General features: G+C 36.8%; 7 protein-coding genes, 2 long non-coding RNA genes and 1 pseudogene across 14 annotated transcripts; 6 read left to right on the top strand and 4 right to left on the bottom strand.

The window, feature by feature from the left end:
• Window positions 1-13,909: 13,909 nt before the first annotated feature.
• LOC113310846 lies at window positions 13,910-24,329 on the top strand. Of its 3 annotated transcripts, none has more exons than XM_026559647.1 (5): window positions 13,910-14,102; window positions 14,682-14,745; window positions 23,243-23,397; window positions 23,652-23,817; window positions 23,958-24,329. In XM_026559647.1, exons 3-5 carry the CDS (start codon window positions 23,260-23,262, stop codon window positions 24,149-24,151), a joined length of 498 nt encoding a protein of 165 aa, XP_026415432.1. In that variant the 5' UTR covers window positions 13,910-14,102; window positions 14,682-14,745; window positions 23,243-23,259; the 3' UTR covers window positions 24,152-24,329. The 3 variants fall into 3 exon arrangements, with proteins under 3 accessions (XP_026415432.1, XP_026415431.1, XP_026415433.1); XM_026559646.1 differs by having other exon boundaries at window positions 23,166-23,397; XM_026559648.1 differs by lacking the exons at window positions 13,910-14,102; window positions 14,682-14,745 and adding an exon at window positions 20,392-20,690.
• Window positions 24,330-24,372: 43 nt separating this feature from the next.
• LOC113310847 lies at window positions 24,373-26,430 on the top strand (annotated as a pseudogene).
• A 1,688-nt stretch (window positions 26,431-28,118) lies between these two features.
• Window positions 28,119-30,278, bottom strand: LOC113307657 (B3 domain-containing protein At2g36080-like). The gene is made up of 3 exons (XM_026556106.1): window positions 29,399-30,278; window positions 28,987-29,165; window positions 28,119-28,502 (listed from the first exon to the last, which is right to left on the bottom strand). Exons 1-3 carry the CDS (start codon window positions 30,198-30,200, stop codon window positions 28,434-28,436), a joined length of 1,050 nt encoding a protein of 349 aa, XP_026411891.1. The 5' UTR covers window positions 30,201-30,278; the 3' UTR covers window positions 28,119-28,433.
• Window positions 30,279-48,855: 18,577 nt separating this feature from the next.
• On the top strand, window positions 48,856-50,021 carry LOC113309655 (photosystem I subunit O-like). The gene is made up of 4 exons (XM_026558125.1): window positions 48,856-49,053; window positions 49,158-49,230; window positions 49,348-49,530; window positions 49,806-50,021. Exons 1-4 carry the CDS (start codon window positions 48,966-48,968, stop codon window positions 49,900-49,902), a joined length of 441 nt encoding a protein of 146 aa, XP_026413910.1. The 5' UTR covers window positions 48,856-48,965; the 3' UTR covers window positions 49,903-50,021.
• Window positions 50,022-50,762: 741 nt separating this feature from the next.
• LOC113309654 (bifunctional nitrilase/nitrile hydratase NIT4B-like) lies at window positions 50,763-54,169 on the bottom strand. 2 transcript variants are annotated; one of them, XM_026558123.1, is made up of 5 exons: window positions 53,527-54,169; window positions 52,377-52,556; window positions 51,934-52,227; window positions 51,500-51,781; window positions 50,763-51,003 (listed from the first exon to the last, which is right to left on the bottom strand). In XM_026558123.1, the coding sequence occupies exons 1-5, from the start codon at window positions 53,999-54,001 to the stop codon at window positions 50,885-50,887; spliced, it is 1,350 nt and encodes a 449-aa protein (XP_026413908.1). In that variant the 5' UTR covers window positions 54,002-54,169; the 3' UTR covers window positions 50,763-50,884. The 2 variants fall into 2 exon arrangements, with proteins under 2 accessions (XP_026413908.1, XP_026413909.1); XM_026558124.1 differs by having other exon boundaries at window positions 51,500-51,751.
• Window positions 54,170-54,457: 288 nt separating this feature from the next.
• Window positions 54,458-56,658, bottom strand: LOC113313402 (bifunctional nitrilase/nitrile hydratase NIT4B). The gene is made up of 5 exons (XM_026562160.1): window positions 56,450-56,658; window positions 56,118-56,297; window positions 55,324-55,617; window positions 54,924-55,211; window positions 54,458-54,809 (listed from the first exon to the last, which is right to left on the bottom strand). The coding sequence occupies exons 1-5, from the start codon at window positions 56,592-56,594 to the stop codon at window positions 54,664-54,666; spliced, it is 1,053 nt and encodes a 350-aa protein (XP_026417945.1). The 5' UTR covers window positions 56,595-56,658; the 3' UTR covers window positions 54,458-54,663.
• A 218-nt stretch (window positions 56,659-56,876) lies between these two features.
• LOC113310073 lies at window positions 56,877-59,438 on the top strand. Of its 3 annotated transcripts, none has more exons than XR_003340903.1 (4): window positions 56,877-56,982; window positions 57,073-57,435; window positions 57,857-58,590; window positions 58,938-59,438. It is a non-coding gene; the product is annotated as an uncharacterized LOC113310073 (long non-coding RNA). The 3 variants fall into 3 exon arrangements; XR_003340901.1 differs by having other exon boundaries at window positions 57,614-58,590; XR_003340900.1 differs by having other exon boundaries at window positions 57,073-58,590.
• A 615-nt stretch (window positions 59,439-60,053) lies between these two features.
• LOC113310072 (NAC domain-containing protein 40-like) lies at window positions 60,054-62,459 on the top strand. The gene is made up of 4 exons (XM_026558625.1): window positions 60,054-60,419; window positions 61,230-61,498; window positions 61,719-61,883; window positions 61,977-62,459. The coding sequence occupies exons 1-4, from the start codon at window positions 60,251-60,253 to the stop codon at window positions 62,325-62,327; spliced, it is 954 nt and encodes a 317-aa protein (XP_026414410.1). The 5' UTR covers window positions 60,054-60,250; the 3' UTR covers window positions 62,328-62,459.
• A 140-nt stretch (window positions 62,460-62,599) lies between these two features.
• On the bottom strand, window positions 62,600-64,461 carry LOC113310071 (IAA-amino acid hydrolase ILR1-like 3). The gene is made up of 4 exons (XM_026558624.1): window positions 63,937-64,461; window positions 63,626-63,751; window positions 63,213-63,527; window positions 62,600-62,992 (listed from the first exon to the last, which is right to left on the bottom strand). Exons 1-4 carry the CDS (start codon window positions 64,303-64,305, stop codon window positions 62,624-62,626), a joined length of 1,179 nt encoding a protein of 392 aa, XP_026414409.1. The 5' UTR covers window positions 64,306-64,461; the 3' UTR covers window positions 62,600-62,623.
• LOC113310074 lies at window positions 63,332-63,887 on the top strand. Its single transcript, XR_003340904.1, has 2 exons — window positions 63,332-63,473; window positions 63,589-63,887. It is a non-coding gene; the product is annotated as an uncharacterized LOC113310074 (long non-coding RNA).
• Window positions 64,462-69,819: the final 5,358 nt, after the last annotated feature.

The raw sequence follows: 69,819 nt of genomic DNA, 5'->3' as shown, positions 1-69,819 counted from the left end.
ACATCCAGGAAGGCGCTCAAATCCCTCTCTTCCCCAAATACTCACTTGCACAAACTCGGAATCTCAAGGATGCACAAAGAGAGGAAATTAGGGGTTTGTCCAAGTAAACCCTAATTTGCAAATCCCAATGCGAAAGCCTAAAAGGATTCCAAGATTAGAGTTGCACAAAATTAAGAAGTTAGGGTGTTGATCAAAGAAACCCTAATTCACAAGTCTAGTTTCTCAAAACGGAAATTTACTTCATCAAGGCTCAATTGTCACGCTAGTCACGTCTACTAACATAAAATCCCAGAAATATCCCAAATCCAGAGTTGATTAGAAGTCCAGAATCAGAGCAAGCAAAGACTAAGCATCAATTCGGGAACTCCGCAATTTTTTTTTTTTTTTTGTAAATTCGTGCCTGAATGATTCGTAACCATCTATATACTCATCATAGAACAATCAAGGTTCTACTCTGAGTAGGGGACTTAACGTAGATGGTGAAATTTGGATAAGGGGCAAAAGTGTCATTTCAATACCATAGACAAAATTCAACTCTCACGAGAGAGATTAAGCCCTGGTCCTCAAGGCAGTCATAGCCATGATTTCTAGTATACCTCCCCGCGAGACTCGGCTGGTCGTGATGTCGTGGCTCCTAGCGCACATCCTCGACGAGATCCTACTGGTCACGTAGGTTCTGTAGAGCGTAAAACGTACCCAGTAGACTTATGAACCAGAACAGACACAATTTCAGCATGTCTTCACGACGGAGCTGATTGTGATGCCATGATTCCTAGTATACATCCTCGACGAGATACTGCTGGTCATGTAGGCTCTGTAGATGCGTAAAAACGTCCCCGACAGACTTATGACCCAGAGCGGAGATATGCATGTCTCCTGTAAGCACGACTCACCCTATTTGATATCAAGGACTGATTCCTAGTACATCACCGTGAGATACACTGGTCATGTCTGCTCTAGGCTCTTACTCGACTTACTGAGGTTTCCGAATAACTCCTAAGACATCCCCGCGAGATACGCTGGTTATTCTGCCTTCAGGCCTTTTTGACAGACACCTAGAACATCCTTTAGAGATACATTGATCTTGTTGGCCCATCATATGGACACACAGTTGATTCCTAGCACATCTCTGCAAGATACATTGGTCGAAGACAAGTGAGTCAAAGTCTCGCAAAGGCATTAATCGGGCGTACAAAGCCTTTTGTCTCTCTCAGGACAAGTCCTAACTGACCACAGAGACATTCAGATCCATTAAAAAAATATTCGTAGAGATTTTGATCCGTCTAGAAAATCTCGGAGAGATTCCAATCTCTCAGCAAAATCTCGGAGAGATTCAAATCTCTCTGCAAAATCTCGGAAGGTTTCAAATCTCTCTGCAAAATCTCGGAGAGATTCAAATCTCTCTGCAAAATCTCGGAGAGATTCAAATCTCTCTGGAAAATCTTAGATAATGCTGAATATTCCACATGGTAAGCACGAGCTTCATGTAGGAATCGAGCCTCCTCTCCACAAGAATTCTGAGGCATCCCATGTCTTTTCACGTGTCTCATCCTAGTTATTCTTACAAATCGGAGAATATCTCTCTATCTCGGCCAACTCGGCTAAAGAGAATATTTCTCTCTCTCAACACGTCATCACAAAGGCCGACTCAGCTTCACACAAATGGGGGGATAATAATTAGATTTTCGTCTAGCGGTCTACGACACGTGTGAGAAATATATGACTTATTTTTCACTGCAGAAGAGAGTAAAAGCGGTGGAATAATGAGATAAACTCAACCTAGTTTATCCATGTTCCTGAAGAGACGGGAGAATTGCTCCACATGGCACAGAAAATAATCCTTATCTTCACCAATCTGAGATTATAGAATTCGGTTATAAATAGGTCATCTATTTCTCCAAGCTACAAGAATTTTCTCATAACCTCTCAGAGCAATTATTCTTCAAACCCGAGAATTCTCTGATCTTTCTTTTCATTTGCTTTCCTCACTAAGACCATTCCTAAATCTCTTCTTTATGACCGAAAAAGCCTTTGAACGGCCACTATGCGTGGTTTAGGTGAAGACTGTTCGTGTTCAACCTCCCGTAACTCACTTTCAGAAACCCTAGAATCCCACTTCTAACCTCTCTCAGATTTTAGGTAACTACAAAGTCGTATAGCTATATAGACTTTTACATTAAACACATTTGATATTTCGAGTCGAGTCTATCCCGCTTATCTATTTCTCAAAATATATGTTGGAAGCTTTGTTAGAGCATTGCTCGGTCGAACTCGCAAAAGTTGCTATCTCAAGCTTGTTTTTCAAGTTTAGTTGATCAAAAGTATAGTCTTGATTTCTAGTCTACTTATAGCTATGTCTCGGATTAGAATAGAATGTGTAGTTGAGCTTTAGACTTCACGGCGTTCATCGATCGAAGATGAAGATCTACTGAGGAGAGCTTGGAGGAACTTCATCAACAAAAGGTATATGGAGACTAAAACTTACCTATCACTCAGAAGTCTATTTTATTCTATCTCCAAATGATACTAAGTCGTATAGATATATAGACTTTTATATTATACACATTTGATATTTGGAGCTGAGTTTAACTCAGTTATCTATTTCTCGAAATATGTTTTGAGATTTTTGCTTTAGCTACGTACATCATATTCTTGATGAGTTTAGTTGGAAACAATTGTTGGAAACTAAATAATAAGTCAAGATATGATCATGTGGAAATTGCCTTGAAACATCTTACATGAGTTATATGAGACAATCATTTGATGTCGACTTGGAGTGTTTTGTATTGATCATTCGATCACTTGAAAATTACTTGAAGCTAATAGTTTGTGTGAGACAGTTATTGTCGTCTTCTAAGGATGTTTCAACGACTGAAATGAGAGTTTAGAACAAATACCTTTATCTGGATACAACACAGTATGCGCACCCAGTATGCAAACTTTTTTGGTATGATTCAAGTCTGGGAAATTTGTTTGCATACCTAGTATGCGAACGGTTTTAACAGTAAAGTCCGGGAACCAAGTTTGCATACCAGTATGCGAACGGTTCTACCCGAGTTAGGTCCGGGACGACTGTTTGCATACTCGTTTGCAAACGGATGGACAAGACCAAAGTACGGAAGCTATAGTTTGCGTACCTGTTTGCAAACATAGTAGTTTAAGTTCTAAAATCAGTTAAGTATGTTTTTCATACTCATGAACTAAAACATTTATGAATTAAGGAATGCAATCTTTGCAAACCGCAGCTTAATGTTCATGAATTGATTCTTACGAATAAATCCGATTTTGTTTCAATTAGTTCATATATATTTCTATGAGATAGTGAACAATTGAACAACTCTATGTGAAATACAATTAGATTCATCTGATTATCTTTCATGATTGATTGATCATCATAGATGATCTAGATGTGTTAGATAAATGTGGATAAGACAAAAGTGTTTATATGGCTAACTTCGGTTAACTGTTATTGAGCCAACTTAATATACACGTTTAGGTACGGTTACCTATATCTAAATGAAGGTATATTTCATTTGTGTGTAACAAGATAAGACCATCTAACGGTGGATAGATGTTGCTTTGGTTTTAAGCAGACTTATCTTGAATCTTAAATCAAGTTTTCATCTAACGGTGAATATTAAATGCTTTGTTACTAAGCTATCTTAGCTTTGATTGAAAGCAAACCCCGATTTGAAAGACTATATAAGGGATACAGATTTATTTATAAGTCTTCGACTTTGGGTCGTAGAAACTCTTAGTTGTGGGTGAGATCAGCTAAGGGAATCAAGTGCGCAGAATTCGGCATGGTTCTAGAGGTGTAAGGAACGCGACTATACCTTAATCGGTGTGAGACTTGGTTAGGGCTCAACTACATTCCAGTCTGAAATTAACTTGTAGTAGGCTAGTGTCTGTAGCGGCTTAATACAGTATGGTGTTCAAATATGGACTAGGTCCTGGGGTTTTTCTGCATTTGTGGTTTCCTCGTTAACAAAACTTCTGGTGTCTGTGTTATTTGTTTTACGCATTATACTTGTTTATATAATTGTAGAGGGGAAAAACGGTTCGCTGTTTTTTAGGGAATTGAAGAGACGGACGTGTTGTCAAGACTCCTTAACCGAGCAAACTGTTCAACCTCACACAGATGCACTGCAAAGGGAGTGCTTAGATTCGAGAGATCAATCTGTAGGAATCCGGCCTAAACCAAGTTAATGGCCGTTCCAGAGTCAATTCGGCCGCAAAGAGGAAGATGGGTTGATCTGTAGGAGGGAAGCTGAGAATTGTGTGGGATCAATGATGATCAAGGATTGTAGACGTGTTTTGGGTTTCTGCAAGATTGATGAACTGCTGAGTGTTGAGTTCACTGAATAAGTTTCAATCGAGTTGTTGTGTAGACGAATGTTTTCGTGAAAAACGAATGTTGTCCTTTGTCCTCGATTTAGGACTTATTTATATTACCAGAATAATGAACACATTGATCCCTGTAAGTGTGACGGTTTCTTGAGTGAAAGAGTGAGAAAGTTGGGAATCGTGGTGGAACCAATTCCAGGTCGTGCAGAGACTTGGTTAACCGTCCACCCATTACTTTGCTAACTCCTTCAACCGTTTTCACGACTTACTCACTTTTCTCATCGTGGATGAATCCACGTGTCGTAGGCCACCAGACCAAAACCCTAATTGATATCCCCCCATGTGACGTGATTGATGTCTCACAAATCATGGAGTCTGCATGATAGACGTGTATTTTATTAGTCAGTTGTTGACTGATTAGACAATGAGTCTAGGTTTTGTTGAATTGAGCATGATTGATGAATGCTCAGTGATTCATGGATCGAACATGTCTATTGAGACGTATAGTTCTTTGAATGATGTTGACATTGCGCGTATTAGCAAAGATTGTAAATTTGACGACTGAGCATCGATTCAATGAATTACTGAATATTGATAGTTGGATCAATATTCAAGCAACTGAGCAAGTATTGTTCAATTCGATGAATTACTGATAAATTACTGAATATTGATAGTTGGATCAATATTCGAGCAACTGAGCAAGTATTGCTCAATTCGACGAATTATTTATTGGTGACATGACCCAATAAAATATTAATTAAAATATTGGTAGACCACCGAATATTATATAATTAATTCATATGTTGATTGCTGGATCAACATAAATTTATTAATATTTGAACTTGCTCAGAATGATGATTTGTGGAGCGTTTGTTCAAATCCCTAATTTTTGATCAATTGTTCGCCAATCGATGAATTTCTAAAAATAGGTCATGAGTGAGGGTGGGACCTACCACATGGGATAATGGACGACCATGTGATGCCCAATTGCTAGAGTGAGCGTGCACCAGGGTTCCGAGTTGACCAGTTGGTGAAAGAATGATGATTAACTGCCGGTTTCATCATTTATTAAAATAGTGCTCGTCTGAGCATTAGGTAATAAAACCTAATTATGGAAAAGTGAGGGACCGACCAAGAGGGCATGAAACCGGCCCTTGGTGGTCGTTTGAGCAAATTCCAAGTTGGTTGGAAAGAGTTTGGACCCAATATGAGCAATTGAGCAAATTAGGTCAAAATCATAATAATGTGTGGGACCGGCTTCTTGCAAGCCTTAGGGCCGGCCTTGGTCGGTCAAGGAAGCATGCCCGGGTCACCATAATGTTTGTGTCTCAGTTCTGAGAGTTTCAGTATTTTCTGGTGTGCGTTTGAGCAATATCTCGGATTTTCAGAAGAGTTCGATCTTTGACTAAAATTCTTGATTTCGCTCGAATGAGCAAGTAGAACTTTGCTCGTTTGATCAAAATTTAGAAAATATTAAAATAATGGTATTTTAATATTTTTCTTGAGTAGCCTAGTTGGTCATGTGACCATTTGAGTTTTTGGTTTTTTCATGGTTTGAGCAATATTTGAGAAAATATGAAGAAACCATGATTTTTGCTCAAACGGAGGAGTTTCATGAGATGAGGGAAATAATAATTATGAAAGACTAGGGATTGTAAAGTGTGGGACCGGCCACGACTAGGGCATGGCCGGCCGCCTAGGTTGCCTGGTCCCGCAACACCTTTCCCTATTTTTATTATTTTTCATGAAACCATGAAAATATGGAGAAACCATGAGTTTTGCTCAAACAAGGAAAATTGCTAGAATGAAGGAGTTTTCATGAATTCATGAAAATAATAAAATAATTTAAAATAAAGGAAAAAAGCATGGGGGGACGGCCACGACGGCATGACCGGTGGGCCTGGTCCCCTAGGCGCCACTTTTATTATTTTAATATTATTTTCTCTCTCCTATTTTGTGTAGGATTCCTCGTTTGTCCATATTTTCGAATGCTCGTTCGTGCACTCGGGTGCTCGGTCATGCATCATTGTTGAGTACACTTGCACCATTTTATGGGGCTTACTCAGTGATAACCCAAATGCCCGGTTGTTGAGTATTTATTACCAATTTATGAAATTCAGTGGAGAATGATTCATGAAACTGAGTAATAAAGGTGATAAATTATTTATTATCAATCCATAGGATCATCTGTGGATTCGACCATGGATTCAGAATAATAAAATGAGCATTACCGTCCCATGGGATCGTGGATTCGACCATAGAATCGGAGTAATAAAATTATCTATTACCATTCCATGAGATCAGCCGTGGATTCGATCACGAAATCGGATTAATGAGATAAAATAGATTATCTTCTAGGAATTCAGTGGTGAATGTCATGGTAGAATTAATCTATTGCAGAAGGGATATTAGCCAGTTAAAGCGTCATACCCGTTCTGAAAGGTGCATAGTCAGGGATCAGCGAGTGTTGTCGACGCCCTGAAGGCGTTTATCCCTCTCAACAATTATGTATGGAGAACCGCCTGAATATATACACGGTCTCTCTACATAGTCAGGGAACAGTGAGTGTCACCGATGCCCTGAAGGCGTTAAGCTCTCAATCATATGGAGAACCGCCCAATCGTTCTTCTATGTAGAGGGGGGTCTCTCTATGTAGTCAGGGAACAATGAGTATCACTGACGTCCTGAAGGCGTTAAGTTCTCAATCATACGGAGAACCGCCCAATTATGTTATTCTACATAGGGGTCATGATGAAATGAGCAACATCGAACGCTCCGGAAAGGCCTTTCGAGTGACATATGTATCATGCCTCGTAAAATATGAATCGTCACACGCGTTCCTGAAGCCGTGTCAGAAACATGCAGTATCATGATTTTACGATTTTGACCTTTGTTGAAAATCCACCGTCAACAATAATTGAAATATCACAGGTTGTGCATAGTTCAATCAATTGGTAAATCCGACCTTGATTGTTGGATAGGAATTGATTGGCATTTGGGCATTGGTCTTTGGTACCGTCCAAGTTATTTCTCGTATCAATCAGGCTCACAGATTTCTGTCCGTTCGATTGCAGATCGTATTGAGAAATTGAGATATAACTCTTTGATATATTTCTTGATTGAGCTCGCTTTATAAGCTGGTGCTCTCGAAATTATATTGGAGTTAGTCCATACAAATTTCCGAACGAATGTATTGGGTGTGGTTGTGATACCCCCACTTTTTCAATTGGTATCAGAGCAAGCAAACACGTTAAAGACCTCACAAGTATGTGTTTATAGCAATCTGACTCTATGGACAAAAAAGTTATCTCAATAAACGCACCACCAGATCCAGGAGATACAAAATATTCTTCCATGAGTAATTTGGTTAAATCTGTAGAAAATATTCTATCTCATCCTCCTCCCGGATCAAGATCTCTTGAAGCGTTTTCAGAAGTCGAAAGACTACTTGAGAATCTTTGTCTTGATGTTGAGAGTGTTCTCCAAAAGGAACAAGACTCTCTCAATAGACTAAATCATGTTATGATGAATAATGCTCTTGTTGAGGTTGATATTGATTCATTGATAAGTGAGTGCGATGTTCCTCCACTTTTTAGTACAACGATTCATGTACTAGATGTATTACAAATGGAGCATAAGCCTCATTCAACAAAGAATATATCACTAGAACAGGGTTTATTACATGAGTTTATTCCGGAAACAATTTATCATAATAGCAGGTTGGTGATCTGTAGCAAAAATGTTAAGATGTCTCTCTTTATCAAGAAAGTTACCTTACGATGTGCTAAATTTTTTTCAAGTCCTTGCTGATAAAAGAATACAAAATAAGACATAAAAGACATAAAAAATTTATTCCTTTTGGTTGTCTGAGGTCTTGTGAGGTTTCCAAAAATTCAGTCTTTTGGGTATTTCTTAACCCATCTGGTTGCAAAAGTTGCTGGAAAGAGGTTCTCTCTTGGAGTCAAGATACTAAATCTGATCGAAATTTTGTTCTCAGATTTTATCTAAACAAGTTTTAGGATAAACCCATCTAGCTCTTGACCTGTCTTGTGCGGTTCACATGTGTGAGCTTGGCCACGAACCAGAACATGTTGGTTCCGGGACCTAATATGGAAACGCATTGTGAGATATGCAAGAATGGTGATGAAACTCTCTTTCATCTTCATGTCAGATGTGATCATGCTAAAGCAGTGCGGAGATTGCTCAATATTAATATTGCTCAAATTCTTAATAATTGTCAGTCAATAAAGGAATGGATCATTTTATGGTTCCAAGATGTACAAAATGCTACTATGGTCGATAAGCACAACTGGAGATCTCTACTAATGGTTGGAAGCTGGATAATTTGGAAGGAAGGATGCGACTGCATCTTCCAGGATAAGTCTTTAAATCCAGTTAACACTATCTCCAACATTAAATATCACCTGTCTAGCTATAATTCTTCATTGCATGATACTGTAGATGAAAACTCTGGAGATGTAACTATATTAGAATCTCATGATATACCTGCTAATAATAGTTTAAGTGAAATCTACAGAGATGAAGTGAAAGTATTTAAATTGTATGTTGATGCTTCTTTTGATCAGGACACTAACGATTGCGGTTCTGGTACTGTTTTATACAATACTGCAGGTGATTGCTCTGGTTTCAAAGGACCCTATGCAGCTGGAGTGATTGATGCTGAAGCTGGAGAATCTAGATCTGTACTGGAGGGTGGGATAAAGTGATGGAAGTGGACAAGATTCACCTGGTTGCAGATGCAGAAGCTGTTGTCAACTCTATTAATAATAATACTCTTCTTGTGAGATGGGAGAATAGAAAAATCATCAGAGATATTAAACTCTTATTAGATTCTTTTCAGTTTTCTGAAGTTAGTCATGTCAGTAGAAATTTTAATCATCTAGCTGATTCCATTTCCAAATTGGTAAGGAAAGACAGTCTAGTGATTGAGGAATTCAGTCGCGATACAATGCATATTGCATCTTTGTTATTCAGGTATATTGAGCCTGATAATATAATTAATAAAAAGCTCAAGTTATCCAAAAAAAAGTACACGATCTTACTACGTGAGAGCATTAATGAACGAAGGTATTTTCGTTTATAAAGTCTTACCTCTTTATTTATGATGTAAATCTAGTTCACGGGGAAGTGCTGCAATAACATACTATGCGTAATGTATCCAATAGTGAGACAAATTAAAAGCTAATAAGTAAAGCATATGACAGGGATCCTAGTTGGTGAGATAATGATATTGTTGTTTGGGGGTTGCAATATTGCACGATAGCAGATATGCATCGACGGTGCAAACAATACAACAAGAAAGAAATCATTTCATCACCAAGCATGAGTTGAATAGAACTCATGGCCTAGAGAAAGGAACACTCTTTCCTGGAAATATAGCAATGCGGTTCAAAGAAATAGTTGGAGACATATTGGCTTTGGAAGTAATGCGTATGGACAACTAAAGGATTGGCTATGTTATGTCCAAATATAGTTAGTCATAACTGTGTAAATGGGCTGTGCAACTCAATAGTTTTGCTTTAACGAGTTAGGCAAAGAAAACTTGTATGTTTTTGTTCGATTATAAGGCATGACCTAAGTATAAAGAGTTTATACTTAGTGTCTACATTCAAAAAAGTTAGTTTATCTGTGGTTGTTGCATAAACAGACACATGAGGCATGAAGTGTAAGATTCATGTATATTATGTAAAGGAAACCCCTACGCACTTTTTGACGTGCTTAACGGAGGGCATGGAGGACAACAGTCCAAGGAATGTGCCAACAAAACTGATTAAAATTAAAGGTCACATCTTTCATAGTTCCTTGTCATGTTGAGTTAGTTGCAAAAGGAAAAGTCGGGAGGCAAAAGACTATGACATTTATCGTGGCGATCAGATTAGGAAGAATCATTCCGTGCGTACACTTAGGCACAAATAATTCAAATGAAATTCAGGCTCAATTTGGAGGAATTGGCTAAGAAGAATTCCAAGTTTGCAATTGGGTATGGATGCATGATTTAGTAACAGTTGAAGCGTAGTGCACGACGTTGAGACAAAGCTCAACTGTATGAGATCAATATCAAGGCAGTAAAGCTAAGTAATGCTGATACTAAGGCATGAGAGTTGGCTAAGGGCGTTTTGCAAAGGCCGACAAAGATTGCTGAACTTCAGAAGAGGTTTTGAGAATGCATGCAACAAAGGTTAAGACAATTACATAGTTTATACTTGGTTGAACGAATTATGTGGGGGAGGTCTATAACAGGTATGGCTAGTTAAGCGCCATACTGTCGCGTTACAACATATTCGGCCTAGTTAGTGTTCAGCCATGATGACGCTACACTGCATAAACCATGAAACGTTAAGATATCGGTACTCTGCAGGGCCAGTATAGCGCCAAAATGGCGCTACACTATAGATTGAGTGGCCAATTTTTGAATCTTGTTGACCAACACAATGAAGCTTCATTGAGGAAAGACAAGACAATGCCAAAGTGACAAATGCAACATGCGATGTCGGCAATAAGGCATATCCATGGAATTGAGTTGGCCCAAACTCAAGAATGATGGCAAGAGTTGCCCCATGCGTTAGTTCAAGGCTGGCCAAAGCTTGGACGGTGCAAACAAGCTAGTAATGCAAGATCAAACATTGCTATTTTCGAGCAAATTAGCTAGGTGAAGCATATGATGCATGAGTAACCAAAATGAGCTAAGAGATTGGTCGAGATAATTGTAGCGCAATGTTGGTTGCATATTGGCTTAGGCCAAGACGACTACAGTGTCGTGTTGGCTGAGTATTGACTCAAGTACAAATTCAGTAATGCGCAAGGATAACACAATATGGCTCAAGTGACGTCTATAAGTTGGTTATTGGCTTTGTGAGCATGCCAATGGTGTGGGACAAGGGGGAATAGTTATATAAGAAGTTTATAACCTGAAAGGATTGTACATAACTATTTTGGAACCATAACTATTTTAGAACATGTGTTGAAGGTTGGCTAGAGTTGGAAAAGGAACTGGACAACATGCACACTTATTGGCGGTTATGGAACTGCCTTATTGTTAGAATATGGACATCCAACTCAAAACCAATTGGCAATGAGTGGAAAGGCCCTAAGAATTATAAACTGCAGGATCTTAGATAACCCATACAATGTGGGACTAATAATCTCAACAAGCCCCTTTACGTGTAGCCTCGTTTCGTTGGGTCTAACACGTGGATAATAATTCGGGTGACACGGAGTAAAGGAGCGGTCAAATGACTCGCAAATAACCTGCTCTGATACCATGTTAGAATATGGGCATCCAACTCAAAACCAATTGGCAATGCGTGGAGCGGCCTTTTCATATTATATTTTAAGTTTTATTAAGGGGATATTGTAATATGAGACTATTATCCTTCACATGCCTCCTTACATGTAAAACACTCTCTATGGGCCTCTAACACGTGGACCAGTGTTGTATGGGTAGCCGTTGGGCCTACTTGTATACGGGTCTGGCTCTGATACCATATTAGAATATGAGCATCCAACTCAAAACCAATTGGCAATGAGTGGAGCGGCCCTTCCATATTATATTTTAAGTTTTATTAAGGGGATATTTTAGTGTGGGATTATTATCCTTCACACTTGTGGGACAGATGGCTGTCTCATGCGTTTGCAAGTGTTGTCCACGGTTTTTGGCCGTTGTAACCACCGTATAAATAGTGTACAAACATTAGAAAATCACTAGGTTTATATATGTGCTTGTGAGATTCAAATTGAGAGAATTTTGGTAAGGAAAAGGCTCGGTTCAAGAGTAACAAGTCTGTGTAAGTCCCTAAGTGGGCAAGTTTTAAATATCTTTCCTATGTTGCAATAAAATGGGTTAATTATGTCATATAATAAGTGTTCTTGGTTGACTGATTGTGTTAGTGAACGTATGACAATGTTTGAATGCTTTATTTAGTATTTGAGAAGGAAAGAGAAGAGAAAGAAAGGTTAGAGACTTCCGTTGTTGAAGCGTGTGTATGTTGTTTGCATTTGATACAAACTTATAAGGCTGGAACAATTGTGGTTGACGCGTGATTCACTGAACCATGTTGTTGCCGAGTTACGCTCGTACCAGAAATTTGTCAGGTGCATCCCGGGGGTGACACTAGGCAATTTGGTTCAGTCACTTTCCGCACCAACAGTACCTGGGTTGCACAGACACTCCATTTTACGAGCCGTGTCCGCGTCCATCTCGCTTCGGACACGGGACGCGCGTGGGACGCTGACACGACGCGTGTCCGACACATCAATTTGTGCGCCCTGCGCGCGTCTGGTTTGGACGCACCAATAACTCGGATTTGACGCGTTTTTTCCCTTCATTTTCAGTTAAACTTCTTCCTTTATTTTTACTATTATTAACTAAATGAAGAAAGACAATCATTTAGATCAATTATTTAGGCTTTTATTAGGGTTTTGTTATTGGAAATGACATCATGTATATCTTTAGTTGGGTATAGGGTTGCACATGGGCGGGTATGGGCGGGTATAAGCTAAAACCAACCTCGCACCCACAAACAACGGGCGGGTATGGTTTTTTTTTTTCATAACCAACCCCGCACCCACAAACAGCGGGCGGGTTTTGTTACCCGCCCGCTACGGGTTGGGCGGGTATGGGTTTAAACGGGTTTAAACCCGCTTTATATTCAAGTATTTAGAGTAACTTCTATTCTCCTTGATTAAGTGAGAAAAAAAACCAAAACCCCCAAAATATTCATATCTAGGAAGTTCACAGATAAAGATTAAGTGTTGAATCTGTTGATTTTTCGATTGTTGTCGATTTCTGGTGAAGATTCGAAGTTGTTGTTGTCGATTTCTGGTGAAGATTTCTGGTAATTGTCGTTCATAGGTGAAGAAGAAAAACTGAGGAGGAAGAAGAGGAGAGGCCGAACAGAGAGAAGAGTGTAGAAAGTGAATGAGGGTTATCAGTTATCCTATCTACTAGTATTAGGGTTTCATAATGGACGATTAGGATTAGTTTTATCTAATGATATATAATTTGCGGGTTTTTTGGGCGGGTATGGGCGGGTATTAGCTTAAACCAACCTCGCACCCACAGACAGCGGGTTTTTTTCATAACCAACCCCGCACCCACAACGGGCGGGTATGGATTAAAAACCCATGGATTTAGCGGGTACGGGTGGGTTTGGGTATCGTGGGCGGGTCTTGTGCAGCCCTAGTTGGGTATGTGTTGCTCTAAGAATGCATTTTGATTATGCCATGTGTTTAATAGTGATTAATTGCTTGACCTTCGACGTGTATTAACAAACGATATCTTCTTTTCCTTTGAAATTTATACTCATGTAGCATCATTTTCAAATTTTTAGAATCCAAAGACTTGACTTGCTGTATAAATACATGATTGTATATATAAATAATATATAAATAAAACATGTATATACGTGTCCGCGTTCTAATTTTCTGAAAATTTTGTAGTGTCAGCGTCCGCGTCGTGTGGTGTCCGCGTCTGTGCAACTGTTGATGTAAAAAGACCACTTCGACTTTTTTCATATGTAATTTCCTCTTCCGGACACGATTGAACTTTTTAGGGTTTTAACCTTTCAGGTTTTCACAGACTAAAAACAAGACAGCTGAGACAAACCTTTACAAAAATCTGTTGAGTTTCTCATTTTCATAATTTCGTTACAGATTTCGGATTCGAATGTTCATTTGTATATAGCAAATCTGGGATTTAAAATTTCGAGATATCATATACGATTCTCAGAGTTCAGGTAATCTTCTGATGCTATGCATCTAACTTTTTTTTCTTTTTTTTGAAATATCTCCGTCTATATCTCTTCCATGACTGTCTCTTTCATCTTTGCAATTTGATTTTCCTAAAAATTGATGTAACTTGATTTGTTCCTCAATAACGTACATTCGCATATACGTTTATCAAATCCCTCCTGCTAGTTGATCAACTAGGGAACTTTTCCTTGGATATAATTCTCAATTCAATATTGAAAGGAACAGTGCTGATTTCAGCTATTGTGGGCTTCTGATTCCCTTATGCGCCTACAAACTGGTCTGGCTATTTCGAGCTCCTCCTATCGTGAATAGATATCATTGATATTCTTTAAAGTCATGGATTAGTGTGGAATACAAATGAGTTTTGGGTGCACACATACTGTTTGATAAAATTACTTATCTGGATACAGTTTGTTGCAAGATTATGATATCTGGGTGTTTTAGTGAATCGTTGTGGTCCTTGAGGACGTGTTTTTAGTGTAATTATTCTCAAACACTATTACATAGAAGATGAATAATATCTCACGGGCGTACTTAAATATGATATATAATTCTATTCACAGAGCCGGTGTAGTCGTGACAGACACTGTGAAGTTTTAAAGCTTATGGCCAAAGTGGCATAAAAAGGTACCTTTCTCAAATTTTATATGGTATTTTTAATCTGACTGTTGTTCTTATACTAAATTTTAATCATCTTGCAGTGTTAGATATTTTAGAGTTTAATTTGTCATATTTTACATGTTTTTAAATCTATTTGTCCGTGTTAGGACCCGACACCGAAACTAGAGGATCCTAATTCTTAATATAGATAAATTGATCGTTTGATTGACAATCAACCACCTTAATCCTTTGAATTGGGGATTCACCACCAAATTAAGCATAAATATTGATTCTTTGATTGAGGTATATAACATAACTTAGAAAGCAAGTAAAGGAATATAAACTAATTCCTAAGATAACTAAACTCTCGTAATTGGTGTTGGTATCCCAACATCCCCAACCCCTTATTCATCACCTTAAGAGACAACTTGCTTTCAAGTTTTTTTTTTTTGATAAAAACACACATTTATTGTATATGTATCCTAGCAAAAAAGGAGGATTGCAAATCCTCGGATAGATTATCAGTTGAGAAAGAAACGATTCTGTTTTTCCTAGCCTCCTTAGCTATTTTATCTACTACAAACAAGAACTTCCTACTTAGAAATTTAAACACACTATTGTCCAGGAACTTAAACACACGATTACAATACATAACATTATTATAAGCTTCCGAAGGGATCTTCAACTTAGAATTTAAGTCTTGATTAAGATAAGTAACCAGATTTTGACAGTCTGATCTTAAGATGCAGTTGTTCAATCCCAAGTTGGATCGTAAGACTAAAATACATTGATAAAACATAGAAAAATAAAGTCATAAAATATATCTAGTCTAAAAATAGAATCAGTGTTCTAACGTTCCCAGCCCCTTGAAACGCAAGTTGTCCTCAAGTTGCATCGCAAGACGATATGATTTATCGTGTCTCCCAACTGCTAGCCAGGGTGGGTTCCATCATGTTGACGGGCATGAATAATCCGTTATGAGAACAACATCAAAATTCTTGCCCCAATCAAAAAATATTCGGTTAAAATCAAAACAAGTAGTAAAACAGTCCTTACGAACTAGTTTGTTGCGGATAAAGCTTAGCTCCTTCACACTTTTACTTACTTCAAAATTTACACCACTGAATTTGTCCTAACATATCTTGGTGAAGTCATTCGCATCAGTTTTCATAACTTTCTTGGAATGAAAATTGACGCCATGAATAGAATCATCTTTTTCTGCATCAGACAAAACTGAAGGAACCAATTCGGAATTGAGGTGGTCACCTTGCGCATCCTCTAATGGAATTGAATCAATTACCAAATCTTCGATAATATTTTCTTCCTCAATCTTCGGTACTTCTAAAACCTCAATTTCCTCGACTAATAGCTCTACCAGTGGAATTTTTAATGCGTCAAGTGTAGCATTGATTTCTCTATTCATCTGTAGAGCATCATCTATAGCAGCACCCATTGATTTCTCTATTCATCTGTAGAGCATCATATATAGCAGCACCCAAGACCGGCATCGTTCAATGGGACGGCTTCAAATAATTAAGATGTAAATAAGTAAACTGTGGTTTAGAAGGAATTGGGCAGCGGATATGTGGCGGGGACAAGAGATTGGTGGTGGGTGGGTAGGTTAATGGGTTAGGTTAATGGTTTCGAAACTGGAAGAGTGATCTCAGATCGAATGCTATGATCCAGGTGTTAGGATTCGAAACTGGAACAAAACAAAACCAGAAAATCCTAATATCAATAGATAAATTGATCGTTTAATTGGGGCGATCAGCCACCTAAACCTTTGAATTTGGGTTTAGCCACCAAATTAAGTAAAACTTAATAATATTGATTGAATTTATTCATTTGATAAAAAAATATGAATTAGTTTGTATACCAGGCCTAAGCACTAGTACAACCACAGAAGCGCGTACCAGGCCGCTTATTTGCGCCCCCGGCCCCAAAACGCTTTGTGAAGCATGCTCTGCGATTTGGTTGGTATATATTCTGTTTAAAAACGGCTTTAAGCACAATAAGTCAAGTCAGGCCCTAAAGTCTGTTGTCAAAGTAAATACAACTAAACAAAACCTAAAGTATTTTACAAAATGTTTCTTATTCTCCGGGTATTTGTCATTCCTTCTTCTTCCACTTGTTCTTCTCTTTTGCGTCATCATATTCTACTCTTCAACCCTCGTTTCTTCCTTTATGTGATCACAATTTATTCATTTTCGATTCTTCAAACTTTGCTTCTTCTTTTCTGTGATCACCATCAATTCATCTTCTATTCTTCAAAGTTCCAACATGGCAAACAAAACCACTAGAACGAGTACGAAAACAAATCCAGCATAGAAGTATGAAACTGAAGTGGAAGGTCCAGTTTGGAAAGGAAAACCAGCAGTGCATGTGCGCTGCAAGTTTTGTGAGAAAAATCTTACGGGAGGGATAAGTAGATTCAAGAGTCATTTGGCCCGCACCCATAAGGGTGCTGATGCCTGTCCTGGTGTACTTGCAGATGCTAAATAAGAGATATTAGCTCAAGTTAGTAAAGAAGAGAGTTCAAGATCAGTTGGAAGATAGAATTATAAATTTTTGGTTAATGAGGAGCCATATTCTCGTGTTCGAACGCAGTCTGTATTAAGGGTGCACACGGTACGGTTTGGCTCGGTTCTTGCCGAGGCCGAGTACCTGTACCTCTCACCTGACGGTTCCAAAATTTTGGACCGTTCCCGGTACCGAGTACTTCGGTTCCGGTTCCATTCGGCACAGGTCGGTACCGGTCGTTACCGGTTCCGGTTCCATTTCAGACAGAAATCAAAGCACCTGTTGTTTACCTGTTTTTCAATATCTCAAATTCTCATTCAAAGCAACAACTACTAAGTAGCAATATTACTAGCAAACCAAGCAAACAATGTCTTGAAAATCTTAAAAAAGATGTAGTAACGTGTGACTGAAAGAAAATAGAAACCAAAACATAAGATAAGTAGAACTGTAGAACCCTCCAAACTCCCTTATTCTTTCTTAATCTTGGATTATTTCAAAAACTTCAGTCTACTGGAAATATCAGTCTTGGATTCTGTCAACATAAAACCAAAATTGAGTTGGTTAACAACAAAATTGTCAAAATTCCATAACCGATTTTGTAATTAAGCTCGTAAATAAAACATAAAATCAACTAGTAAATAGGTAGAAATCGCAATTACCTTCGTGGTAGACTTGGTGGTGGTGATTAGAGATGAAATTGACTAGGGTTGAAATCCCTAAAACACAAATCAAACAAAAACACTATTATCCATCAATTGAAAATTTGTGTAATAGTGTCCCTGGGTTTACTTATGAAACCTATTATCCATCATAGCTAATAGTGTCCTATTTTTCAGTTTCATCTTCTCATACACAAATCAAACAACAACACTATTATCCATCAAGATTCATGTGAAACAACAGCAACATAAGGTTTGGAAAAAAAACAAGCAACAACCAAATCAAAGTTTATGCTGTTGATAACATTTTAAACAGAAGTTACAGAATAGAAAATCCCTTCTGAAACCCTAATTAGTGAATGCAATCAACCCTAATGATTTTATTTTCTTTAAAGTTAAATCCAAAATTTAAATTTCAGAATAGTTCTTATTTTATCAGTTAAGATCCGTCTCTTCTTTTGAATCTATAAAGAAGAAGATGGGACAGAGAGAAGAAGAGATGTGGAAGACGAATATGAGGGAGAAAGGAGATGTTATACCTGAAGATAAATCCACTTGAAGGTCTTCTACTGTTCTACAACCTTGAATCCTTGATGAAGAAAGCAACAACCTTGGTCCTTGATGAAGAAACAAAGGGTTAGGGTTAGTTAACAGAGAGTTCTCCTTCTCAGAGAGAGGAGGCGAGAAAAAAAAAGGAAGGGAAGTAGGAACTGAAACCCTAAGCCTAATCCTTAGTTTATATACCCCTTTAATCTAACGGCTAATACTGATCCTTATCCCCCAAATCTAACGGTATATATTTTTCGGGACTTTCAGTCCGGTACGGCACGATACCTGTATTGGACCGTGTACCTGTACCTCCAAGACCTCGGTTCCTATTTTTTGGACCGGTACCTGTACCTTGTACCTCGGTTCGGTCCAAAACCAGGTACGGTTCCATCGGTTCCGGTTCGGTCCGTCGGTCCGGCTCGGTTCTTGTGCACCCTTAGTCTGTATATACTGAAACGGAGCTAGGGTTTGAACTGATATCATCCCACAAGAACCTGGTCAACAGCCTCATATAACACCTCATAACGACATAGATCATCCCAAGAATATTTGTCCTGACATTGGAAGGTTTTCTTTTTGAAAACGGCATATCCTTCAATGTTACAAACAATCCTTCCTTTGCTAATATGCTAAGATCAGTAGGAGAGTATGGTCGAGGACTGAAACAACCTTCCATGTATGAGCAAAATACCTGGATTCTAAGGAAGAAGTTAACTCGATAAATAAGAGGATGCAAAGTGCTAAGAGAACATGGACAACCAAGGAGTCACCATCATGTGACAAACATTAGAAAAAGGCACATGATCAATTTTCTTGTAAACAACATAGACAGAACTGTTTTTTTAAAGACTATCAATGCATCGAAGTATGTCAAAGATGCTTGGTGTTATAGTTGAAGACGTGGGAGAGGAAGTAATTACGGATAATGTAGCTACCTATAAGGCCGCAAAAGATTTACTAATGCAGAAAAGGAAGAGATTGTATTAGACACCATGTGTTGCGCATGGTATCGGTCTAATACTTGAGAAGTTGTTTGAGGCTACCGCAGATGAAAAATGCTTATTTAAAAACAAAAAAAGTAGCTATCTGCATATACTCGCATGGTTATGTACTTGCTATGATGAGGAGTTTTACAAAGCGAAAATTGGTTCCTCCCGGAAACACGTTTAGCTACGGCAAATCTCACTTTGCAAAGTTTGCTCCAGAGTAAAAAAACTATGAAATAAATGTTCACTTCTAACAAGTGGGAGAAATGTATCTGGGTAGACAAACCAGATACAAAGAAGGTAAAGAAGTTTATAATGAGAGATCCAAACTTATAGCCTAGTTTAGTTTATTCTTTAAAAGCCACAAAGTTGTTAGTTTGTATCATAAAACTTGTTTATTTTGAAAATATTCCAGTGATAGGATTTCTATATGGTGCAACGGACAAGGCCAAAGAAGAGATAGCAGCCAACTTTGATGGAATTTTTTCGAAGTATAAGGAGATTTGGTAAATCATCATGAAAAGTGGGATTTCCAAATACATCGAGACCTCTATGCTGTGGCTACTTCTTGAATCCTCAAGATCAATATGTCGATAATGCGTCAAGGAACCTTGAAATAAGAAGTGGCCTCTACAACTGTGTTTAGAAGGTATTACCTAAGGAAGATGTAGCTCTAGCTCATTTAGATAATGATATGTACTTGAATAGGGAGGGGTTCCTTGGGTGTCTCGAGGCAGAGAACTAGGAAGTCGAAAACACCTGGTGAGTATTTTATATTCCTTTTTAGCTAGTTGTGAAGTAGAATCTGATTGCTGGGTAGGTTGTGTGTTTCTTTTTAAATTTCTTCCTCAAATTTTACATGTTAAGTTAAATTTTCGTAGCATGTTGGTGGCAATCTTTGGGGATGGGCACACCTATTTTGGAGAAGGTTGTTGTTACATGATCTGCAGCCAGATGTGAAAAAAGTAGTCAACGTTCAATCAAGTTCATACAAAAAAAAGGAATAGGTTGCGCACAACCGAGCTGAATGCTTTAGTGTGTATCATGTACAACAAGAAGCTGAGGCAGAAGTGATTGCACCATATGTAAATCGCATTGTTGGAATATTTCTTGAATCAACAAGTCTTAAGACACCAACTACAGGCTTTGTAGCTTTTAAAGAATAAACCAAACCAGGTTTATTCTTAAGAAGTTTATTCAATAAGTCTTAAGAAGTTTGGATCCGTCATTATAATCTTCTTCACCTCCTTTGCATCAGGTTTGTCTGCCCAGTTATATTTCTTCCAAAGCTTCTTTACTTTGGAGCAAACTTTGCAAAGTGAGATTTGTTGTAGCGAAACGTGTGTCTCCAGGACATATCAATTCTCGCTTTGTAAAGCTCCTCATCATAGCAAGTAAATAACCATGCGAGTAGTTAGCTACTTTCTTTGCTTTTAAATAATTATTCTTCATCTTCAGTAGCTCAAACAACTTCTCAAGTATTAGATTGGTACAATGTGCAGCACACAGTATCAAATATAATCTTTTCTTTTTAGTAAATCATCTGCAGCCTTATAGGCAACAGCATTATCTGTAACTACCTGCACTACATGCTTCTTTCCCACCTCTTCAACTATAGCATCAAGCACCTTGAACAATTTCTTGGCATCTTTGACATACTTAGATGCATCGATAACCTTTAAGAAAATGGTTTCATCTGGGCTGTTTATAAAATAATTGATCAGGTGTCTCTTTCTAATGCTTTGTCCAACCATTAGACATGATGGTGACTCCTATGGATGCCCTGGTTCTCTTAGCACTTTCCACCATTTTATTTGCCAGTTGACTTCTTCTTTAAAAATGAAGGTACTTAACTTGTACGTGGAAGGTTGTCTCAATTCTCGACCATAGTCTGTTACTGATCCTATGATATTAGCAAAAGAAAGACTATTTGCAACAACAAAGCATGTTTTTTTTTTTTTTTAAAAACAAAACCTTCTAATATTGAGACAAACGTTCCTGCGGGTGATCTTTGCCGTTATGAGGTGTGATACGAGGCTGTTGACCAGGTTCTTGTGGGATGATTATCATGGACCTATCTATAGGACCTTTTCTTCCATGATCTCAGCGTCATTAGGTGTTGATTCAAACTCTTGTTCCACTTCAGTATATGCAGACTCTGTTTGAGCATGAGAAAGACCCTTAAAAAATTCAAAAATCTGTCTTCTAACTAATCTTGAACTCTCTTCTTTACTAATTTGATATAATATCTCTTGTTTAACATCTGTAGGTACACCAGGACAGGCATAACACCCTTATGGGTGTGGGCCAAGTGATTCTTAAATCTATTTAACACTCCCTTAACAGTTTTCTCACAAAACATGTACTGCACATACACCGTAGGTTTTCCTTTCCGAACTGGACCTTTCACTTCAGTTCCATACTTCCATGCTGGATCTGTTATGGTACTCGTTCTAGTAGTTTTGCTTGCCATGTTGGGACTTCGAAGAATATAAGATGAATAGATGGTGATCACAGAAAAGAAGAAGCAGAGTTTGAAGAATTGAAACTGAAGCATGGAAGATGAAGAGATGGTGGTCACATAAAGAGAAGAGACGAAGATTGAAGAGGATGAGACAGAAGAGAAGAAAAAGAGGAAGAAGAAAGAACGACAAATATACTAGGAGAATAAGAAACGTTTATAAAATATTTTAGGTTTTTTTAGTTTATTTACTTAGAAAACGGACTCTAGGGCCTATAAATTTGACTTACTGGGGTTAAAGCCTTTTTTCAAGAAAATAGATAAATATACCAACCAAATCGCAGGGCGCGCTTCACAAAGCGTTTAGGGGCTGGGGCGCAAAAAAACGCGCCCTGATACACAAACTGTGGTCAGAAACTAGATCTGGGACACTTGCTGCAAATTGTATACAAGAAATCGGTACTCTGTAAAAAAATAATCTCAAGAAAGTTTTTAAAGAATTTTTTGATGTTGTTAGATAAGCAGACCAAGGAACTAGCATTAAGTTTAAGAACAACATATGCTAAGCATGTTTTAAAATAGAAAATGAAGACTAAAGAAAAAGGTTGTTTTTTCAAGATACTAGAAAACAGAGAAAACCAATTTTAAAATCTGAACCAAACATGCTCTCAAATTGAAGTACTTTACATATGTACCAGTTAGGTTTATGAAATTTGTGCTCGATGGTATTAGCTTACAATGAGGTCACTGCATGGGACTCACTCGCTCATCAGAAGTTCATGAAGTGACAGCTTACGCTGTTGTTAGTTGTTACTCTTAAACCGTCACTATCTTGTGATTTAGGGTTTAGAAGAGTAAACAAAGTACTAGAATCTTTCTAAGGCACATCAAGCCTTTCACAAAACTCGTCATAGAAGTGATTGCGGTTCCAGGCCACTCTCCTCTAAGTTTCTTCATAGATTATAGTGATTGTAGGACTTGGCGTAGCTTATACGACATAAAAGAGACAAGGGTTTAAAAGCTAGGATATGCCACTTATAGGAAATGACTGGAAACTGTAACATTGGAAAATCGCCAACTCAAGACCTTTTCTCCTCTTGTTGTTCCAAACTGCTTACCACTGATCATTAAAAGTTAATAGCTCCTTTACCTAGTTGTTTGAATAGTGGTGTATTATTATTGTTATAATTTTAGAAGTAGAACGAACTGAAACCCTAAATAATGTGTGGTTTTTTCTTGAAATTACATAGTGTTGGTATGTTTTGGTGCTAGGTATGTTTGTCATCTTGAGATGCAAAAAAAGCAAGGATACCTATTCGATTAATTTTTTTTCATGGGTTCTCGACCAGGGTTATCACACAGCAAAATGAAGTTAAAGGTCGTGTGCTGGAAAGCATATAATTATGTTCGATATGATTTGAAACAAATTGCCTTCCCTTCATCTTTGCCTGATCCCCTTCACATTACAAAGCGAAGAAAATTAACCTGGAAGGAACGATATTATGTATGTATCTTTAAAGACTTTGTAATAGTTGTAACCGTTGTTATGTTGTGTGAGGTTGCTTCTTTCTGTTAAGTCCCGCCCATGAAAGTTACTTTTAGAGATTTCTCAGTTACTGTTAGCTTGATTTTGGGTGTTCTTAGCTGTTATAGATATGGGCGATGACAAGTATAATCTAATTGGGATATGTCATTTTGTATTTTACTAGAAATGTGTAGGAATTTGGTGGTTATTTTAGATTATTTATTGTGCACTAGGTTTTGAAGCAAGCATCTGGGCTCTATGCAGCAAGCTGGGTAAGGGATATTGGTCCTGATCTTCGGCCAAATGACTACAAAAAGGAGGATCAGTTCACAGATAAACATGATGATGGAGTAAATGCCATAGCAAATGATAAAGAACCTTCCACATTAGAGGATCTTGGTGAGCTTCTCTAGTAAACTGCGGTCAGATGGTTTTTTAAATTTTCTGATAAACGTATCATTTATTGTTTAATGTTGTGTGCCCATTTTGGTTTATGAGCCTCTCTCTTATGTTAGTTTCTTATCATTTTAAACAAACAGCGGTTGCTGCCAGAGGGGGAATGGAAACTCTAAGGCCTGCTTTACAACGTGTCTACATGACAAGGGCATCTTCCTATAGAGATGCTCTCAAGAGCTTCATACAAGGGTATCAAGAAGGCATACAGCAAGTCATGTCGGGGAAGGATGATCCCAAAATTCATCAGCCGGAAGACCCCCCTAAGAAATCTGATTGATCCTTTATAATAGGACTATATTTAGTTGTTTTTCAAGAAACAAAATAAATGAAACGTATGATGTCAGTTGATTAGTTAGAGAAGCTTTGACTTCTAGAAGTGGTGTATAGAATGCCCTCTTCTTTTTTGGATCAAATTGTGAAAACTTCACTTAGGAAATTTCAGAGAACATTCTACTTGTTTTTGCTTTCCTCGTAGAGGCCTGTCATCCATTTCTATATTTGAACCAGCGGAACCGCTGTCACAAATAGCTCCAATGGATTTTGCAGGTGGTACAGAATCATTGGATTTGCATTATCGGTTGCAAAGATGTGCAAGGAACAAGATAGCTAGAGAGGGGAAGATTTACCGCGGGCAAGAGATTCAAGCAGGTTTGCAGCCAGACACTCGAATATGTAACATCATCATCAATATGTACTCTAAATGTGGGCTTATTACCTCTGCAACTAGTTTTTAATAGGATGCCTCAATGAAGCATAGTTTCATGGAACACCATGATTATTCTGCTTAATCAATGCCTCGAGGCTTTTCAAAAAGATGTTAACAAAAGGAACCTTACCATGCAAATTCACTCTGTGAAGTATCCTATGCACATGTGCTCGAAAAGCAGCAGCCTGTGAGAGCAAACAGTTACAAGCATTTGCTTTAAAGACTGCAATGGATTCCATTGTGTTTGTAGGTACCACACTTTTTGATGTTTATGCCAAGTGCAGTATGATCAAAGATGCTCTTAAGGTTTTTCGTAGCATGCCGGATAAGAGTGCAGTAACATGGAGTTCAATTATAGCAGGATGTGAACAGAACAATCTTTTTGAGGAAGGCCTATTGTTATTTATAGAATCCATACAATGGAATCGGGACACACTCAGTTTACGCTTTCAGCTGTTGCAAGTGCTTGTGCAAGTCTGCCGGCTGTGATCGAAGGGAACCAGGTTCATGTGGTGTTAGTAAAAACTGGTTTTGGTAGTAACAACTTTGTGATTGCGTCTCTCATATATATATGTATGCAAAATGCAGAAGCATTGAGCAAGCGTACTCCAAATTTTCAGGTGTTGAAGATAGGAATGTTGTCCTGTGGAATCCAATGATATCAGGGTTCTATAGACATGCTCACTCCATGGAGGCCATGATTTTGATTGGAAAAATGCAGCAGGTGACTATACATCCTGAAGAAATTACATATGTTTCTGTTTTATCTGCACGTGGTCGTATGGGTTTGGTTGATATAGGGCAAAAATATTTTGAGCTGATGATGATGCAAGATCAGAAAGTACACCCTGCACAAAAAAAAGAGAAGTACACCCTAATGTTCGGCACTATGCATGCATTGTTGATCTTCTAGGACGAGCTGGGATGGTCTGTGAAGCTAAGTTGCTGATTGACTGTATGCTATCTAGTGAAGCTAAGAGCTTAGGAGATTATATCACTACTATGTTCTTGCAGGAAATATGGGAACCCTCGATTTGGCTGAGGTTGCAGCCGAAAATATTTTTGAGATTGAACCTGATAATGCGGGAAATCATGTCCTGCTATCAAACATACATGCAGCTATAGAAAACGGGATAAAGTTGCAGAATCAAGGAAACTTCTCAAGGATCGTGGGGCGAAGAAGGAAATGGGAAAGAGTTGGATTGAAAGTTACACAGTTTACGCATTTGTTGCGCCAGATGGAAACCATCCGAGAATTATGGAGACTTATGAAAAGTTAGATGATTTAGCAGCAGAGATGAAGAAGCTGAATTACAATGTTGAGACTGAAAGTGATATCCATGACGTAGAAGAGGAGCGGAAGGAGGATCTCTTGAGGCGCCACAGTGAGAAGCTAGCTCCTGCTTTCGGGCTTATAACTCTACCTTTTGGTGTGCCTATCAGGATAAAAAAGAACCTTCAGATCTGTAGGGACTGCCATATATTCATTATGCTTGCGTCAAGAATCTCAGGGAGGCAAATTATTGTGAGGGATACCAATAGGTTTCACCATTTTAGGGATGGATCTTGTACCCGTGGTGGCTTTTGGTGATATGGAATATCAGATTCTAGTCTTCCTTCTTTCGGTATTCTCGCGTCGGTGGGGTTTGAACACTAGAGCTGTTATGGCGACCTGTCTTTGAATTCGATACTGTTGGCAAAGAAGATCTGTTTTCCTAAAAGGCAATCGATATCTTTGACCAGATAAGCGGTGGGTTCTGCTCATTGGTGCATTGGATACGTTTTCTGTAGCAAAAATAACTCGTATCTTTGGCAAATATTCGAGATAGGGACATGGTTTCCGAAGGTGAGACATGCATTTGTGGGTTTTTGAAGAAACTAATTCAGGTCCTTACATTTCCAGAAAGCCATCGGTAAGATCAGTTCTCTCATATATTGTTCTAATAGAGTTGTCTATCAAGTGCTTTGTATGGTCATTTTTATTATCCTTTTTTTTTCCCTTTTTTAATTATTGTAGATATAAGACCCACAAAATTGTGTCTTTTCCTTTTTGGGCAGGTGCAAGATGGTTGCCCATAAAGCCGACTAAAGAGGAAAGCATAAGTGGGAGGAGAAGTCTAACAATGTCTTTCCATTTTTCCTATATCATAGTTGTGATTGGCCACTAACTTTGGCCAATGATAACTGCAGAGATTTTGGGATCCACCGAAGTTGAACATACTAGAAAATTTGATCCAGCACCAAGGAGGTCAACGGGTACCATCTCTTTCACCTTTTCGTTCTCTAGGTTGATGAAATTGCTTGACAACAGTATAATGACCACTGTTTTATGAAGAATTGGATTTTTAAGCAACCTTTATTGACATGGCCCACCATATCAGTGCATTCCCAACTTGTAACTTGCATGTTGCATCACAGTATTTCTGCTCTTCATTTTTTTAGCTGTTTTGTACAAATGCAAATTCCAAGTTCCTTAGTGTATCATCTGTTTGTGTGACTATTGAACCTTTAAATGAAATTACAGGTAAAGTTGGTTAACTTGGTTTAGTTTTATGTACAAGCATACCATAAACCAAGGACCTAACCAGCTTTTGTCTAGCAGGAATAAATAGATGTCGGTCCGTATAACAAATACATAAAGTTTGCGTATTGTTGTGCTTAGATCAGACACGATGTACCACAAGTTAGGCTTTGAGAATGACCATCTCTCTATCTCCAACTGTAGGCCCAATAGTATTCATACAATAGCCATCTAGACAAATGAAGGAAAAACCAAAGTTAATGCTGACACTGTACAGATGAGACCTTGACACAAAATCTATCATTTTACTTGGTCATTAGGTGCCCATTTATATCATATTTACTGAAAAAGAAAAATGCTCATTTGACATACCTAATTTGTTTAAAGAGTGGACCATATCAATAATTCCGTGCGAGCTACCCAAATGTGTCTCATCTCGGATATTTTGTCCCCACAATTAAGTTGCAGAGATTATGATGAATTGCCATTGCATAATGAATCAATGATATCATGATATGGATCAGTGACCTGCATTATGGAAACAGCTGTTGATTCTTGGGCATGTATAGCCCAAACATTATGAGATAGGAGTGGGGCCAGCCATTGTAGATAGCTTAGGGGAGACTATGTTATTAGCAACTGTTTAAACTGAATGCATTAATCCTTGATGTTGTCCATTGGTCACTAGGAAGTGGTTAAACTAGGTTTCGTATCGCCTATCACTCTGCTTCCAACTAAATTGAGGGTTTTGATCTTTAGCTACTAGTCTGGAGTCTAGACATCTGAGTTTTCTGGCAAGTTATTATGATGGCCTTGTTTTACTCTCTAATTTTGTTGGAAGGTAAATGCCATTAACTATTTTTGGTTGGCAAGTTTTAGTTATGAAGTTGGATTGAAAGAACCCCATCATCATTCTATCATTGAGAGCTTATCTGATAAAGTCAAATTTAGTAGGAAAATTCAAGAAAAGAAAAATGAAGAAAAAGCTAAAGAGAAAACAATCTCATCATTCAGTGTCTGACATACACATTTTGAGGCTCCTAAAGGTAAAACCATTTGCTTCTCCTCCAGTCCACACTAGAGAGATAGAGAGACAGAGATGGTGGGGTTTGGCAAACTGGTATGGCGTTATCCCTTCCAATTGTCCATTCTCTAAGAGAGACATAGAGATCACCCTGGAGAATCTGAACAGTACACAATTCTCTGTGTGTCCTCATTTCTTTGCATTTACTCTTACTATTCTTACTTCAATTCCTTTCAGCTGAACAATTCCTCTGAATATCACTGTTCTTCTTCTCAAGTGTTTAAACAAAGACTCGGCTGTCTCTTTAACTACAGGTCACTTCCACTTCCTCTTCCAGCATTTCCTCTCTGATTCAGACTTGTTGAGTAGTTATAATCCTGTAAAAGATAAACAATATTATAGGGTGATGATGTCATAAATGTCAATATTTCTAAATTCTAAAACCAAATTACTTTTTTTTAAATAAATAAAAAAAACTCAAAGACCAGCAACATCATGCTACAGTAGGTGGTGCAACAGTTATCAGGCTATCTCTCTGTGTATCTATGTGGGGTTCATAAACTGATTTGGCATCTAGCCAGGGAAGGGTTCTTTTTTTTCTTTTCCATTTATCAAATAGTGGCTTAAAATCAGTGGGCTCCTAAAATCTGAAACTGTTAATCCCACTTCAGTCGAATTCACACTAGTCTCTCTAATACTATCTTTAAGATATATTTGAATTGTGACGCTCAGATAAAATCTCCATCATTCTTGTTTGGATCCAGAACTAACCATTCATTAATTACAACTAGCCTAATCACAGGTATAATGCAGACAAAATTAGGAGAAAAGAATAATTTTTCATGTCTGTTCTTCCCGTACCTTGTGGTTTGAACCATCACCATGTGAATATACGACTTGTGTTGGAACAGGGTTCGAGAAAGGCGAGACATCTGGTTCATCTAGTTGGCAATCTAAGTTTACCCCAAACAATCGAAGTCGCTTGGAGTTACCTTGCTTGGCCTTTGGCTTTTCAGCTACTACCTTTTCTGCTGCATAACCTGTATATTCCATTATTACCATAATAATTTCCGTTATTACTGCTTGTGTATAATCAAATTCTCATCCATAAAATGAAAATAAATATATTAACAAAACAAAAAAACATGAAATAAATGTTTATGTTACTATATTTTTATTGGTTTTAATAAAAGAAAATTAATTTTGTGTTGAATAAAAAATGAAAAGAGGATAGGGTTATAATGGATTGATAAGAGTTTCTTCAATAATATACCTGCATGGAGACAGTGATCAGGTTGGTAGTAGTCTGGCCCATGAAGATGGTGCGAGGGATAAGGATGCGCAGAGTAGAAGAGCCTTGTCCACGAACCTGTAGTAGTATTTGCATTACTATTACTAGGAGGAGCACTAGAAGATATCGCTGTCTGACCCACTCCGTTATCCTGCACAGGCATGGAACCACCACGTCTCCATCTAATGTATAGTCTCTGTACATCAAACCGACGACGTTCAAATGAAACAATGTCTCCGGCACCGAGATGTTTTTCCTTAACGAAACGACTCCATCCTTTGGTTAATACATAACTCTGACTACTATTCCAGTACGAGTAACGAAATCTCCAAAATTTACCCAACTCGTCTTCGAAAGTTAGTAATAACCCTTTATCTCCTGAATCACCACTCAGTGGAAAATATTTTTCAGCATATTGTTTAGGTATGACGAGTCGGTTCAACTTACCAACATCGCTAGGTGTTAATGGTTTCTCGAACATGTATTCTCTTTCGTCGTTCTCTCTTTCCATCTCTTCTTGTTGATCAACAACTTCTACGCTTGTATCATCTTCTTCATCGTACTCAAAGTTAATCATGTTTAAATCTCTGTAAGGGATATGTTGAGCGTTTAAGGTAGCTTCGTTCATGGTGGTGGTGGAGGAGGCTGGTTGGGTATCGTAAGGTTCTAGCCAAACACGGTGGTGGTTTTCATAGATTTGTGAACCGAAACGTTCATTTGGTTGAGGGGCTACTACAGTTTTATATTTGGAAGATGGGGTTTTTGGTGTTGGATGGTACATCATTGAAACTGTTTGTTGTTTGCTGTTGGAGGTCTGAACTGAACAAAAATAAGAAAAAATAAACTCTGAATGAGAGAAGAGAAGTGGTTTATGGATTGGAGGAGGTACAAAAGAGAAGAGGGAGGGGGAGAGAGAGAGAGAGATGGGCTGAAAGTACGAGAGTACTTTAAGGTTTTGCGTGATGGAAATATCAATCATTTATTTTTGTGAAATTTCAGTTTTTTTTTTCAATTAAACTGATAAATCTTATTTATCAAATATCTTTTTGTTGGTAATTTCTGTATTTTTGTTGCTTTTGATATGTATATGCGTGTATGTATTCATGTATTTTATACATAGCTGCCTGCTAGGTTAGTTAGACCTAGACGTGACTTCTTAGATTCTTGAAAATCTAGATATTAGTTTATGACGAAAACCTCCTATTAAGAGGTTGATTAAAGAGGCTTTGACAACATTACTGCCACATGGGCGTTATTTATTCACAATCACGGATTGTATCTAGATGTCCGCAACATGATAGATGCCGGCAACTGGCGAGGAACACCTCCTTTACAAACCATGTAAGAAATCTACTAAGTTCTTCTTATGCATATTTCTTAGCCTATTTCTCTATAAATATTAGTATCTGGTGTGTTTTTCGTACACATGCAAATGATTGAACAACTGAATTCTAAGAGAAAATTAATTTATTTGTTATGCTGATCAATGCCTTGTGCCGTTCCAAACCTAGCACATGTAAGGCATCGATGGACCTTAAAATGGGGCTGCCTCTAATTTCCCTTCTAGGTTTTGACACTACATATGACAGAAGCTGGCCTTTACCTGCCCCATGGGCAATATTGTAAATGGTATAGGAGAAACCACTATTTGTGCCATGATAATAACATTCTATCTCGAAATATAATGTCCATATTTAGGGTTATAAAAACACAAGTAGGTGTTTTCTCATTGTTGGCTGATTAGGGTTAAAAAGAAAACACAAATAGGCGTTCCTCATTGTCATGTTATAGATTGTCTTAGTATATTATCCACTTTAGCAGGTCCATTTCCATTCTTCTAAGCTCGTAACTAAAAATCATTCATAGATTTATAATTACAATCATAAAAAGGGACAAGACAGAGAGCCAGATCTTACATTCTGTCATTTACCTAAACAACATTAGTACTACTATTAATTTTAAGGCTTTATTTTCTTTGAAGCAGTTGATTATTTCCTCTCCAAGTCCTTTGTGTCCCTTAATCTGTGAATAGAGATTAAAGATAGATAGGAATTATAACTAGATACACTTAATGTCTATCGAGAGAGAGACAAAAGCTTGCTGGCAAGCAAGCTTAATATAGGTAAGGTTCATGCATGGAATCATCTTTTTTAATGATAACTATTTGGGGTCAATTACTAATGAGTAATGACTGTATAGTAGAAGAGGCAATAGGACGCCCTCCCTTTTCTGTTTATGAAACGTTGGGTATATGAGCGTATCCCTCCTCCTGGAATTATAAAAAAACAAAGAAAGTAAAAAAATCCATATCCATTCGACTGCAGAAAGCTAGTTTAGCCCAGTGTGCGCGCGACGACCGAGATTAACTACGCCAGATCAACTAGTTTATATCCAGATATGTATCAGGACTACTGTGTCTGTCACGTTTGCTGAATGCATCAACTGATGCAGACCACAGTAATTAAAAAGTCCAAAGAAGGTTGATGTGAATTTTCATTGAACATTATCAAGGAGTCTCCTCATAACCAGAATGCGGCTTAAGAATGAAATACGAGTAGTACTGTACTTTATTCCTCCTTTATTAATAACCTAAGTGCTGACAATTCTATTCTAGTATAATGCAAATTACGTTGTGTGCATGCATCAAAAGATTTAAGAGATCATTAATTAATTAAGAGAGATGAAAGGTTGGATTGATTAGTTAATGAGCGAAATAGGAGAAGGTGATGGGAGGGAGTTGAATCCAAGGAGTTTGGCTATTCCTGTCATGTGCCCAGTTTCGGCAGTTGTATAATTAACTAAGGAAATATGGACCATTCACATATGAATTTCTGACCATGAGCTAGTCTTCAGTATTCCAGATGCCCCTTGCCATTTCCTATGACGTACAAAGGAGAAGGTATGAGTTTGTCTTCCTACCTGGCTCGGACCTGAATCCTGTCCATACCCTTCTTGTTCCTGTCTAGAAATCTTACCGTGTTGTAATATTTCATACATGTATTATGACGAGAGAAGAGAGTATATACTACCTCCATTTCAAAAAAAAATAGGCTGGTTTCACATATAAATTTCGAATGAAATTAGCCTATTATTTCGAAACGAAAGGAGTATATATCGACAATTCCTAGTATATTATTGACATTGTAAAAACAGACTTTCACATGGGGATCTCATTGTTTTTAGGTGGGATTCACCATTTTCCGATTAAGATTCAAAAATAATTGATGACTACTCAGCTAACGAAATCGTTCACTAAGATTTTAGTTTTCAAAATGGGTTTTGGAAGAGTCTTTTTTTTTTTCTTTCTTTTGAGTCTTATCCAGAGACTTTGAAGCTGGGTTGCACAGATGCGGACGGACACGACACGACACGGACGTGGACACTACAAAATTCTCAAAAAACTAGGACGCGGACACGTATGTACATATTTTATATATATATATAATCATGTATTTATACAACAAAGTCAAGTATTATGATCTTAAAAATTAGAAAATGATGCTGCATGTGTATAAATTTTAAAAGAAAAGAAGATATCGTTTGTTTATACACGCCGAAGGTCAAACAATCAGTCACTATTAAACACATGACACAATCAAAATGCATTCTTAGAACAACACATGCCCAACTAAGGGTATACGTGATGTCATTTCCAATTACAAAACCCTAATAAAGACCTAAAGTATTGATCTAAATTTTTGTCTTTCTTCATTTGGTAAATTATAGTAAAAATAAAGGAAAAAGTTTAAATGAAAATGAAAAAAAAAAGCGTCGGACACACGTCATCGGTGCGTCCAAACCAGACGCGCATAGGATGCGCAAATTGGTGCGTCAGATATGCGTCGTGTCAGCGTTCCACGCGCGTCCCGTGTCCAATGCGAATCAGACGCGAACACGGCTCAAGAAATGGAGCGTCCATGCAACCCATCTTTGAAGTATTGACCAGCTAAATTTATATAACTACATGGCATTTCGAAAATCAGAAAAACAAAGAAATGATCTTCATAAAAAGTATCTGCCTTAAATGTTTCAAGACCACTATTATATCAAGTCTCCTAGCACCTTTAAGTTTAACTTCCATTTTTTTTTATTTATTTATTTTTTTTTGTTTTGATAATCAACCATTAGTATTTCATTCCATTAAGAAACGTTTACGTGATGGTTTTCAAGACAAAAGAGTACATCATAAACATGAAAAAAATACAATAAAAGATGCAAAACGTAAATAAATCGCGAAGAGAAAGAGCGATCCACAACGGTAGCACCCAAATCTTGTACGGAAAGATTGGAGAAAGAATGGTACTCGAAATCACGATTCGACCATTTTGATTGATTTTCTTCTTAAAAAAGAGATACTCCTATTAAAGAGGAGTGCCCAAAAACTCATGTTTAGCGAGAAGCCTAGAAACTCTAGACCTAATTATTCTGTTGAAGAAGAACTTGATCTTGCCTCCGTCAAATTGCCCGATATACTAGTATCTAAAAACCCGAATCACGAACAAATCTATAGAAAGAAACACTATAAAAGTGTAGATAAAATCGCTCTATTGGCGAAGAAAACAATCGCCCTAATAGCGAAAAAAATTATTCAAAACATAAAATAAAACTAAAAATAAGAAATCTTTGCACAGATCTAGCCCTTAAAGGACTAAATCAGAGCAAAGGAGAAAGAAGATATAAGTTTTCTTCAAGGTTTTTGTGAAAGGAGAGAGAAGAGAGAGAAAAAAAAATCCCCAAAAAAAAAAATCTCTAACTTCCATCTTTTTAATAATTAACACAAAAAAAAATCTCGAACTTCCATCTTTTTAATAATTAACACTTTCACCTATTTAAGTACATTTTTGAAAATTAAACAAGAAAGTATGGTATTTAATTGTTGTTTTTCATTTCTACCTTCGAATAATTTCTCTTGTATGAATATATTTAAGAACGCCGATTATCTTCAACAGGTGACGATTTGAGTGATGTGAGTCCAAAACAAAACCCGACAACACTGGATTTTGAAAAAAAATAATTAGACAAAGTTAGAAAAAAAGAAAAAATCGAGAAAGTACATAGTTTGGGACCTTGGGTGGGTCTAGCCGTCTAGGTATTGACCTAACGAACATAACTCAGATTTTCAGTAATATATTTGTGAAATATCTGGTTATATTTTGCAAGTACATCAAACCCCCACGGTCAATAAATGTAAAAGTAATGGGTGATTTAGTTTGTCAAAAGGGTTTAAACCGAGACATCTTTTGCAATAGAAAAACATGTTCTTCTATTATACAGTTGACTAGGCAAAAAAAGAAGTCATAACCAACTGAGAATAACCCAGCTGATCAGGGGTCAAGCTCCTAAGTCCTAGGTTAGGGTTCCAATCCCGCATAGAAAAACATGACAGAAGTGCAAGACTGTGCAATGGATTGATAATTGGTCCACGAAGTGGTAACCTTGAGATCGAATGGTTTAGATAAATCCACATGCATGATTTCTTATTTAGATATTTGCTGCTACACATAATTTTGGGCAAGAAACATTGTATCTGTGATTCACCATGTTTGATTCTGTTCCTTACATTACTGATTAATCAACGAATATCTGCAAATGTTTTGATTTGATCTAATTCTTAAATACCAAATGCCATATGTCTATTAGTTTCTAAAGATTTCATGTCTGTTGTAGATTTGATTCCTAAATGATTATCATTTTTAATGAAATGTTTGTGAATGCGAGCAATCTGCTGGCCTAAATAAGACTAACCGTTTGTCCGTTTTCAGTTACTCAAAAATTAAAAAAATAATTGTTTTGGATTGATGCATGAGTGGAAACGGACTTAAATCAGGCTAGAACACGGCTGTTACTGTGGGAAGTGGTGACCGAACAGAAAACAAAAACGGAGGGAGTACATCGTTTTATTAGTTGCAGCGGAAAATTAGTTGTGCATAAACCAAAATATGGCTGCATAATGTGTTATGCATCCTTTGTGGTGGTTTGCATAATGGCTATGTATTCAATTTTGCCTAAAAGGATAAATACCTCAGATTTTTTTCGTAAAAACTCTAAATTTGATACTGTTGTTTGTACTCATTCTGTAGATCTCTTTAAAATCTTTCCAACGAGATAAAATTTGTAAAATTGCAAGGCATGGATTTTTAGATATGTTATATTCTAGTTTGTTTGTCAATTATACCGCCGAAAAAAAAGATGCATATAGACTAAAAGGGAGGATAATTTTGTCCAGTGAAAAAGACTAACCATGTACACTAAAAGTTTCCAATCTTTTTATCGAGTTGCATATTTGCGTTAGGTTTCATTTTACAAAGAATTGCCATAAAAAGGATTCCCTCCCTTTGGTCCCTCCGGTCAGTCGGCTCAATGAAGAAAAAACTACTTGAGAGCGCCGAGGAATTCCTCATTCCAAAATGAAATCGACATACTTGAGAGCGTAGAGGAAATCCTCCTTCTAAAATGAATAGTACCAATATAATCAGCCTTTCCCGAGATCTTGCTGGGATTCATGGCCCGAGTCCATGACCGAGACGGTATCCATATCCTAAATCCACTACATTGAGACAGATAATACACAAGATTTCGCTGAAATTTACGATGTCCATAAGTGAGACGAATCTCTCAATCTCGGAAAGACGAGATTTGCCCGAAAAACTCCCCGAGATCCCGCGAAGACAATACAATGAGTCAAGAAGCACTATGGAAATTCTATAAATAATGAATTAACTATGGAAATTCCATAAATAATGAATTAAAAATGGTCCTAACAACCTCAATTTTTTTTGGTTATGTGATTGTGAATAAATGAGCAATTAATTAAAATTAGTTTCAAAATTCGTAATGTTTTCATCAACTATTTGATTAAGTGACATAAATTTAGGAAATGATGATCCCACCGAGATGAAGCTGTCAATGTATCTTGGTCTCGACCGACACCAAGTCGAGATCCGAAATTTACTACATTGAATGGTACTGAGAAGGAATGATAAATTATATAACCGTTACCATGGTGGGGGCCGATAAATAAATAAAAGCTAGACCAAAAAAATATCTTAGCTTCTGAGCAACATCGTGGATTTTCTAAAGCCTCTGTACCTTTAAAGCTCCCATGCGTACACTGGATGATTTTTTTTTTACAAAAAATGATATTTAAAAGTCGGTAAGCAATATGAAATGCGGAGTATCAAAATACACCACAAATTTTTTCGTTTGGACCTATAAGACAAAACCTAATACAATTAGAAGTAGACCAACTTAATGATCCTTGAACAATATTTATATATTGTTTATCTTTCTTGTACAATCAGTAGTTTAGATCAAAGATCCGTGAACTTGATTGAGTACAAGAACTCTTGGAAGATCTAAAAAATCAAAATCCAAGACAACATAGTATGTACTGTAACAGTATGTGAAACGGATTCCACAAGAACAAGTCTTGTAATCTTTACTTCAAGATACGAATTCTCAAGAACAAGTCTTGTAGGTTTTATACAGTTTTATTTAAAAATTATTTAGGTTGTTAATCGAATCACTTGCTTTTACTTTAATTATATCAACCACAAATATAATGAGGAATTAAAAAGTAAAGCAAGACAAGGAGAAATATTGTTAACGAGGAAAACTGCACTTGATAAAAACCATGGGACCTCGTCTAGTTTGAACACCGAGTCGTTTTAAATCGCTACAGACACAAGCCCACTATCAGACTTGGGACTGGAATGTAGTTGAGACTGAATCCACGCTGCAAGCAATTCAGTTACGCCGTGATCCTTACGTCTCTTGAACCTCGAAATGCTTTAGGCACTTGATTTCCTTAGCTGACGTCATTTACATCCTAAGAGTTGCTTCAGTCGCGGTGAAGACTTTTTGGGTTTTGAATCTACAAAAAAATAGTTTTGATTTCCCTTTTGGAAATTTTATGTTTGTTTTGAATAATTACAAGATAAAAGTAATATCAAAACAAACTTGTAGATTAGGGATTATTATACTCTTGAAAACTGGAAGAGAAACCTAATTATTCCACGATTTATAAACGGGGATACCATTTCATATAATACAAATAAATGTTAACAGATCATGACCGTCGGATCACTCAATTGGTATCACCCTCGCTAATAGTGGTATCCCCCTTTATAAATCATGAATTATTCCACAACAAGAACAACTAGAATAAATCTAGAGATACATTGTTAAAACTTCTTAAGGAATTATGAGACAACTGAATTGAAGTTTTCTTTCTAGTTCAGATTTCGACCAACTAGTGTCAGTATACGATCGTGAAATGAAATCTGTTAAACCTAGGATTTATGACTAACAATTCTTAAATGGCTTTATATCAGAAGAGAAGGACCTTCGAATAGACAAGAATTATTAAATTAACCTAGATTACAAGTTGCATAACTATCAAGAAGATTATTACCAACTCGTGCTTTGTGATCCCCAAAACAAAGTATTATTGTCTCACTCTTGTTGACAAAGAACATAAGTAGTGGAAAACAACTTTATGAAGCTTCACCAATTTTCCAAGGGATGAATTGTGTAGCTTACATGAAAGTTTATTTATAGAACGATTGTTTGAAATCTAAGCAAGTTCGTGAGTTATTTTGTTTTACAAGGACTCTCTTTATTTTAAGAGTCTTTCCTAAGTTACAACTCTTGCATATATAATTACTTTAGCAGAAATTGTATTTTTTGTAAAATAAATTACAATTGAACTTAGGAAGGAGTTTAAAACATCACACACTATTGAATATGACAATCAGTTGTGTATGGAAGAATAGCCATCTTGCTTAGATAAGGAAACATCAAAAACTTGACCAAAAGAGGCATCTAGTCATGTTTTCACGCTCAAGTCCGTGAACCGTTACAAATAGTTCATGAAGTGTTTCTTATTCACGAATTGCAACATCAACATCAACACTAAGTGTTACTTCAATAATCACTCATAACTTCTTCGTTATAACTCAGAATCGAGTAATTCTTGGAACGTTGAACTCATATGCTCATTCACTTAAACATGGGGATATTTTCGGGGTCAAAGGTTATTAGTAAAGTCATGGCTCAAATATCCTCGAGTCCGTACATAAATGCATGTTTACCGTCAGAGGAATTGTTCCACAAAGTGATCACTTGTTTCGATATATTAGAAAGGTAGAATTGAACAAGAATCCAAATAAAATCAGTCACCATATGCCTTTGTTGATGAAGTCCTCTTTGATGTCTTCATTTGATCTCCAGTCTTCAATCTTCGAGGATTATTCAATAATGTCGGATACTCAATTACATACTTCATAGATTTATCGCTTGAAAATAATTTCTTGTTCAAAGAAACTATATCTGAATCTTTATGAAAATAAAACCATCAGGTTGTTCATGAACTAATTAAGGATTCGCGAACTACACAAAAAATCTTGATGTTCATGAACTTAAAAGTGTGCAAGAGATCATGAACCTAATATGGGTTCGCGAACTATGCACTTTTGAATATGTTCCTGGAACTATTTAAAATTTCTCTTATATACGAACCTACATAAGTGTTCGCAAACTAGCTTATTTTGGGATATCCCGAACTTCAGCATTGCTAGACGGTTCACAAGATATTATTTTTACCTATTATGCACGGTTCTAGAATGACAATCCTATCTGTACATTCTTCTTTGCAATTCAAGGAAAACTTATCGCATGCTTACATGATTTTTATTCCTTGGAATCAATCTATATTGAAATTTTTTAATTTTCTTGGCTTCAGAGGAATTCGTAAACTTGGAAACTAGTTCACGAGTTTTGCTTTGTTTATAAGCAATCTAGCTTTGTTAATTATTACAAATAGAGGTATAATCTCAATACTGGCACATTGTGTCGTAGTTGCGGCTAGAATGGTCCTATAAAGAAATAGGTTTCCTCGAGAAACATAATTAGGTTACAAATTTTAAAGTCTTCACTAAGGGATTCATGAAGCTCGGTCAGACTATCTTTTACCTAATAGTTATTGATATTCAGAATCTTATCTTTATTATCGTAGTTCTTTTTTTTTTACGGTTTATCTCTTCTGTTATACATCCATTCAAGAACTATCTGGAATAAAATTGATAGCAATTACAAAGTTCTCTTCGTCTCAGATTTTATAGTTCCACAAGATCTAAATCTTATTTAGATTAATCTTGTGAGTTATATTCAATTACACATATTGAGTCGCATATCCTTTGTTGAGGTTTGCTTGATATTTTCATTACCCTTGAATATACCTCATAAGAAAACATATTTCCATTGCTTGATTGAATATCTTTCTAAAGGAAATCAATAAGCTATCTTTAGAGGAAGATTAGTCAAAGTCTTCACTTAGGGTGAAGCAACTCCTAGGCCTGTAAAAGACGTCGGGTAGAGTAATAAATTGCGTTGGATCTTATGAGAGCCAAGAGTCATAAGGAGCACGACTGAAGCTGAATTGTTCAGAGGGTCGATTTTGCCTCATCTACATTCTAATATGAAGTTTGTTAACATGCAAGTGTTTATAACGGTTTTAATACAGTATGGCGTTCAAGCTGCACGAGGTCCCAGGGTTTTTGTGTTACATTGCATTTTTTTCTCGATAACAAAATTTCTAGTTTTTTGTGTCATTTCTTTTCATTATCTTGATAATTAAAATATCACAAGTAGTACGTTAATCAACCTAGAATAGACTTAGATCAATTGTAAAGAACTTGCAAATCCGTATATTGAAATATAGATTACAAGACTTGTTTTGTTGGAATTCAGTTCTTGTATAGTTCAGGTGCATACTAGGTTGAGCTTGATATACAATCAGGTACAAGGATCTTTAACTGTTGATCTCTACTTATTGATTGTACTAGGTTTCGGCCATACAGGTTCACGAAGGAATTTTTTTGATGGTGTACTAGGTACCTCTCCTTTTCAATGGGATTCCCAAGCTCATTGAGGCGTTCATAGTTATAATGTTCATATTCAAATATGGATGTGTTTAGTTAAGATATATACGAAATAAGAAGAAAAAAAAAGATGAAGGACGAGACTACCAATCCTTCCTCTAGCTGATCATAATTTGAAATTTGAAAGAAGAGGAAGAATTGTATTTAGAATTCTTCGGGAACAAAATATTGATGGAAAATTCAAATATTCTAAGTGCTAGTGTTGTGGGTTGAGGTGGGTACTCATGTCAGGTCTCTAATATAATTATGTACTACCCTCTATATAATAATCAAGAAAAAACATAAAAAAATATTTATAATAACTAATTATAAGTTAATTTTTCGTTGAATGTTTATTGGATGCACAAAAGAGTATACATATTCTCTTAAGGTAAGAAACGATTTGGTCAAAAATATGAGCAATTTTTACTGTATAGTCCTAAATGATTGTGAGGTTAACAGTCTAGTTCATTATTTGTTTGAGAGTGTGTAGTTACTATTAAAGATGACAAGTTTCTTTATTATTTAGTGTAAATCATGTGTCTTCCTTTCTTTCAGAATTGTAGACCTAATTGTTGTTTTTGCTATCTTTGAAACTAGTTTATAAAAGAGAAGTCAAATTAAGTTATTTCTCTTCTGTCTAGGAAAAATAATTATATGGTTAATATTTGATTTTTGTTAGAGGGGAGCAAAAAGGATCCAAGGAGAGAAAAAATCGTAGTCAACTCGTTAACTAGGTCTAATCTTACACTGGGTCAAGTTTTGTATTTTTGCGGACTAAAATACCCATATCTCATATCATTAGGTTTCACGTTTTAACTGGAACATCTCAAACTTAGTTCATGAGTACTGATTATTTTTAAATTAAGTTGTTTTGGAACTAGTTAAAAAGGGTTGGCAGTGATTGTAGTGGAATAGTTAAAGGGGAATCACATATTGTGGGATATAATGAGTAATGAAATACAAATATAAGAATAAGTTGTGAAACTGAAGGTGATGATCGTCAATTCTGGATTCGATGGTGGATGAGAATTTTTTTAGTACACCTTATAGAACATGTTAATTGACTTGTTCCGTAAAGAAGTTTGCTAAGTGTATTATGCAATTGTTTAAGAAAATATATCAATGACCATGATCTGACTGGGTAGTATATTTCTGCCAAAACTTTAAAGAAGATCACTAATGAATAAAATTAAATAAATCAAATTTAGATCAAACACATTCAAGTACAGCATATCACATGAAGAAATCCTTCGAAAATTCTCTTCAATATGATCCCATCTCATTGCTTTTAACTTCTTTAAATCTTAGCAAAGTTGCTTCCTTCCTTAACCTTCTTCCTCCATAACTTCTCAATCTTTCCTAGGTAGGTTAACATAACTATGTAGCGTACGACGGGAACGTGTGTTATTAAGGGTATTCAGGACAGAATCAACTGTATTTATTGGATCGGCCTAGTTAACGAGTTGACTACAGTTTTTGCTCTCCTCATATCACATTTTGCTCTCCCTTTAACAAAAATCTAATCTTTCATCTACATTAAAAATATATTTTACATATTAAAACAAAATGAGGAGTTAATATGCTGCAGAGAGTTAATATGGTATATGTAAAACCGGTACCATTATATAATTTTGGCACATTAAATTAGAATAGTGTACGAGAAGAAAATAAACCTATGCATTTTTTATGTATTTTTCGTATATACTAGTGGAGAAGATAATATGGAAGCCTTTCAAAATATATAGGCTCACTAAATTTTGAAAAGCAAAAGTTTGGATAATCATGCTTGTACTCGGTATCTCACAAAACCTTTCAAAATATATAAGTTTACTAAATTTTGACAAGTAATTCGAGAAATGTATTCATATATTTTTTACACACAAAAATTGGTTTTGATACTAATTTGAAAATCACGTTGACATCATCGTTCGACATTTTGAGATAAAATTATAAACATTTGGACTGAACCATATAAAACGCTGAAATTAAAATTCCAATATATATAAAAATAATGTATACGATTAGGAAGTATAAAAGACGATCCTTAGTTCCATCTTTTGATATGAATAATTTTACAAAAATATTTTGTTTCACCTTGGTTGGTTAAATACTTACGCAACAAAACGGATTAATGAAAATGATTATCAATAGTTTCATACTACTTCTTAGTTTTTCTTTTATAAATATCGTTGTTGCCAAGCGGAAAATGATATGTCATGTAATATTTCTTTCATCCACTCCTTTGAATGAAATGAGTTTTCAATTACCTTTATGGTGATAGTGGGTTTCCTTTATCCATAATAATACTAAATTTGGTCGATTTTTTCATTTTTATTTAGTGACACATTAGACTATGGAAGGAAAGAAGAAACAACTAAAATCAAACTTGCCTTTCTGACACCAAAATCAGCATCGGCTCTTTCCCGAGAACAAATCTCCTGTAAGTAAGTTTTAATTTTAGAAATTGCTAAAATCAGGAAAGCGTATGCTTCCTTTTATATAATAGTCGGTCGACTGAGGGTAACAGAAATATTTTTCTAAACCGCGTGATATGAGATTCACTTTTTAATCTTACCCGTATATCTGTTCGGTCGGTGGTTTAATTTACGCCAACTTTAGAGTAGTTTTAAGGGCTAACTTATCCAAGTGGAACCTGTTTAAATGTAAGGTTCCACTTGACTGCCATTCTAAATATTTTTCACTAATCATAAATAGAATCGAATACCGGAAAAAAGAAAAGAAAAAAAAAATTCTATTGAATTTCACTAAAATTTCATCCTTCCAATAAAATATCATATTTGATTACCCAACTTGATGACGAATATCAAGTATGGATATATAATCCATCCATCCCACCAAAAGCACGCCTATTTTAAGTTTGTATAATTCTTAAGTAAAAAGTAGAGATCGATATTTTAAAATTATCTCTTTCAGAGTAATAACTAACTTTGAAATTATGATGGAAATTATTAATCAAATTTATCAAAAGTTTTATTTGTAAGACGACAAATCATATGATAATCACCATATTCAAATATGGATGTGTTTAGTTAAGATACATACAAAATAGGAAGAAAAAGATAAAAGTTTAAAGTGAAGTAAGAGCTTTAACGATGAAGGACGAGACCACCAGTCCTTCCTTTAGATGATCATAATTTGAAATTTGAAAGAAGAGGAAGAACCGTATTTAGAATTCTTCAGGAATGAAATGTTAATGAAAAATTCTAAGTATTAGTATTGTGGGTTGAGGTGAGTATTCATGTCAGGTCTCTAGTACAATTATATGCTACCCTCTGTATGATAATCAAGAAAAAACATGAAGAACTTTTTATAATAACTGATTATAAGTTAATTTGTTGAATATTTATTTGATGCACAAAAGAGTAAACATATTCTGTTAGGGACGGGTAAGGTAAGAAACGGTTTGGTCCAAACTATGAACAATTTTTACTATATTGTCCTAAATGTTTTCGAGGTTAGTAGTCGAGTTCTTTATTTGTTCGAGAGTGTGTAGTTAGTATTATAAATTGACATGTTTCTTTCTTATTTAGTATAAATCATATGTCTTCCTTTCTTTCAGAATTGTAGTTTTAGTTGTCGTTTTCGCTATCTTGAAACAGTTTTATAAAAGTGGTCTAATTAAATTATTTCTCATCTCTCGAGAAAAAGTAACTACATTGTTTATTTTTCATCTTCATTAAACATATATTTTGCATACTAAGTCAAAATGAGGAGTTAATATGGTATATGTAAAACAGGTATATGTAAAACAGGTACCGATATATAATTTTGGCGGGCTAAAATAAAATAATGCACCACAAGAAAATAATATAAAGTTGAATTAATATACCTATGCATTTTGTTATGTATTTTTCGTGTACTAGCGGAGAAGATATATGAAAACCTTTCAAAAATCTATAAGCTAACTAAATTTTGAACATCGAAAATTTTGATAATCATGTTTGTACCCGGTATTTCACTAAATTTTGACACTTAATTCACAAAATATATTAATCTATTTTTACACATAAAAATTGGTTTTGATACTAATTTGAAAATTACATTGACATCATCATTCTCCATCTAAGATAAAATTGTAAATATTTGGATTAAACCATATAAAAATTTGAAATTAAAATTCTCAAATATGCAAAAATAAAGTATACGACTAGGAAATAAAAAATACGGTCGTTAGTTCCATCTTTTGATATGAATAATTTTACAAAAAGATGTTATTTCACCTTAGTTGGTTAAATACTTTGGCAACAAAACGGATTATTGAGAATGACTATTAATAGTTTCATCCCACTTCCTAGTTTTATTTTAAATGTCGTTGTTACCAAGCAACAAATGATCTGCCGTGTAATATTTTTTTTCATCCACTCCTTTGAATGAAACGATTTTTTGGTTAAGTTTATGGTGAAAGTGGGTTTCCTCTATCCATAATAACACCAAATTTAGTCTATTTTAGTCGATTTTTTCATTTTGATTGTGGACTCTCAACACCCTGGTCATTGCTTTTAAATATATGTTACATGAAACTACACAATGCCATATAAGTAACAATAAAGTATCATAAAAAGTTTTTTATTTTGATTACTGAATATATGTTATGTGAGCTAGTTAGAAAGTCGGCAAATTATTGCCGAATTGTTCGCGAATTAATTCTTCCCAAAGATTATCATATATAGTTCTTAGGGAGATTATCACATTATTGATATTACTGTTGAACATATGTTACGTGAGTTGTTAGCAAGTCAGAAAAATTTTGCCGAATTATTCGCGAACTAATGCTTCCAACTTAAATCCGTCTATCAAATATTAACGTTGTTGAAAACGCAATTTTTATTGTCCGACCCAATAATTCGCACATCAAAAGTTCTCAAATTACTTGGCAATATAATTCTCCCGTTCTTTATATAGAATTTTATTTTACACAAAAGCTTGCATTGTGAGGATTTGATCCCACAAACACCTCCTTGTTAATTAGTATAGCCACCAAGCCACTGAGAATTGCTTTTTCTGTTGATAAAAGAATACATATAACATTTCAACTGAAAATTCATAATGTCACCCACCAAACTTTGTTAATTTTTTTTTTTTTGTTCTCAAATTTCACGTCCCGCATTCATATCTCTGAAACGCATTAAACACGAATTTCCATATTTACGTATTTTTCCCACATCACACATAATCGACCGACAAATTTGTATTTCACCTCGCCGATTAATGCGCGAATTTTTACTGATCCGAATTTTTGTTGCTTGCTGAATTTCTAACTAGGGTAATGTGATATATACTTACATTATAGTTTATTTAAGAAAGCATAAAATATTTGGACATTTTTGTTATTTGGTCGTAAAATATTTCATATTTTTTTGTTATTTGGTCAAACACTCTTCATTAAAATGTATATAAGAACTTATATGTTAGGTTTATAATGTGAGAATCTTAGGGAAAGAAAACCATTAAGCGGAGCACTGAGTTTCTGAAAGTTGAGAATGATAGAACTGCACTTACGGGGTTACAAAAGTTTAAGTTGATCCCAACCTTATACCGAGATGGTGAGATAATTGGTATATTTTTTTCTTTAGTTTCGTTTGTCGATCAAGTTAACCTAACATGTTATTATTAGACAAGAGTGCGACCTTGGAAAGACGACTCATTACTGGAGCAAAGAAATTCTCGTTATAGACTATTTCAGTTGAGTAGTAAGGTTAGACCAACTACAACTTTAAATACACAAGTTTCCAGAAAAACTGTTTAAGAACTAAAATGGGGTCGGTGTCTATGATGTAACACAAGGTTTCTAGATATTCAAGCAAGCGGACTTTGCAATTTTTGTAATAACGACAAAGAGAATCACCCAAAAGGATTGTCATGTAGTGCAAGTAATACAATGTATCCGGTAAAGGTACCATGCAAGTTGTCTCGTTTTATTGATCTTGAGAAACTTCTAATAGCTCGCTACACCTAGTGATGTATGTATATAATATTAAAGCACAATAATATAAATATGAGGAAAACATAATCAATTGTATACAAGAGGTGAACATGGTTGATATTGTTTTTCCACACAAGCCGAAAGATTCATTTGCAATTTTGATTGTGAAAATGACTAGCAATAAGTCAGTAGAAAAGTTGGTAATATGTTGTGAGTAGTCCGTCAATCTCTCGTATGGTTGAAAGATAATCTTAAGTATTGTCATGATATAATCAAAATAATAAACAATGATGAATTTCCTGAGGTGTTCTTAATGATCTTCCAGATATGAGCGGAGATGGTGATCAACAAGGAAACAATAGTCTTTCTGGTAAGTTTTTTTTTTTAAGGACGATGGGTTTAATATGCCTTCAGAGTTGTAAGACCAAAGTTTTCATGTTGATGAATTAAAAAAATGTGTGCACAATTGGAGTGACTCTACAATCGGATCCGCGAAGATGTTATAAGAGATTTGGAGATATATGGTGCATATTAGAACATTGTAAACATACGATTTAAAAGAGAAGTCATCGATGTGTTTACAATCGATAGGTACATAACCATGGGTTTCCCGACTTTATTTCCATAGAGTACAACCGATTTGTGGCAATCAAGGCATATAAAAGTTCTAAGAATGTCAATATTTTCAATACCTAATGAAATAGCGTGATGAGTATTTTCATGAGACTAGAATTTCAGATATTTGCATTAACCATAACGTGGACCATAAATGAGGTAGGAATTTAAATTAACACAAGTCGGTGGACCTCAATCTACAACACTTTCTATTTGACTTTAAATGATGTAGTTGGTCCTTAAAGTTTGTAGCACGATTTTTTTTATTCATGATGAAATTTGTGATATAAGTTTATGCAAAAAATAGAAATGGATCAACATGTTAAAAGTTCAATTTTTTTTCTCTCTTTTGAAAAATACACTATAAAAACTTCGATTCCCAAGGAGAATAATATTAGAAAAATAGCATAAAAACATATATCCAAAAGTTAGAATAATCATTGATTTATACTTTTTTTGATTAGTAGTCGCAAAATTAGTTGATATCCAACTTATAAATAAAAATAGATAAGACGTCATTTTTAAATTTAGAATCTTTATTGAAAAGATTCAATTCCCAGTTTCTGAACCATTATTGTCATAATGTACTTATAATTGTTACTGAAAATCTAACAAATAGACAATAAAAATAGATAAAATAAGTGTACTGAAAAAGAGAAAGAGCAAATGAGGCCGGACTGAAACTGGGCTGAATAATTCTCTGAGACTCCAGGAAGCGTGCTAGTTCAAAATATATCTTTAGAGTGGGCCCTCACTAAACCCATGTTTTTCATTATCTTCTTATCAAATCACTCCTATGGTTTTCGGAGGGAACAAAAGCTGTATGGATTGAACCCTAAATTAGGACACGCGGCAGGTGATAGCGTGAGTGATGCTACTTGATCAGGTAACGTGGGACCAATCTATACTGCTCCTATAACACGCCTAATAAGATCAATGGTCCCACACCAACTTGACACTTCATGAATGAAAAACTGAAAAGTTGAATGATCCGTAAAAATGAAATGCATGCAAAAAGAATCAGAATCAGATGACAAAAATAATTTTTCCAGATTGGAATTTGGTTCGTTAAGGTATGGATCGGTACATATAGTATTTGCAGAAGTTTAAATGAAGACGAGAAATGTCGAGGCAAAGATATCTTTTGGAAATATTTGCTTCTTCTTTCGTATGTTTTGATTGATCGTATTCATTTCTTTTGAACTCGTCATGCTCCTTTTCTCTCAGATTTCTGTATAGTATTTGCATGGGGACAAGTATGGAGAAGCTAGAGGTGTAGCTAGCCAGGACTCATCAATGACGTGAATAAATTCATACCCATTTTCCCCTACTTCAAATATCCTTTAAGATTCAAACTTCATAGCCATTTTGTTCTAAGAATCTTTAGAACAACTAGCAAATTTAGTTGGAGATCGAATGTCTAGTTTCCTCATGACTCCCCTCTCGTTGAGCTTTAATCAGGATGGAACACAGAGCAACTTCATATATTGTCGTAGACCTACTATAAAGTTCAATGTATAGGGTTGCGATGCCTGGCCCTGGAAGTCGTTTAAGTTCTGATTTGAGTTCAGAAAATCGGAAAAATATATCCGGTCCGTTTCAAAATATTCATGGTACCCTCCAATTTTGAGGATGATATATTATAGTGTGCCATATCGTATACATCCACATTACAAATTCAACCTGTTCGGCCAATCGACCTTACCATGCTACCCCCACTGGGTCATATTTCTAGTTTTCTACCCAATCATTACGAGGTTGGTGCTTCTAGATGTCTGTGGTGCACATAGTAATATTCGAGGTAACGCCAATGAATATCTCACAGTGGCCCCGTAATACAAAGACACATGAGACCGGATTAGTATTTTATCCATTAATCGCCACGTGGCAGAAGCTTATTGTTCTATCCTCTAATAATCCACCAATGCAATCTACCAGTTCATCCTCCTTCACAAATTCTAACCCCCAAAAATCCATGGGCCATCATCTGATGATTAAACCATGCAATACACTAAGTAGAAACAAATTATAACAAAGACATCTTAGAACTTGAGAGTCTTAGGAAAAAATGGCTGCAACAATGGCATCTACTACCACAATAGCAGGCTTGGCCACTTCATCCCTCTCACCAGCAAAGAGAACAACTCTAAGTTCAGGTATATCATCCGAAGAATACCTTATTAGACCCAAGCACTATACTAAAGCCACTTTTCTTCAGTTAAAACATGGAAATGACTGATGAGTGTTGTTTTTCTTTCAGGTTTTATCAGATCTCCAGTTACTAACAGAAACCCATTAAAGCAAAGTCTCACTTCTGGTGGAAGAGTAACATGGTAATCAATCAATTATTCCTACTTTATTTAGCTAGTGATCATATAGTCTCAAAATAACAATTAGTTCAATCTTTTTTTGTATGCTCTAATCGTTTTCTGTTATGTTGTAAACTAAAGCTCATTCCAGAGGGACTGGCTAAGGAAAGACTTGAACGTTATCGGTTTTGGATTGATCGGTTGGCTCGCTCCATCAAGTATACCATTAATCAATGGAAACAGTTTGACTGGACTTTTCTTCAATAGCATTGGAGAGGAACTCGCTCACTTCCCTACTCCCCCAGCCATCGCTTCTTCCTTCTGGTGAGTACTTTCATCATCCATTAATCAGATCTGCACATGCTCAAATGGAAACACTGACTAGTACCGACTTGTACTCCCTCCAACCCAGTTCTAGTCAGTTAACTAGGATCTGAATTACCTAAAATTTCTAAAGGGAAGTTTGCTAAGCTTACCCTGCCAAGAAGAACTAAAACCATAAGATTAAGGCATAGCTCTAACTGAGCTTAGTATGTACCTATGTATATGTGCAACATTTCATATGGTTCTGACCGTAAAGATACTTCTTTCATTGATAGGTTGTGGTTGATCACGTGGCACTTGGGGCTCTTCATTACCTTGACATTTGGGCAAATTGGTTTCAAGGGGAGGACTGAATCATACTTCGACAAATGATTTACTGATCTGTCTATCTAATGTATATCAATTTGTGTGTTAAATCTGTACCCACTTCTTCTCTTGTTGTGTAATATTTGAAATTTGGTTAATGTGTCAATACTTTCTAAGGCAGTTGAGAAAAGAGAGCAAGAAATCATCTAATCATAACATAACTGCATAAATTAGGGCTTCAGCAAAGGACAATGATTATGCACAAAACTGATAGTAAGTATGAAGAGAAAGAAAAAGATGAATCACTCAATGATTATGCCTAAAACTCCCTATATTTATTTCATAGTGGTCCTTAAACTGTTACTGTGGTCCTTAAAAAGATTTAGAAACACAAAATCGAAATATCAGCAATGGCTAGTGGCCAAGAAAACAGACCCCAAAAATGTGTAAACAGAGTAGAGTGTCCTAGACTCCTAACATTATGCAGAGTGGTATCTGTTAATAGATAGCATAGGATTTCAGCAGGAAAAAAAGCATACGATGCAACTGAAAAGGATTAGACCCATTTCATGGGACCCATATGAGGAGTGTTCAATAGAGATGAGATTTCATATTATGAGCATATTATAGCACTACACATATCTACATTGAAACATCACCAGCTTCAAGGAACAAAAAAGAAGACTTTATGGAGACTTACCTGTAAACTCTTGAAGAGAATGGTTCAGCAAGTATTAGTTGATGACATGTGAGATGCAATCACCAAACACTGTGGAAGTTATGTGTGGTATTTTCAGCCTACTCTAAGCTAATCACTATAGAAAACTAATATTCTAAGGTTAAATCCCTGCATAGACTGGAAGCCTAACAAAATTCAGCTTCTTGGCGACCCTTTGACCCGGTTTAGGACTTCTTTCTCTACAGCATTAAGAAAGCCTGCCCCAGTTAGCTTGCTGTTTGATATAAGAAGTGATGATAGGTAAAGAACGTCATCTTGACGAAAATTCTTTCTATGCAACAGTAACACTACTAGACCGCCAACCTCTCCCTAACAGTTCTCGACCTTTGCAGTAAATGCCAATGGATTAAGCGACTCCGGCCACACTGTGTGCCCAACTCCGACGACACCATGGAACTCAAGCTTCCCTCGTTCAATTTCTCCAAGATCTACATACATCAAAAGATTATTCAGATCAATCAAAAATGAGCAATAAAAATTGTACTCAAAATCTTAAACACGATAGGGCTTTTGATTTTATGGACCTTCTGAATCATGTCTCGAGTCAGGTTATCTTTTATGGACATTTTTAATTAACAATTCGCGAAGCACAGTGAAATTGTCACTAGCACTCTAAGAGATCTACTTATTCATAATTCATTGATATATTTACTGTTCATATTCTGTCTTGGGATCAAACAATTTCAGGTTTCCAACCATATTGACATTCAGTTCCATGGAGACTTTTAAACCTACGTCTCTTCCATATAGACTTCTTTCTGCAGGAAATTGATATTGGGGGATACAATTTTAAAGGAATCAAACCCCCAATGCAATTGTGCATGATGCAACATAACAGTTAAGCTATCCCGTGTGAGAAACATTAGATGTTTCCCAATTTGATAGTACTGTATATGATAAATAATAGAAGGTATGTTGCCATACCTAGGTCTGCGGATATGAGGGACTCCTCTTGGTAATTAGGACCTGCCAAAATGGCCCCTGATGGTGAAATGATAATGCTGCCTCCAGAGCAGACAACAGAATCTGGTGAAAGCTCCGAATTTGTATCTCCTGACACACATTGTTGCTGGAGAGGATAGTCTTTCCTTTGGCAGTATTGGTTTGCGGATATAACAAAACAGCCACCTTCAATGGCAGTATGGGTCATGCTTGCACGCCATGTATCTCTTGCATCTGCAGTGGGAACACAGTATATTTCAACACCTGTTAACATAGAACACTTACATTAAGTTGCAGCACGAAGTAGACAAATATATCATCCTGTCTGTGACATGGTCTTCATTAGTAACAACGATGATGTCGATGTGAGGGTAATGAGCTCAAAAGATTTTAGGCTAGAGGCTATTAGAGTTTACCTTTGGAATACAATTCTGATCTTAATAAGGGCATCCTGTTGTCCCAGCAGATGAGGCCACCTATGTTCCCAATTGAGGTCTTGTATGCAGGCAATGTTGCTTTATCTCCTGAATGCCATACATCATGTTCTAATGCTGTTAACATAACCTTGCGGTGTCCCCCAAGATATTGGCCCTGACAGTCAAAATAAATTACCGAGGAGTAGAGTATGGATCCTTCTCTCTCTACCACTCCCATTACTAAGTGGACCTCATATTTTCTAGCTATTCCAGCTAGTCTGTCAACTTCGGGACCTGCGAAAACGTAAATCAGTATTAATCAACAAATGACATTCAGATATACAAGTTTTAGTCCATGATCAGAAGGAGAATATATGCACTACTCGGATATAATATTGACAGGTGTTATAATATACTTCATGAGAAAAACAGTAACACCATACCAGGTACATCAATTGCAGCAGCATGATACTTTTGAAATTCATCATTTTCCTCAATCGAATTCCTCCCCCCTGTGACACCAAAATTAGGAATACGGGGATAACCACCAACAAATGCCTCTGGAAACACAACTAATTCGGCACCATATGCAGCAGCACCTGCAATTAGCCTCTCTGCCTTGTCTGTTTTAAGAATTGAGAGGGCAGTTAGAAATACATGCAAATGGTCTGATACCTTGCAGCACATTTCTGAGAACTTCCCATGTCAGTCACACACCTTTAATTCCAACAAGCAAATTCATAGGTATTATGATGTAATACTACAACAATGGTTATGTATTCACAAGAATCTGATAGTAAACAGGTATTGCATCGGCAAAACAAGTTACATAGAATTCTCAGGCACAGGCAGATTACACTGCCTAATGTAACATATTTGGTAGACAAAACTACATCAAGTCATAAAACAAAAGCAAGGATGCATAGAAACAACACTGAGGATCTGGTATCAAAAGGAAAGAAAGTTATGGCCAAGTAATCTTGGTATAATATCACCAAGACCCCCAACAAGTTCAAGTGCTGTTGGCATGAGTTTGTGATGTTTCACAAGAGTCTGATAGTAAACAGGCATATCGGCTTGCATCGGCAAAACAAGTTACATGCAGATTACAGTGCTTAAATGAAACATATTTGGTAGAAAAAACTACATCAAGTCACCTAACGATTCCAATAACTAGTGATGTACTCTCTACTCTGTTAAACAATGATTGGAACAGTGCATAAAACAAAAGCAAGAGGGCACAGATTCAACACTAAGGATCTGGTATTAAAAGGAAAGAAAATTATGGCCAAGTAATCTTGGTATAATATCACTAAGACCTCAATATGCATACAATGGCCTTAGGTTGCGCACCAAAATACCAAGAGCTCTTGAACAAGAAAATAACTCCAATTCCATCCAATATTTTACTGATCTTTACACTGGCTTTATATTAAACCTAATCTAGAACTATTAGCAATCTAGGAGCAATAAAGAAGACTTATAACAACAGAATGCCCACATGTAAGAACCCTAATTTCAAAGGGAAAGTAACTACTCAAAGATAATGAGACCCTAACAAACATAGAAAATCGAAGATGGAGAGTATCATACCTAGAGTAGCTGGAGTGTCATAGAATACAGTAGATGCTTGTACAACAGTTGCTCGAATAGTCGGCCTTACACCATTATCGACCAAATTCTCCTCATCGTCGACCACATCATGCCCACTACTAGTAGCAGGATTACCATTCTCAGAAGAATAATCGTCAAGGTAAGAAAAGGCAACAGGATTAGGGGAAGCAATAGGATCAGGAACAGGTGGAGGAAGAGATTTTAAAGGGCTTTTATGAGGATTGTCGACAAGTTCAGGACGAATTTGTTCTAATAACCAATGAACAGTTTCACCATCTGATCTATGACCCAATTCATTAGTTAATTGGAAAATACCAGGCGCACATGATGCTGGTATTCTTATTCTACAGCCTCTTCCATCAACCTTAGCATGTCTATCTGTAATCCCTCTTTTTCTTTTATTTGTAATTGATTCTTGTTGATAACTTTGAATTTGATTTCTTGGCTCCCCCATTATCTCCAGTTACTGACTGACAGCATTCATAAATCTCGTCGTATCTTATAGTGTTTAGATTGTTTCCGAGTAGAACGAAAATTTCGTAGCCGCTCTACTTTGGAAAGAAAACGATAGAGGGAAAGTCACTTCTGTGATTCTGTCCGCTTTTGATATACGATCCCACCGGGAAACCCCTACAAGTTACCAAACTTAACTTTGGCGCATGGACTTTAGACACAAATCATCACAACTTATAATATCTCTCAGTAGGCAGCCCAAGACTGCATTATCATGCTTAGGAGGTTCGACTTTGAATCTAGTTGCCCAGAGAAAAACAAGACAGGCCAAAATTGGGGTACCGGTTTACTGGGAAGGGTATCAAAACTCATACAATGTGGAGGACTTCTTATATCAGTTGGTACCCTCTCCCGTAATCTGGCACCCCCATTCGCAATGTTGGTATATACACCACAATACACAAGAGTTGGTTTTTTTGGTGAGCACTGTTCAGCACGAGTAATTTTGTATTACAATTGTATTATGGTGATAGTCACATACAACAATCAAAATACAAGAATAATGGCGCTAAACTGACGCTTATTAGGAGAAAAGATCAAAATCTTCTCTGGATGCATAAGAGTAAGTGAGGCCCCCTTGCAGAAATATGGCTCTATGGTTTCTCAAAGGCTTTCTGCCTTGGGTGCAGTCGATGTATAAGAAACTGGAGTTGTTGGATGATCCTTCACAATTAGGCTCAGCACATCAGGTCTAGAGTAATGTCCAACCACATCAAAATCGAACTTGGCTCGTGCAATTTCTCCAAGATCTGAAAACAATAAGTGGAAAACCATACTACTCAGATTTGTCTTCTTAATCATAAAAAAAAAAAAACTCATAATCCCATGGAATAACTGTTCCAAACAAAATGAGAAATCTTTACCAAGGTCAGCGGAGATGAGAGCTTCTCCGTCATAGTTTGGTCCAGCCAAAACAGTTCCAGACGGCGAAATGATAACACTGCCTCCAGGACATACAACAGAATCAGGTGACAGATCTTCTTCACCAGAACTAGTTGTAAATGTGTAATCTGGTGGTGGTGGGTAGTCTTTTCTACGACAGAACTGGTTTGCTGATAGAACAAAGCATCCTCCTTCTAAGGCAATGTGAGTCATGGAAGCCTGCCACACATCCCTTCCATCAGCTGTAGGTGCACAATAGATTTCCACTCCTACAAAGATGAAATCTCATGAGACAGATAGACAAGAAAAGCAACTTGGCAACGAAATAATAAAATGAGAACATCAAAAACAAGAGAAACACTTTCTAGGACATTTTCATACCTTTTCCGTACATTGCGGTTCTTAAAAGGGGCATTCTGTTCTCCCAGCAAATAAGAGCACCTATTTTTCCAACTGCAGTATCATACACCGGAATTGTTGATCCATCTCCAAACCCCCATATTACACGTTCAAGAGCTGTTGGCATGAGTTTGCGATGTTTCCCAAGGTAATGTCCCTGAGAATCGAAAAAGAGTATTGTGCAGTAGAGTGTGTATCCCTCTCTTTCTATCACACCCATTACCAGATACACTTTGTACTTCCCAGCCATTGCAGCCAATCGTTCAACCTCGGGACCTAATAGATGTAACTGAAATATTAGATTCATGTTCGATTTAAACTTATTCTATAGCACACGTATAAAGTCATCCAGATATACTTTCTGAGATGATTCGGCTGCCCATATCAATGTGGTAGAGCTACATGATTAGTTTAAAGGAGAGACAAGTAAGGTCCACTCAAGAAAAATGAAGAAACATTTTGTATGCTCTTGATTTATAAAGGTTGCCCTATCTCCTGCAGATTTCACCGTGGAACTGTTCCCATATTCTTTTAGTCTAACTTAGTTAGTTGTGAATCTTCACAATAATACAAAAAGATTCAATAATTAGATTTATCTCTCACTACTGAATCTAGTTATAAGTTCATTGAAGTAAGCCAACATGGTCATTTCTAATCGCTCTTTAGCCGAAGCTAAAAACTAGAACACCTCATCTGGAATCATTCTAGTACGAAGAAGAAAACAAGAAACATTACTTTCTACCGAACAATATACCAAAAGGAAGCATAATTTTTACCAGGCACATCAATAGCCGAGGAATGATATTTCCGGAAATCCTCTTTGCCCTTGGCTGAGCGAGAGCCAATTGTGACACCAAAAGTTGATCCACGAGGATAACCACCTATAAACGCTTCAGGAAATACAACTAATTGTGCCCCGTAACCAGCTGCATCAGAAATCAATCTTTCCGCCTTATCTGCTCAAATTAAATGATTATAAACAAATCAAAACTCAATTATAAACAATCCCAAGGAAATTACACCTTTTATCAGCAATAAAATAAAACTCAATTTATGTTCAACATATTGCAAAAGCCTAAAGTAAATGGTGGCTTAAGAGGGGAAGAACCTAAAGTGGCAGGAGTGTCGTAGAAGATAGTCGAAGCTTGTACTACAGTAGCTCGAACTGTTGTTGCTGCTGATTCAGATCCCATATCCACTTCTGCAGTTACTGGTTCTTCTGTTACAGGAGTAGGAGTGGGAACCAGCGCCATCGTATTCGGTTTTGTTATTTCCTCTTCTTTCTTTCTTTCTTGTCTCTCTCAGTCTCAGTCTATCTCTAAATGTCTGAACTGAAGTACTTTCTAGACCTTTAAAAAGAGGCAAGTTTTACACGATACAGTACTTCCGTTTTATAGAAAACCTGTGGGATACCAATACGTGTTGAATAATGAAAACATTCCTATCAAATTGTCTTTGTTGGCGAGATTGTATTGAATATCACTGATTTATAACCGTGGGATATGTCACACAATAACAGAAAGAAAAGCAGACAAAAAAACAATTAAAGCTTTTCCCTCTTTACCAGATTCTATTCTGATTCTCATATTAATCTCTCTTAATTGGATGCGTCTGTCTGTGTTGATTCTACGGCTTGATAAGGTAAGAAATTTTAATCTTCATTTGATTTGGTTTTACTAAATTAGTGTAATTTTAGCAAAATTTTGAATGACCCTTTACTCATAATTTTAGGGTTCAGAATTCTATTTACACGATGGGATTAACTCAATCGCCAAATAGGGGATTGACGATATTCAACCTTGGGTGCTTCGCATTGGGCATCACTTTCATGACAGTTGGTATTCATTATTCCTACAGAAATGTTGCCCCTCAACAGGCTCGAGCCAAAGCTCGGAGTGAACTCCTCAGAGCACATCTTACGAAGAGATTCGGCGAGGATGTAATCCCTGAAGTTTTTCGTAATCCGCCTCACTCCGTACCGGATTCCTCTGGTTCCGTCTCTTCTGATCCACAACCCAGTAGTGATTGTTGAAGCCGGTGTGGATACTGATTCCATTCATTACAAGGGGGAATGAATAGGTGTCCATTTGGCTGGTAAGACACTCTAGAATGTATGAATGTATAAAATGTAGTAGAAATGTTATGTTTATCTAGAGATAAATTTTGTTTCTTCTATGGTTTACAGAATCATTTCAAATTTCTTGTACATTTTTCTTGGATGAATGGGTACAATAGAAGAGATTCTAAATTCCGCTGATATTTTAACTGGTAGGCTTTAATTCAACTTTTTGAATCAATTTGAAATAAAAGACATTCCCACCTAGTTGTGATTACAATGACTTCCCTAGTGTTGGGGGTTGGGGCTATGAAGATGCTTGAGTCTCTGCAATGTCTGAGTGAATCAAGTGATATGAGTACAAGGAATGCTCGAGTCTCTGCATGCTCTTCTTTGCTGCGCTAATGCAAATGCATTTAGTTGTCCAGTTTGATTGACATGAATATTTTTTGTTCATAGTTTAGGGAGTTTTTATCCCTTTTGGAATGAGAAGCCAGTAATAAAGTCCGAGACATGGAGAGGGTGATTGAGACTGAGAAAGTTGTTATGAAAGCAAAGAGGATGGTCTGTTTTCAGTTTCTAAGGATTTCTTATACACATGGACAATTTTCTAGACTTGATGCTCATTCGGCCATCATTCAAGACTTGGTGCTCATTCGAACGTCATTCAAGACTTGATGCTGCTGCTGAACATGGTCAGGGTGAAGAAATTTTTACTGATTTACTTTAGTAAATTTAGTGTGAAAAAAATACAAGTCCTGGAATTGAGAAAAGTTGCAACATATTAAGATCCAGAAATTTTGCCTATTATAAGATTTCATTACTGCAGACAACCTATTAAATTTACTGGTGCTAGAGTTCAGGCAACTTTCATTCTGGTAGAGGTTCAGGCATTTTACCATCTCCTTCCTATCCAGTTTCATCAAGACCTCCTCGGAATCTGTCATCTAATAACAGACCTACATGTCAGATTTGTTACAAATATGGTCATTCTGCTGATGAATGTTGGAATATGATGAATTTCTCCTATCAAGGACGTGCACCACCAAGAAATATTCATGCTATGATTGCAGCTGCCAACATTCTTGGAGAGAATCTTCTGTACATGGATTCTGGTGCTAATAATCACCTAACAGCTGATGCTTCTACTTCTTACAATAATAATGAAATCATAGCTACTGCCAATGAAGAAGGTATGTCCATCAAAAAATTTGGTTCTGCATCCATTTCTTGGGTTGTTTTGATCTTTGAAAGGCACAATAGCAATGCTGTGTCACCTTTTTTTTTTTTTTTGAAACTGAAAGAAGAATTTGATTAATCATGAGTGTTAACTGAGCAGCAATATTACTAGGTGGAATTGTAAGCCAAACACTACTTAATCTTTCTACTCTAGCTAGCTTGGACAAAATGTCAGCTACTTTATTTTTTTCCTTTGGAACATAAGAACATCTCCAAAGGTTAAAAGCTTTAAATAAAATTTTTATATCTAGTATCATATTATGAATTCTCCAGTCGATACTGAAATTCTCATTGTTCACAGCATCTGCAACAAGCTTTGAATCGAGCTCAAACTCCACTCTTCCCAGCTTCATCTCTTTTGCCCATTGAACAGCTTCCCATAGTGCTCTGCATTCGGCCTGTTCTGGATTCATCACTCTATTCAAGAAGATACATTTGGAACCTTGATGTTCACCTGCAAAATTACGAATGTTTAGTCCAAGACCACCGGTTTTATTTGTATCAAGATATGAGCCATCACAATTAATTTTCAGAGAGTTTATATCAGGAGGTATATAATGAAGATCACGTCTATCTTCATGAGCAGGAGATGTAGTCATCGCTGGAGGTTTATTTTCAAACTGAAAGATTTCTTTTTTGCAGGTAATTTATGACAATGTAAACGGTCACCTAACTTAGCTTTAAACTTTGAAAGAACTGATAAAAAGATATCTGTTATGATTTCATTGCTACTGTAAGAACCAAACTTTTTGATGTCTTGAGCAATGCTGTGTCACCACTGAAACTTATATATCTTCTTATAACAAAGAACTGATTTCTTCTTCATCTTCAGAATGAGAACTATCTTTTCTTATAACAAAGTAAATGATACTTTTAGAAATTACTGTGTCTTTTCTGTGGCTTGTCAGTGCTTCCCAGGGATAAGAAGTACAGAAGATTTACCCAAACGAAAGTGGCTCAACTCGGCCATATATACAACATTATCCAAAGTGTTTTAGCTACAGAAGATTTACACAAACAAAAGCGTTTTAACTTTACCATACAGCAGTCCACCTTACAGTATTATCCAAAGTGTTTTAGCTACAAAAAAAACGTTTTGAACTCCACCAAAGGACCTACACAAACAAATTACAGAAAGTGTTTTTAACACCACCGTCACCTAGTAAAAAAAAAACACTTGTCACCTTCTAAGCGAAAGACAAATAATCTCCCCCTAGGATAATATTCAGATGGGACCCATCTCACCTCAGCGTTCGCCACGTGTCGACATTTGAGAGTTTGATGTCAGATTAAATCCACCACTTCCCGTAAATCCTGCTCATCAATCTCACACTCACACGTGTAGGGTCAATTTTGTAAGTCATTGGTTTATTTACCAACAGCAGCAAATGGGAGAGAGAACCAACGGAGACTGAAGAGTCAAGAAAAAGAAGAGTATATCTCTTTCACTGAACTTACACTAAAAACAAAACAAAATTCTCTATAAAACCCAAATTTCCACTCCTCCTTTCTGTATCGTGATAAAAACCTCACTGGAAGTAACTGATATCATCTTCTTCATTTCATTTATAGGTTGTTGTTTTGATCTTATAATAATAATAACAAGGGTAGTAAATGGAGTTTACCAGGGGGTTAACGAGTATATTTCCTGGGTTTAGGTTTTCACCAACAGATGTAGAACTAATAAATCATTATCTGAAGAATAAAATTGATGGGTCTGAGAAATGCGATGATGTGATTTCTGAAGTTGATATTTGTAAATTTGAGCCTTGGGATTTGCCAGGTAAACACAATTTTGACAACTCCCGTCTTTTTTCTAGATTCCAAAATTTGGTTAATTAAGAATTTTGTTAGATTATTATGTTTATGTTTATCTATGATTCCATTCCTTTGTTTATCAGGGAAGATTCAAGATTGTTGTCGGTTTATTGTAGTAGGACCACCTCGAATCTGTTAACTGTTGTCGCTCATTTTTACGATGATGTCTTTAACTTGGTCAATTATGTTTTCACGGCCATTAACCTATTTGCTTGATTCATCTTCAGCTGAAACACCAACCACTCATTCCATTCCACAGTTCAGTTCAGCAAATCAGATGTTTTTTTTAGTAAAAGTGATGTGTGGTTGGTTAAACTTGCGGGTCCCACTTTTATTCTGGTGGTTCACTTATGTTTAGGATCCCGTCTTGTGCTCAGGCTCTGCGGTACAAGTGTCTGTGGTGCCGGTTGACCAGCACGATTCATCATAGTTAGGATCCTATTGCAGTTCATAGTTAGAATTGCCAGCAGGTTGCTTTGTTTGCAGTCATGCATAGAATTCAGGGAACTATCATCTTAGGCTATTAGATACTTGATTACTCCTGATTCGACTTCTTGTGCTGAATTATCATTTTTACACTTCAAACTTGTTGGTAAATGAGAAGTTCTGCTATTTTTATCTCAACATTTAATAGTAGGGTGAATCTTTTTAAAATAAGGCCGCCTTGTTCGTGTTGCTTCTTATGTACTTCACTTGATTTCTATATGATTTTTCACATGATCAGTTAACTCTGACACTATGCATACTGATGATTCTCCATCTGATATTTGAGCAGAAAAGTCCATCATTAAGTCGGATCACGAGTGGTTCTTCTTTTCTCCTAGCGGCAGGAAATATCCCAATGGTTCACAAGCTAAGAGAGCTACTGAAATTGGTTTCTGGAAAGCAACTGGAAAAGAGCGTGGAATTAAGTCAGGTTCTAATATCATTGGTACTAAGAGGACATTGGTGTTTCACGTGGGCCGTGCGCCCAAAGGTGAGAGGACAGAGTGGATAATGCACGAGTACTGCATAAAACGTGACAAGGCTACTGCTAGATGTGTGGTAAGTGGTGGTTATGATTCTTCCCAAATGCACTGTTTCTAAATAGACTCGCTCTACTGCTGCTGGACTTATATATCTATCATTGTTAACAAGAAAGGATGATGTAACGATGACTTAGTTCTTGCTTCAGCATATGAAGTGCAGGAAAAATGTTATTATTCTGGTTTAGCTTATAAAAATATTTACTCGGTTTAAGAGGTTTTCTTTGCTCTGGTTGTAGGATCCCTATGTTCTTTGTCGCATTCGAAGGAAGCTAGAAAATTCTGAAAATGATTCACAGAGTGCGGTGGTAGAGGACAAGCCAATGGATAACTCAAAGAAACAGATTAGCGATTCAGATTCTGTCTCCTTCGAAAAACCTGATGATACGAATATTAACAAAAAGGTTTGCCTACTCATGTGTAATTTCAGAATTATTCCACGGTGTATTATTTTGATGGAAAGGGACTGAGTTTGTGAATGAAATCCTGAAATCCAGGGACATGGGATAGAATCGGAAGATGATTTGTTTGCAGACATATTGAATGATGATATCATCAATCTTGATGAAGCACCGGCATTCTCAAGTCTCCAAGGAACTGCGCAGAGAAGGATCAGATTGGAAACACCAAAGATATCAAATACAAAAACTATAAGAGCCAGAAAGAAGAATCCTGTAGCAGCAGCCATAATCCAGGAGGAGACCGAGCGACCAGTTAAGATCACAAGCAACTCTGGTTGTATGGTTAGCACTGGGTTGATATTGGTCGTTCTGATTTTCTTCAGTTGGTTTTCGTTATTGCCGATGCTTAGTGGATGTCGGCGTATCAAAAGTTACGTAAAGTATTAGTCTCCGGTTTATTATCTAAGGAGGCTATTTGTTTATTCAGAACAGTTTCAGATGCATTTCAAAAGAATGCAACTTTGTTTATAAATAAAAAGCATGCATACCGAAGTATGCTATGAAAAGATTATCAGGATACTTCCAGGCCCAAGTTTTTGCCCTATTTGTCAAGTTTTCACAAATGGAGTTGCCAAAATATCAGAGCTGGACTTGGGCATAAGCACAAGACATATATGCTTCTAGCCAATCTCCTGTTATTAAGCTTCTAAATAGTGAAAAACCCCAAGTTTCAGATAGATGTTTTAAACAGCATGGATATCCAAGTAAGTCATAGCTACTGCAGCATGGAAAGCTGCCCCAATGGGAAGAACCTCTTCATCGACAAAGAAGTGCGGTGAGTGCAACTCCTTAACCGAGTTTGTGGTATCATTCTTAGTTCCTACACTGAAAAATGCAGCTGGCATGCTCCGTGCGTAAAAGCCGAAGTCTTCTGCTCCCATAGACATCGGAGATAGGCATGTATTTGGTTCACCAAGGAGTTCTGTCCCGACTTTCTTTGCAAGCGTGTACATAGTTTCATCATTCAAAGTAGGTGGATAGGGTACTAGTGTATCCTCCATGAAGTCTAGAGTGGCGGTGCACCGATGTACGATTGCCTGATCTTGTAGCACCTGTCAAAGTTCTGGTAAAGGTTACCTCTTTTCCGTACATAAAGATCGTAGGAGTGATTGTAAAGGTCAGGAGGTGAGCATTTGTTCAGGGTTTACCTCTTTAATTCGCAGGCGTAGATATGAGAAACCTTCAGTGGTTTGTGGAGTGGTAGAGATTCATGAAGATTTAGAAGAGGTAATGCATACAATTCAGTGTTTATTACTAAAAGACGAAACTTACGGCGCTATGAAGCGGATCAGTTTCTCGAGACACAATATTTTGGAGTGCAAGAATTGCAAAAGATGCCGCTAGAACTGGATCTTGGGTAGTGTGTGGTGTTGCACCATGTCCACCTTTCCCTTGAATTGTCACTCTGAACCTTCCAGAACCGGCAAGAAATGGACCAGGTCTTGAAGCAACTGTTCCTGTTGGCAGACGAGGATCAACATGTAAACCGAAAATGGCTGAAACATTTGCAAGGGCTCCCTCTTTTAGCATATGGTACGCTCCTGCACGACCTTCTTCTCCTGGTTGAAAAACGAGCTTCACAGTTCCCTTTTAAAAAAATCCCAATGTTTATGAACAGTAGATAACAGAAGTTTTTTTCTTTGAATAGACAAGATATGCTTGATCAGAAGACATTTATCATTTACCTCCAGCTTGTCTCTCCAGTGCTGAAGCAACTTAGCTGCTCCAAGAAGCATGGTCACATGGACATCGTGGCCGCGGGCATGCATCTTCCCATCGTTCTTGCTCTTATACTCCCAGTCCACTAATTCCTATGAGATTATCAATTATGTATGTCAATCAATTTTATGTTGCAAAATGAAATCAAAATTACAGAAGTGAAACTACAGTAGTCAACTGTCAACACATGTCTTTCCGATTAAATATGACTTAAAACATTTTGTATTGTAAGTTGAGAAGTTTATCCCGTTGACTTTTTGTAAAGTGAGAGTAGTACTTGCAGTGGTAGAGCATCCATATCTGCTCTGAGTGAAAACAATGGGGTTAAACCAGACCCGACAGACCCCACTACACCAGTTTTAGCGATGGGCCAAGAGTAAGTGATTCCAAGTGAATCGAGTTCTGATCTAATGAGTTCACTAGTTTTATGCTCTTCAAATGCTAGCTCTGGATATTGATGGATCTTTCTTCTGATTGTTTTCATCCAATTGAAAAATTCTGGTTCTCTTGCTGTTTCAAGTAGCGTTTGACTCAGTATCTTGATTTCTGATGATTCAGTTGTAATAGCCCACGATTGCTGTAACATTATTATCAGGATTGTTGATGATAACCATAAACACAGGCAACTTGGAAAGTAACCCGCCATCAGAAAGGGGAGGAGAAGTATACCGGCGGCTGCAAGTCAGGCTTTTTCTCTTATGATAGAAAATTGGGGAGAAATCTAGCATAATATTCCCTTCTTTCGTCCCCCCTGAATCTAGTGTGTTGCGTGTTTACTTAGTAGATCTGTCGTTTGTGTAGAGTTTAAGTTTAAATTTCCTGTAATTAAAAAATTGTTAGTATTGATTGGTTTTCAAAATGCAGAATCAACAGTCCCAATATACAATGCATGACTATTTTAATAGATGAGAATAATCACATTTTCTATGACACCACGGAAAATTTCGACTCCGGTGACGCACTGAGCAGGTCGAAACTTTCCGATTCGCCACTTTGATGAAGTCACTAAACCGTAAAGCTTCAAGGTTTACTAGGAAAACGCATGTCAAATTGCCTTTCCAAGCACGTTTTGCACGCACGATGCTCAAAATACTTAGTTTCCACACATAGATATGTACCCTTCCCACTTACCTAATAAGGATGTAAGGCCACAAAGGATAATGGTGATTTGTATTTCACATGCATCGCGGGCAATGCCTTTAACTTGCACCCAAGCCATTGTATGCCCATTTTCAATTTCCTTACTTCGCTTCGACATTGTTGGATGCATGCACTGATTTTATTCGTGCCAAGTGTGCATCAGCCAGTCTCATGCCATCCTTGCCTCGCATCATCCTTGTGATGTAAGTGGTTTACGAAAGCTCCGGTAACTTGTATATTGATTAGCTTTCTTTCATCACAAATTGGGCATGCCTATCTCGTGTAGCTTAATAAGAAGTATGAGCATCCAATTGATGGACTGCAACTACCTCATCAAGTATGGTAACAATCACCTATTGTCTCGCATTGCTGAGCCAGATGATATAAATTACGAAAATGTCGCATCACCTTCCAATTAGATTATATTTATATGAGAGAGAAAGTATTGGACCAAAAAATGTGTTGTATTACGACTGTCTACGTACCTTACCCGTACCATGAAGGAGTCAAGCACAAACTACAGTTCATCAATTTCGAAACTAGCAACCAAAACCAACTAGTGTTGCAAAGCCAAAATCAAGCAAAGCTTAGTCCGTGTAGGCCAAGGAACTTTCGCAAGATATGCACGAGATTGTTCATAACTGGTGTCACTTAGTTCCCAACTATGCATCCTCTTGTTCGAGGTACGCAAATTGGTGCTACGCCGGTCTTTCCACCGTAATGCATCAAAATGCACATTATTGGTAAGCAACTGTTGATGGTTATTTTTCAACCAAGGATAAAACGTTTATTTTCGTGAATGAGGAAAAAACAGTCATTTTACAAATTTGAGGGGGAGTGGTTCATTTTCCAAGACATGTGAAAAGGTTGAGATTCAAGATGGGTGTTGAACCTTGTTGCCTCTGCTGCCTTGCATACCCTGTAAAGTCAGGTCATTTTACAAATCACCAGACTTGGTTTAACATTGAATATTTATCTTTTACAAAACTTGAAATTTGAGGGGGAGTGGTTCATTTTCCAAGACATGTGAAAAGGTTGAGATTCAAGATGGGTGTTGAACCTTGTTGCCTATGCTGCCTTGCATACCCTGCCGAGCCTTGTTGCCCCTGCCGAGTCTTGGTACCCTACTTATCCTTGCTTTCACTATTGAGCCTTGCATACCCTGATGAGCCTTGTTGCCTTGCCGGAACTTGCATACCTTGTTGATCCTTGCATACCCAGCTGAGCCTTGTTGCCCCTGCTAAGCATTTCTTCCCTTGCTGGAACTTGCATACCTTGCAAGGCTTCACAACCTCGGTGAGCCGTATAACACCATGTTATATAACTAGGTCATGCCCAAGACTTCTTTACGTTATCCCGGATCTTGAGAAAAGTAAAGACTCCCCAACATTATCTCGGGTCTTATAACTCCTATGGTTGGACTGTAAGATCTTGCAACTGCTGTGGTTGGATTGTGAGCTCTTGTACGGGGGGGGATCCTATGGTTGGACCCCTGCTCCTCTTGCTCATATGATTGAACAGGAGAGTATTATAGCTCAACAGTTGGACTGTGAGCTCTTAGTTGGGGCTCATATGGTTGGACCACAAGACCCCTTGCTCCTATACTTAAGGGGAGCTTATAGATCCTACGGTTGGACTATAATATTTTACCCTCATTTGGGACTCCTACGTTTGGACAAGTGAGGAATATATCTCATGTTGTTGGACTATAAGCTCACAACTCATATGGTTTATTAGAGCATTGCTCGGTCGAACTCGCATGTGTTGCTATCTCAAGCATGTTTGTCAATGTTAGTGATCAAAACTATAAGTCTTGATTTCTAGCCTACATAGCTAATGGTCTCGGACTAGGATAGAAAGTGTAGTTGAGCTCAGAACTCCATGGCAATCATCATACAAGACGAAGTACTACTCAAGGAACTGGTGGATCTTCATCGACTAAAAGGTATGTGGAGACTTGAACTTATCTGTCACTCAAAAGTCTATCTATTCTATCTCATACTCTTGAGACAAAAGTCTTTTTGATATATAGACTTTCATTATGCACATTTGATATTTCGAGCCGAGTTTATCTCGCCTATCTATTTCTCGAAATATGTATTGGTAAGCTTTCGCTTTAGCCGAATTCATCTTTACCTAGTGACAAAAGTCATGTTATGTTTCAATCACTTTGAAAATTGCTCTGACTAAAAATGGTCTGTGAATAACGGCTATATCCGTCCTCTGAGAATGTTTCAATGATTGAAATGAGAGTTTAGATTACATAACCATTGGTAGGATATAAACATTGTTGTGGAAACACATATATGTATAAGTCCTTATTCCTTGAACCAAAGTTTGCGAACTTTGTTGATCCAGAGAAATGGAAGTAGCGTGAGCCAAGTCTGCGAACTAAGTCCGCGAACTGGCGGAAGTTCTCAACCCGAGAATTTTTGGTGGAGTTTGTGAACTCCTTCCATGATCTTAAGTCCGCGAACCCAGTCCGCGAACTTGAGCAGGTTATATCTAAAACCGGTTGTTAAGCTCATGAACCGATTCGAGTGAATCAAACCTTTTTTGCTTCAATTGTGTCTTGTGTAGTTACATAAGATCTAAGCAATTGACCAACTCTCTAACTAGTTCATTTGAGTCATTTGAACTAGTTATGGTAAAGAAGAATATGGTTGATATGAAAGTGATCATATGGCTAACCATTTGGTTAAATATTGTTGAACCAACAAATGTTAATGTTTGGGAACGATTCGTAAACCCAAAATTGGACATTTCATTTGTGTGTAACAAGCTAAGTTTTCAATCCAACGGTTGAGAAATATTAGCTTGAATCTAATCAGGTTTTCATCTAACGGTGAATATTAAATGCTTTGTTACCAAGCTAACATTGATTGCAAACCCTAATTTGAAAACTATATAAGGGAGAACTCTAGCAACTGGGAAACCTAATCCCCACACCTTACGTGTGATACTAGTTGCATAACTAGAGTCGATTTTCGTTTAACCTTTGATTTCTTCTTCTAAACCAGGTTAACGACTTAAAGACTTCATTGGGATTGTGAAGCCAGACCGATACTACTTTTCTTGTAGTTGTGTGATCTGATCTTGTTGTTTCTATCGTACGAGTACAATTAAAATAATTGGCTTGAGATTTTATATCTCCGATAGGAAAGATAGAAAAGTAATCACAAACACTTCGTCTCATCGTTTGTGATTCCACAATATCTTTTTTCGCTGCGTCGATTAAGATTATTGTGAGGTGATCAATAATACTAGGTTGTTCTTCGGGAATATAAGACCGGTTTATTGATTTGTTCCTGTTCACCTTGATTTATCAAAAGACGGAACAAAACTCGTAGGTATATTCGTGGGAGACATATTTATCTATTATCGTAGACTTTTCTGTGTGATACAGATTTGTTTATTAAAGTCTTTGACTTTGGGTCGTAGCAACTCTTAGTTGTGGGTGAGATCAGCTAAGGGAATCAAGTATGTATCATCCTGCTGGGATCAGAGGCGTAGGATCATAGTTGTACCTTGGATCAGTGTGAGATTTATTGGGGTTCAACTACAGTCCAGACCGAAGTTAATTTAGAGTAGGCTAGTATCTGTAGCGGCTTAATACAGTGTTTGTTCAATCTGGACTAGGTCCCGGGGTTGATCTGCATTTGCGGTTTCCTCGTTAACAAAATTCTGGTGCCTGTGTTATTTCTATTTTGCATTATATTTGTTTATATAATTGAAATATCACAGGTTGTGCGTTGTTCAATCAATTAGAATATCCGACCTTTTGGTTGTTGGTTTAAATTGATTGACACTTGGATATTGGTATTTGGTACCGTCCAAGTTATCTCTCTTTGATAAAGACTCGCAGATTTCTATTTGCTTGAGTAAAGATCAAATCGAGAGATTGAGATATAAACTCTTTGATATACTTTAATCTAGATTGAGTCTGACTGTCTAGTTGATTCTCTAGAAACTATATTGGAGTTTGTCCATACAGATTGCTAATCGAATTGTTGGGTGTGGTTGTTAGACCCCCGCTTTTTCAATTGGTATCAGAGCAGGCAAACACGTTTAAGACCTTACAAGTCTGTGTTTGTGGAAGTTTGAGTCTGAGGACAGAATCTCTTCTACACATACCAAAATGTCTTCTAAAGCTTTTAACTATGCCAAATGTCTTGGGAATACCTCAAAGGATTACTCCTTAGCTGATTCTTCCGAATCCCGAGGTAAGAAGATTGTTCATCATGTGATGACATATCTCTCTCTGATAAGACATTGTGCACTATGGAAAAAGCTGAAATGAAGCTCACCGGAATCTCAAAAAACTCTGCTGAGATTATTGATTTTCAAGATCATGATCAGCTGATTGATGAATTTGAAAAGTCTCTTGATCGTGAACATGAACTCTACAGCATCATTGAGTCCATCTCTAAGAATATTGATAAACTACTCCAAGAAACTACTCTACATCGTGAAAAGATTAGTACTCTTGAAGATATAGTTAAGGAAGAATCAATTAGAGAGCAACGTTTGATCGAGACGCATTCATCAGAACTTAACAGGCTTCGTGTCAAAAAAGAGAAACTAGAAGCATCTCTTACTCTAGCCAATGAACAGTGCGGTTCATTGGAAAAGGAAAACTCTGTCTTAAGGAGGAATTCTTCTGTACAAACTAATTCTCATGGATTGCAGCACATGAAGGATCTTCCAGTAGAAGTTTGTGTCAAGAAAGGTTTATATAACTTACAATCTTCTCATATGGCTATGAAGTCAAAACAAGTGCCATTTGTTGCTTCTCCTCCACGAACCTGTACTTTCTGTGGGAGAAAGAATCACTATGCTATCCATTGTTTTGCCATAAGGAAACAAATTTCTAAACTTCATAAATTGCTTCTTTCCACTGTCAATGGAACATATAGTCAGTTGACTACTGGAGTGAATCGCTGCGCATAGAAAACCAAAAGTTTTATAAATATGATATATTTCCTAGAAATCATCACAGAGTTCAAATGCATTATATTAG

The sequence above is a fragment of the Papaver somniferum genome, chromosome 9 (assembly GCF_003573695.1).
Source record: "Papaver somniferum cultivar HN1 chromosome 9, ASM357369v1, whole genome shotgun sequence".
NCBI lineage: Eukaryota > Viridiplantae > Streptophyta > Magnoliopsida > Ranunculales > Papaveraceae > Papaver > Papaver somniferum.
This window is presented reverse-complemented; position numbering and strand designations above follow the sequence as displayed.

Excerpts from the sequence above, each read along its gene's own strand:
- LOC113309655 (XM_026558125.1), top strand. The coding sequence starts at position 48,966 with ATGGCTGCAACAATGGCATCTACTACCACAATAGCAGGCTTGGCCACT. Across the intron at positions 49,231-49,347 it reads TCTGGTGGAAGAGTAACATG|CTCATTCCAGAGGGACTGGC; the intron begins GTAATCAATCAA and ends TGTAAACTAAAG. Across the intron at positions 49,531-49,805 it reads GCCATCGCTTCTTCCTTCTG|GTTGTGGTTGATCACGTGGC; the intron begins GTGAGTACTTTC and ends TTTCATTGATAG.
- LOC113310072 (XM_026558625.1), top strand. The coding sequence starts at position 60,251 with ATGGAGTTTACCAGGGGGTTAACGAGTATATTTCCTGGGTTTAGGTTT. Across the intron at positions 61,499-61,718 it reads AGGCTACTGCTAGATGTGTG|GATCCCTATGTTCTTTGTCG; the intron begins GTAAGTGGTGGT and ends CTCTGGTTGTAG. Across the intron at positions 61,884-61,976 it reads ATACGAATATTAACAAAAAG|GGACATGGGATAGAATCGGA; the intron begins GTTTGCCTACTC and ends CCTGAAATCCAG.
- LOC113307657 (XM_026556106.1), bottom strand. The coding sequence starts at position 30,200 with ATGATGTACCATCCAACACCAAAAACCCCATCTTCCAAATATAAAACT. Across the intron at positions 29,166-29,398 it reads TGATCACTGTCTCCATGCAG|GTTATGCAGCAGAAAAGGTA; the intron begins GTATATTATTGA and ends TGGAATATACAG. Across the intron at positions 28,503-28,986 it reads GTGATGGTTCAAACCACAAG|GATTATAACTACTCAACAAG; the intron begins GTACGGGAAGAA and ends TATCTTTTACAG.
- LOC113310846 (XM_026559646.1), top strand. The coding sequence starts at position 23,227 with ATGGGTTCTCGACCAGGGTTATCACACAGCAAAATGAAGTTAAAGGTC. Across the intron at positions 23,398-23,651 it reads CCTGGAAGGAACGATATTAT|GTTTTGAAGCAAGCATCTGG; the intron begins GTATGTATCTTT and ends ATTGTGCACTAG. Across the intron at positions 23,818-23,957 it reads TTCCACATTAGAGGATCTTG|CGGTTGCTGCCAGAGGGGGA; the intron begins GTGAGCTTCTCT and ends TTAAACAAACAG.
- LOC113309654 (XM_026558123.1), bottom strand. The coding sequence starts at position 54,001 with ATGGGGGAGCCAAGAAATCAAATTCAAAGTTATCAACAAGAATCAATT. Across the intron at positions 52,557-53,526 it reads TGACACTCCAGCTACTCTAG|ACAAGGCAGAGAGGCTAATT; the intron begins GTATGATACTCT and ends TTCTTAAAACAG. Across the intron at positions 52,228-52,376 it reads TGCTGCAATTGATGTACCTG|GTCCCGAAGTTGACAGACTA; the intron begins GTATGGTGTTAC and ends ACGTTTTCGCAG.
- LOC113313402 (XM_026562160.1), bottom strand. The coding sequence starts at position 56,594 with ATGGCGCTGGTTCCCACTCCTACTCCTGTAACAGAAGAACCAGTAACT. Across the intron at positions 56,298-56,449 it reads CGACACTCCTGCCACTTTAG|ATAAGGCGGAAAGATTGATT; the intron begins GTTCTTCCCCTC and ends TAATTTGAGCAG. Across the intron at positions 55,618-56,117 it reads CTCGGCTATTGATGTGCCTG|GTCCCGAGGTTGAACGATTG; the intron begins GTAAAAATTATG and ends TACATCTATTAG.
- LOC113310071 (XM_026558624.1), bottom strand. The coding sequence starts at position 64,305 with ATGGCGGGTTACTTTCCAAGTTGCCTGTGTTTATGGTTATCATCAACA. Across the intron at positions 63,752-63,936 it reads TGGATGCTCTACCACTGCAA|GAATTAGTGGACTGGGAGTA; the intron begins GTACTACTCTCA and ends ATAATCTCATAG. Across the intron at positions 63,528-63,625 it reads ACTGGAGAGACAAGCTGGAG|GGAACTGTGAAGCTCGTTTT; the intron begins GTAAATGATAAA and ends TTTTTTTAAAAG.